The sequence below is a fragment of the Dermacentor variabilis genome, chromosome 7 (genome assembly GCF_050947875.1).
Source record: "Dermacentor variabilis isolate Ectoservices chromosome 7, ASM5094787v1, whole genome shotgun sequence".
NCBI classification, from domain to species: Eukaryota; Metazoa; Arthropoda; class Arachnida; order Ixodida; family Ixodidae; genus Dermacentor; species Dermacentor variabilis.
In genome coordinates, this window is record NC_134574.1 from 92,020,481 (window position 1) to 92,092,514 (window position 72,034).

The 72,034-nt window shown below is 43.2% G+C and overlaps 1 long non-coding RNA gene across 1 annotated transcript; it reads right to left on the bottom strand.

Annotated features, from left to right (window-relative positions):
* Positions 1-18,812: 18,812 nt before the first annotated feature.
* LOC142586939 (uncharacterized) lies at positions 18,813-55,732 on the bottom strand. The gene is made up of 4 exons (XR_012829305.1): positions 55,630-55,732; positions 39,606-39,788; positions 31,264-31,452; positions 18,813-18,990 (listed from the first exon to the last, which is right to left on the bottom strand). It is a non-coding gene; the product is annotated as an uncharacterized LOC142586939 (long non-coding RNA).
* Between the last annotated feature and the right edge of the window lie 16,302 nt (positions 55,733-72,034).

Here is a 72,034-nt window from a genome sequence, read left to right on the forward strand (position 1 = left end):
AATTGTCATCTTAGTAAGAAATCCATGATTCGCCAAAAAGGAAACTAAGTGACTGTTCTTTCCTAGGCAGGTGTCCGTGTCGAGGTCATGCTTCTAAATATTGCTGAAATAAAAGCAAGTAGAAGGGTTTCCGAGTACCGACTGTTCGGCATGTTGGTAATCCGTGCTCAAGGACGGATGGCACAAACGAACAGGGGCGAGATAGAAAACGCGTACGAGCTAAGACTAGCAACAATGGTTTATTTTGAAAAGAAAAACAAGCAAAATACATATCCTGGCACGTGTAGTAGCCTAAAGACGTCTGCTTACATAATCAATTTCTATCTCGTGACAACTCACCGATCAGGCAGGAGACCCGCCGTGGTTGCTCAGTGGCTATGGTTTTGGGCTGCTGAGCACGAGGTCGCGGGATCGAATCCCGGCCACGGCGGCCGCATTTCAATGGGGGCGAAATTCGAAAACACCCGTGTGCTTAGATTCAGGTGCACGTTAAAGAACCCCAGGTGGTCAAAATTTCCGGAGTCCTCCACTACGGCGTGCCTCATAATCAGAAAGTGGTTTTGGCACGTAAAACCCCAAATATTATTAACTCACCGATAGTCTCGCCACGACGTATCAATGTATGACGCAACAGCTACGTATGAAAAAGACTAAGAGATAATCAAACACCTAATCTTCGTAACCTTTGCATTCAGCATTGTAGCGTTGTTCCTATGCATGTTCATCATGCAATCGCTTTGTCCTGGTAGTGGAAAGTACCTGTGCGATTATCTCAATGCATCGGAATTAAGTTGGAGAGGTGATTTTCTCTCGCTCCATACAATTGCAAGAACCTTTATGTCCAGGACGTTGCCGTACTTACCACCGCCCAAATATTGGAGCCACATTGAGATGTTACTGACGTCTGAGATAGGCTGTTTAGTCGGTTTTTGAAGTTAACTTTGGAGATGTAGGCTGCCGTTCATTCCTGTGGGGCGCACGACAGCAAGGCAGATCGATCTTTCAAGGAGGCCTTCACGCGTACCACCTGGCCACGTGCAGGTAACGACACGGGTCACCGAAACGGCGTGATCACAAAGTACTCTGGCTTTGTTGCAGACCAGCACTGATGCACGATGTGCTTGCTCTCTGTATTAACGAGGGTCACCGCTATTGGACAGGTCTTAACGCACAGAGATCAATTTTGCTTATCAGCTCATCAAATTTGCGCACGGCTGGCAAGAGTCAGTCGGAGAGCGGTGCACTAATTCGAGTTTATTTGATAGCGCCACTCTTAGGCGCCCATTCCTGCGACGAGCGTCGGCGTAACCGAGTGAATGAGCGCAACGAAGGATGTAAGAGCGAACGCGGAGTGCAGCGGGGGGTGAAGAACGCGAGGAGGGTAGCGGAAGAGGAGGGTATGGCGAAAGCGTAGGATGAAAGGCGCAGTGAGGAGACGATTGCTACTAGATGACATCAGGGTAGCGCGCGTGGTCGGCGAGGTCGGTCGGGGACGGCTACTGCGAATCGTGCCCACGCGTCACCCAGGCACTGCATCTCACCTTCTCGCAATAAGCGAGGCAGTCGCGGCAAAGTTCATTCAGTTTGTAACTTGCTACACGGGGCAGATTGCATGCACCTGCAAATATATCAGGAAGTGAAAACACATATGCAACTGCAATCAAATTTTGCGCGAAAGAGTATTGTAATTGCCGGTGACCCTTTTCTTCATATAGCACGAAGAAACAGAACAGAAGGAAATTACTCTCTGCCACACTACTACTGTCTAGCTGAACCTTCTGGCACTTGACTGTTAGTTCAGGACTCAGAAGGTGAAGTGTAAAGATGTAGAAAATAATGAATAAGATAAGTAAACAAAATAAAAGTTTCTGCGCTAATCTAGAAAAATGACCTATAGTTTGCTGATGTCGATTCAGTGATATTTGAAGCCTAGTCCCGCAAGGGTCCCCACTGTTCCATCGAACAGGTGTCAGGCGACCTACAGCAATTGTGTCTCCAGATGGATGAATAGAAATTAGGCTTATTTTGACAAATCTGTGCATTATTAATAGGTATTTTCATCTACGTCATTCCTGATTCATCCTTTTGGACGATGAAACGAAATACGGCAGTTTCCTTAATGCTCAACTACAAATGTAAATGCTTAGCGTTTGATGAAAGCAGATGCCTTAGTGCAGCATAAAAATTTTCACGCACAGATTTTGGCACCGCCTAAATCAGGGAATCTGAAAGTGTCTAAACAAGCGTAAAGAAAGAATCAATGTGACGTCGCCCAAAAGCACCTATAGGCTTTATTCGAACACAGCGAGAAATCGCCCTTCCTAAGGTTTTGCACTGTTCATTAAAGGGTTATTTAGGGAGAAAGTATTGTCGACAGCATCACTCTGAAAATAATTGCATATAAGGATAATGCGTAAGCGATGATGAGGGACACACGTAATTCAGCCAGCATCTACGCATGTGACCTGAATAATTTCTCACATGTCTAAGCAACAATCATTGGCTTGGGTTCTTCATTATTCACAAAGAACACCTATGTGAGCCAAATCGCTTCCAGATTGTTTATCGTTTCGGCAAGTCCTTGTGCTGTTTAACCATATTAGGAGCTTATCTGACAAATGACCCTCAAACTCCTTCTGTATTGTTCGAAATTCTATATAAGCCGTGCTAGGCCTTGTCGACAATCGATGTCTCTCCGTTTCTTTGGGGGAGGGGACTACGGGGATGACTTCTGCAATTGGCCTATTTCTGTGCGCGATATAAAAAACAGACTCTGCAGGTGCTATTTCTTTATGCTTTATGTATTTCCATCCCGTGAGTATTAGCCAGTTATGGTAATATTTCTTTTGACCCATGAATGTACACGCTGACGTGGTTTCTCATCGAAGGCTACATATTACCTTGTTGCGTGATGTGTAGCGCAATGACGGCCTACAAGAGGACAGCGAAGACAAAATTATGGTGCTGCTAGCAACCAACTGTTTATTTCACTTTGTGCAATAAACCATAAGTTGGTGTTGTGCAGCGTTGGCGTCTTAACTGTCGTTCTCCGTGTGCTTTCAGTGCTACCCATCACTGAATGGGCGATCCTTTATCGTTTGATACAACCCTAAATTATATATTTTACCAGTATTGCCAACTGGAATAGTCTTTAAATGAAAACGGTACGACATATTTACATGAAAAAGAAAATCATAAACAGCACAAGTGTATATTGTGGTGTCTTCTGGATTTCAAGTATGTTTATTATCAATTATATACTCTCCTCTGAGTGCTCCTTCGCCGCTGTGACTTGCTCACTCTGTCATGCCTGCGTCCATTGTTGGCTCTAGATAAGGCGGCTGCTTGGACCAGTTGGTGTGCCATTAGAACGTGTGACGATTAGCGTAGAATACGCAGAGAAATGCAAGGTACAGATATGGGGGGGGGGAATATTCACCGCAAACTGTCACCAATTTTATTTTGAGACCTACGTGACTTCTTCTGCGTTGCCGTACATGAAAGCGCATGCTTCAAGAAAAACCTTTCCACGTATGTGCAGCCATTCAAATATGTTATTCCTTCTGTTGAGAATGCAAGCGATGCCATATTGATGTACCTCTGTCTTACATATTTGAAATACTGTCTGCTTCTGTTATCAAACGTGTCAAATCTGACGCTTTTTTCTTTTTTTGCAATTACAGTGCATGAATGGTCCCCATCCGCACTGTTTGCAATGAATGGCTAACCCTCCATATGTATTGCCTTTACAACATTGGAACGCTCGGTCAGCCTTTGGCATATGCAACGACCTGGCTGTCTCATGTAGAAACGGCCACAACACTTCGATTACACTCTAACAACATGGCGCGGTGTTTCAACTAACACAGATTATTTTCTTTGCCTTTCGGGATCGATATTTTTTACATCTTCACGTGTTTATATATTGAAGAGAAGAAAACTTCAACACGTAGGGCAATCTCTTTCAAGTTGGGCCATATCTGATTTGTGGGCTGGGTTTGTAGTAGCGTCGGCAGCCCTGACTGTCTTATCAAGCGCTTCCGCTACATAAATCAGTAAGTGCTTCTCCAATCCCGCCACAAAACGACGAGAATACTGCTGGCTGAGATCAGTATTCTATTAGTGGGGACAACATTTCATCAAATCATTGTCAAAACGGAGATTTATAATCGCCATCTTAATTAGTTGTGACTGTGCGGAGATATACGGACGAATGGGTGGGTTAGCTCGTGGTTCGGACTACCAGCACAAATGGTTGTCACTAAATATGAACGTAATAATGAGTAAGCCGTCGCATGCGTTGCTAGGTGGTTAATATTATATTAGCATTGCTTTGAACAGTTTTTACTGACGGACCGAACATCAGGGGCTTCACGACTAACGTATTGTGTTTCATTCTCAAATAAAGAGAAAATCCTCACTCGCACCTAAAACCTTAGAACACATTTATAGTTTGTATTTCAGTGTCTAGCCTCTTGTCCACGTGCGAGAAAAATAAAGTGATCAGTGCTGGAGCCATAGATGATTCTATGCATGTGCCTTTATTTTGTAGTTACTACTTTTGTAGATACTACTTTTGTAGATACTTCTGTAGATACTACTGCTAAGGTCTCAAAGGCGATTTGCTTTCGTTATTGATGTAACGGAGAGTTTAAAATCAAGTACAAAACTTAGACTGCAAAATCATCCGTTCCTAGTTTCGTGCTCCAAGTTCCCGACACTCAGAGTATTCGCTTTACTGTAAAAAAAAAAACGTTTTTTACTGTACAGCTTTGGCGCATACACAGGAGGCATTGTTCGAATTCAGGTGGTCATGCATGTCTGTGCTTCTTTGCAGATATACAAGGCCAGACTTAGTACTGTGTTTTGTATATATTATTTTGAATATTTTGAGGGCTACGGCATGCTACTATTCGGATCACGCTATGTGCCGGCTGCTTAATTTCTCAAGTGGCGAATGTTGAGAACAGTACTGGCCGTTTACTCCGCCTGGAAACTAAACGATCCTCTAAGTGAATGTTGGGATATTATGTTTCCTATGGCAGATATAAATACGGATGAGAGAAATGCCAGCACCAGTTTGTGACCATTACAACTAATTTGCAATTTTCGAACGTTAACTCTCACGCCCTGTTATGTAAATCATGGGAAGAATCCTATCTTCAAAGTACACTCCCCATATTACTAGATTTTCACAAGTGATTGTTTATTGCATTTTGTTTCTTTCTCTCTCTCCGTCTTTTTTTTGCATTCTATCTCTCGAGCAAAATTGTTCTCTTTGTTTTTTTTTTCAGTCATTTGTTCGTATTGTTTACATGGTACAGTGTTCTTTTTTATCGCTCGTTTACCTTTTATGATAACGAATTTTTCATAGATTCCGCATGATCTGAGTGATGTACTTGTTCTACTGCATTTCAGTGACATATTTATGTTTATATTACTCTCTCTTAGTACTAATGTTTTACATTTTTCAGGTGATGCTACTTCTCATAAAGACTGTCAAGAATAGTCGGCTTTGAAGCCGACAATATATTCTATGTTTCACTGCGCTCCAAGCATCGCATTAAAAGTGCGAAATAACATTTCACTTTAAATTCTGATGCTCACATGACCGTTTTCTTGCAACTCAGGCTGCTGGTTGGACATAGTGCCCCGCTTGGGCAATATGTCGAACGTTTTGGGCTTCTCTATAAAACTAGCACTCCTAAAGAAGCATTGCATGGGCTCTGTCGATCATACATAAAAAATACAAGTCACTGGCTCCTAACAAATTAAATAGTAATTTCTAAATCACTCCTCAATTCTTTTAAACAACATGTCAATTGTTCCTCAATTCCTCAATTATTGCATGCAATTCCTGTGTGTAACATTCCTCAATTCCTTCAAACAACGAATCATTGGTAAACTTATTGCTACGCTGTTTGTTGTCCCATAATGTCTTGCGTGTAATTAGTTTGCAACAAGAGGAATATGAGTATTACTAGGGGACAAATTTCACATAAAACCATTCAGCTGACTTTAATCATGCTGTACTTGAACTCAGTGCCCAAAGTACAACTATAGCGTGACAAATATTGACACAAATGTTATATATAAAATTAGGTAGAGACGTAAAGCCCGTATGGAACTTATGACTTTATTATGTTTCGTTTTGGTTGTAATTTTGCACTCGGTACGACTTACAAAGGACTCACCATCTCCTCTCTCCTGAATTCTTTTTTTTTGACAATCCTTCTTGGAGATGCAGCCGCAAATATGCGCGGTTGCTTCATGAGAACATAAAATACACGTATATGTGTGGTGCCGCATGCGTGGCATTACAAATGACACTGGATGTTGTGCTGAAACTGTTAATCAAGTGAATATTTGTCGGTGAACCTCCACGTACAATGACGGCTGTGTTGCCGATTAGGCGCGTCCATAGCATCGCGTAGCCCGTAAGCATCAGGCTCAAGAGAGTACGAGAGCAAGTGGGCAGGTTGGCCCACACCAATTCCCATGAGGACATGAGAACTTGAATAAGGTTTTTTTTTTCATTATGGGGTTTTACGTGCCAAAACCACTTCCTGATTATGGGGCACGCCGTAGTGCAGGACTGCGGAAATTACGACCACCTGGCGTTCTTTAACGAGCACCTAAATCTAAGTACATGGGTGTTTTCGCACTTAGCCCCCAACGAAATGCAACCGCCGTGGCCGGGATTTCATCCCGCGACCTCGTGCTCAGCAGCCCAACACCAAAGCCACTGAACAACCACGGCGGGTAAGTTCGGATTGAAATAAAAAAAGACACTCGACCTCACATATGTTGCTCGCGTCGTACTTCTCTTACTATGCATCGCTCATCATCATTCTTCCCTCGATAAGCATCACCTTCGTTATCATGACATCTGAGCGCGAACGTGTCTTAGTGTGCACGTTCTTGAATTGCTGTATGCATTTCGGCCGTGATCCTGAAGCTTGTAGTGCATACATTCAAAGTTGGCTTCCGGCTACAGTGGTGACCGCGACGGTGCGTAAACCTTACTAATACCCTTTGTGACACGCTGTAAAGATGAAAATAAACAAAATCGTACGCGTCGCATTTAGTTTTATTGTGTTTAGTTTCCTACTTCTGAAAAAGCTTTGGTCACAGGGGTTCCAACATCGATATTACGCCGGCTCATTATGTTCCTTTGTTCTTAAATAAACAGTGTCAGCAGCATCACCTAACACTGATAAACAGTGTCAGTGATAACAGTAACAGGGATAACAGTAATAAACAGTGTCAGGACCATCCCCTATCAAGTTTTCTTTGTCATTATGTCATTGTACATTGACAAGGACAAGGACAAAACATTAACGAAAAAAACGTCTAGGGTAGTTGTCTAAGTAGGCGTAAGCACTGTGCCACTTGTTCATCTTCGTGCAGCCCGGTGACAAAATCTATCTTGTGGAAATTGATCCGACCGGTGTAAACTCTCACCGACCCTCATCGGTCGCTCGCTTATCATGCTTGATAGCGAACATGATAAGGAAGGTTTAATTATTAACGAGTCCATAACGGCACTAGAGCTAACAACCATCGGTTGTAAGGCGAGACTTCGCACCGGTAATAGCAATAGCATAACCAAAAAAAGCAATATCGACAGATAATAGAAAGCGTACTCAAACAGGGCATGCACACTAAAGAACGGAAATGTAAAGCTTTTGGGAAGGCTAGGCTCGCTTGTCTTAGTTACCAATTTGTGGGAAGCAGCGTGAAGAGGTAGCCGCAGTGGCCACTCTTTATTTAGGCCTGTTAGCCATGGTGCAGCGGGAACTCGGGAGCCGCCGACACCGCCGCCGCTCCGGCCGAGAGCATTTGCTTGTTCTACTCTCGGGGTACCTGCACGCGAGCCCATCTTCTTCATCGCCTGTTTTCGAGGCGATGGTAATGCTGCTTACGCGCCCCCCTCCAGGCCGCTTCGACGACAGAGTATTATGGATAATCTCGTTGTGTTTTCGAGATCGCTTCTCGTTTCTAAAGAGTCAAAGCCTAACAAAAGAAACATTGAAGATGTCAGCGCCACCTATTGCTACAGGCGGGAAATAGCCGCAACGACGGAATATGGTCTGTGAGATCCGAAGATATCGCCGGCCAACTAAAATTGTAGAAAACGTGTGCTGCTTAGCGTGCGCTACACTTAGCGTATAGAGTAAGCTATAGGTTGCGTACTCTAAACAAACTGTCTAGCGTCGGTTCACGCAATCCGAGAGAGATGTAGTAGACAGAACCAGCAACGCAAATCGTGAGCGAGGCCGAGCCACAGTGATACCGTAGTGCGAAATCGCGACCCAGGGCTGGTTCTTAGAGATGCCTGGGCATAGAAGTCGGAGCTACAAAACAGACCATCTGGCTGCTCGGGATGTGCATGGATATAGCGCAAGTGTTGGTCACTCGTTGTTGAAGCGGAAGTGATTCTCGAGCTGAAGAAACCAGATTTCAGAGCTGCTGGTATAAAACTTCGGTAGTTCACGCATCCGCGGAAGGTGCGAGCACAGAACGTCGGGAAGCTCGCCTGCTGCTGGTTGCGGTGAAATCTCGAATGCCGATAGAATAAGGGTTGAGGTGGTCGCAGAATCCATCGCGAAGGTTGTGCGTGTGGTGTCGCCGTGCTTAGGAGAGCGAAATTTGCTCCGAGTGAAGTTGGCGGGGGACCCTCTGTATCGGTTATGAGTGAGGTGCCGCCTAACGGAAAGGGGACCGCTTGCGGGTAGGTCCAAGGAAGCAGAACGGCGGGCCGTAGTATACCCAAAATCACTTACGTTTCGCCCAGTGAAATCCTTTGTAAGAGTGGTCGCGCAGCTGCCTTTGAGCTGGGAGGAGGCACCCGAATCGTGTCTGATGCTCACGAACCGAGTCACGAACCGAGAAGTCTGACGCTGGGGCCGGCGCATGCCGAGGATGGGCACGGGTGGAGGCAGACGATGTGAGACCACAAGACATGAAATGACTCGGCGGTTGAAATGGCGAGAGAGATTGTGACTGATCGCTCGAGTTAACGCAGTGAGCAAGGGCGGCTGTGCTTAACTCGTCCTAGAAATCGCAGCAAGGGGTGGTAACAAGAGCCTGAAATGCAGCCGGAGGTTGAAAAGTTGTTGAGAAGTGGCTGTGCAGCTGTATGAACCAGACGTCCAAGCATGTGGGTGTAGAATTCCCGGACACTTTACAAATGCGGGACATCCGCCGGAGGGCGTCAGGTCATGTCACTCGCCTCGGTAGAGCCTGTGCGCTGACGATGGCATGTCTTGCCTCAGCCGTCCGGATCACCAATTTGCGTGGAGGGGGCGAAGAGAACGTAGCCGCGGTCGCGGCTTATTTTGGCTGACCACCCATGGTTCTGCATGATCTAGGCTGGGGGGTGTGACCGCGGCCGCTTATGGCATGCATGCTAGCGTGTTCTATTCGCTCGCTACCAGCACTTTAAAAATATAGTTATCAGAACTCTTTGAGGGAGTATTTGTTTGTGCCATATTTCACTCCCCTTTCCAGAGTAGATCGACCCCCTTTGAAAGAGAAAGAACAACTCTCCTCCGATAGATTTTTATTACTCCACTACAAGAGAGTGCTAGTACTCTTCCGCAGAGTGCTGATACTCTCGCCACAAGGGTAATAGTACTTCCCTCGACCGAGTGCTTCTAGTCCTCCAAACTGAGTACGTCTATTCCTCGAAACCGAGTGCTTCTACTCCCTTAAACAGAGTGCTTGTACTACTCCTAAAAAAAGAGATTGTGCTCATTCAGCACCACGTGCTAGTACGCTTTCCAATAGTGTGAAAGCACTGACAATGTAAAACCATGGTCACGTTAGAAGCGGTGCGCGATATTTACATGGGGGGAATATTTGATTCCTTCATAAGCAGCTCCTGCACTTATGCTTGGTGACATCGATGGGATTTACAGTCGCCGAGTGATTTAAACGAAACAATTTTCTCTTAAAAGGTCAAAATCTTAACTGATCAGTCATAAGGCAAACATTATAATTCAAAAAACATACCTACACACACAAAAAATCAGGTTCAAATGACGGTCATGTACTTTAGAAAAGATCTTGTAATGACACTTAAGTGTGTTCTAGAAAGTTTTATCACTATATACTTTAATTTGATTGGCTCCATCTTTTTTAAAAATGAAGTATACAATGCAAAGTTCAACATAGAACAAACGTGCGCAAACTGTCAAAGTATTGACACTACGATAGAAGAGAAATATGCGCCACATTACTGGCCCGCAAGCGCATTTCTAGCACAAAACGCATGCGCTTTCATGACACAGGCTACCAGATGAGCTGCTAAATATGGGGCTGGTAACGTTTATTAATTGTTCAAAAACTTTTTTGTGCCATATTCTTAGACAGCAGTTCATTTGATAAAGTCCTGTACAACGTATGAATGTTCTTGACAAAAAGTAGTGCCCTTAGTAATGTGATACTCTCATGTGACGCCGCAGGTCTAGCTTTGGTTATAAATAGTTCCCATAAAGTTATAGCTATACGCACTGCACCCCATTGTTTCCATACGTGTGTTTGTTGTGATTATGCAGGAATATTACACCCGGTCTGAAAGCGGTGCAAAGGTGTATCATATTTCCTATTCGTTTGGCGTCCTCAGGAAAGTAGTTTCCTGGTGCTGTCGGGATTGATCTGTTCCATTTTCTAACAAATAAATAAAATAAAATATACAATATTATGTTGTGTGTAGCAAATGAGTGTGCAAATGCAAGGTGCACTGACATTAAAATCTGGCATATCAAATTTCTTTTCGTATATTGTAGCTTTGCATTCTTCATTACGGCATGAACGTTATACTTCCAAGTAGCAGCTTGCATAATTACATGATAAATTATTGTGACTTCTTGAATATGCAATCCGACTAAAGTTAGTATGGCTTCAGATGTGAGCGAAAAATCAATTGGGATGAATCTGACGAATCAAAGGTAACATAAGCATCAGCATAGGCAGGGCAGTGTACGAAAAAGACAAGCAAAGAAGCGAATCACAAATCGGGAAAGCGACCATCCTTTCTTACGTATCGCTGCATGCCCGAGGAATTTGCATGCGGCTATGCTCATACTTGGGCAATGAACCAACTACCTGATACCAAAGTTTTTTCCTACTGTAATTATTAAGATGCGCTAAAGAAAAATTATCGTGCTTCACAGAATCTTATCTTCGTCTGGGAAGATAAATACAATGCCTCACATTGCACTCTATCTTAAATCCAGAAATTTACTATGTGTACAAATACTCAATTTTTTTTCCTTATAAAATTATGCTTGCAGAAACCATAAATCTAAGGGGCTTTTGCTTGATTAACACTATATGTTCACACCCGCCAATTGATGAATAAGTGTTCCCAACAGATGCACTCAGTTCTGTGCATTGAAGACATCCCTGCTTCCACTAGCACATTTGACTAGCATGTAGATTGTGAGTAACCCTAATAAAAATCTCAAATATCTGCCAGAAGCACACGTATGAACACTTAAGAGGAGAAGCCACAATTTTTCGTGTGTCAATTTTTTTTTCAATTGCAAGCGACTATATCGTTTCTAACTAAGACGTAAGGTGTTCGCGACAGTGTACACGGTCAAAGGCCTTGCTCCCGCTTCGGGAGCCGCGAGTAGTTCTAATGAACTAGTTTCGTGAGCTTGCACGCAAACAATAATGACTGCCTACACCCGGGGTACTTTGCCCTCAATGCTTGCTCTTTCTGGAACCTAGGAGGAAACCGTACGTCTAAAATTGGGTGTAAAAACAGACAAATGATAAGGCATGAAAATCTGTCTGCTTCTTGTCAGGGTTCGAAACAGGTTGGCAGGGGTTTATATTTGGACCATTGCATTTACTTGCTCTTAAATTATGTCAGCAGCTAACCAAGGATGAGCTGTTGCTTTTTATAGTCAAAACAGTCATTGTGCTCATTGTAGGTATATATTCTGTCCATAAGCAAATCTGCAGTGTTATTGTACCACTGTTTTTTGTCACATAGATATATCTGATGAGAGGCAAGACAAAGTGTAGTCACCTCATACAAAACTAAAAAGCTTTTCTTTAAAACGCTTTCCTAACTTTTAAACGAAACTTTCCCTTGTGTTTATGTCCAGAGAGCATGCTTAACTTTGACTTTCCCATCAGAGACACTAAAAAAATTCTATGTCAAGATGACTGCCTAGACCACGTGAGAATTTTCATCTTGGTGTGGCATACTGTAGTTTGAATGTTTTGGGACATTTAGTCAGATGGCACACCCAATATACCCACACTGCAGTTTTCTGGTCCAAACTGCATGACAATGTATTTTGATTCTTTGGAGTGCGCTCCTCTGCACCACTTGGAGTCGTGCTGTGCTGGTTCTTTGGCATCCTTGTGTCCTTGGAGTAGCCTTCTTGCGTTATATAAAGCGGGTGCCTGAAAAGTATGGTGTGCAGAAGTCAACACGAGAAAATGGTGCAAAAAAACATCAAGACAGTGAAGAAACTAGGTCACAGCAATAAAAGAAAGTCTTACCTCTTAGTCTCTTCCTATAGAAATGCCTCCGGAACATCTAAATGACTCCAACAGAAAAATGCTAACCTAACTTCAATTTTGAGATTTAAAGAATCAAGAAATAACCGACAGATCATCCTTGTTCAGCATCACTGTTTCAATATCCCTCTAATAAATAGTATATTGGTAATTGTCAGACGACATAAGTCAGTCATCAGTCTGGTGTGTCACAAACAAAACTTGTGACACATCCTACGCACGTCCCCCGGGTGCCGCCCGCACAATCTCTTGTTGTCCCACTACGCAAGCCATGATTTGAGAGTCATATCTGCAAACATAATGCTCAGTAGGGATGAATATATGGTCCTCCAGTTCATTCAATATTACTGAGTGTACCTATAAGAATGAGCAACAAGGCTTGTTATGTCGACCTTACCCACGTTTCAAGGCGAACAAGAAACAGTTTACAGCGGGCTGCACCTATGCCTACTAAAAAGCACAAACTTATTTTCATTGATGACGTACGAAACGGAGTTCATATTTAACAGTGTCGACTATTGCTGCAGTTTTAAATATATCATTTTACGTTCTTGAAAGCATGCTAAAGGAGAAGTGAGACCACAGTTATTTGTTCATTAGACGCACTCTTCTTTTGTGCACGACTGCCGACCGGTAACGCAAAATTGGGGCAATGTTTCATTTCGATACGTCATTTCTGCAGTAAAATATTAAAGCGAGAAACACATTTTGATGTGCCATGGAATACCAAAATGCACCGATTACGTTTGTAACTTCCAGAGGAAGCGTGATTTAACTGTTCATGTGATATAACTCCGAAGCGCCAACTCATATTAACAAACGCACAAGCATGCCCAAAACAGTAAGCGTACGCAAAGCGCACCTGCAACTGCGTTTCCTCACAGTAGCTGTAATATTCGATTGCGATGCACAACTTATCGCTTGACGATTCCCCGAGTTCGTACACATAAGCAACTTGTCACATTCGCAACGTTGTCGAATACTGCCACACGAGACCTAAAATTTAGCAAAATCACACCATTTCAATCAATGCGCTAAAACAGCTCAGTCTTATTCAGCCCAAAATATGATTTACTTATGCGTGTTCAGCTACTTGAAGATAACGCGCCCAACTGGCCACTCGCAGTATGCAGCTGATTGCCAGCGGCAAAGCCTTATAAGTAGCACAGCTGCAGCATATAACTTCAGTGGTCGCAGATTACCTATTGGCGAAAGACGTCGTCAAGCTCCCGGCTTATTATAACGAAAGCAAGCCGCCAGCAAAACGACTCATTCTATTAGACGACTCTTTATTCAAACACGGTTCCGTACGCAGTAGACTGTCAAACTGAATACATACAAAGACACAAAACACACGCTGAATACGCTGAGCATAGATTCCGAATCATGGGCTGGTAAAAAAACCATTTTATGCGTCCTCTCGCCTCATGTCTTATTCAACCTACCATGGCTCTGGGCGTGTTTGCGATTTTCGAAGCTGTTACGGCTAGCGGCAAGGGACCAAATTAAATGCACTTATGACGACAACTGGCTTTTCGGTTGACTTAGACGCAGCGCGCGTGCCTAGTCCGTTTTCAATCGCGCTGGCTAAACGTCGCGACGACTTTCCACCTATAGCATGTCATACAAGCAGAATGGGTACGTAAGTTAGAATTAACTTACCACGGATGATTTGTTCTTATATCCAACGAATGACGAACGACTATCCTATTTTCGCGCCGGCGACAAATGGCTGATACACGATCTCCGTTGGATGACCTTCGTTCCTGCCCGCTCGACGGATCACCTTTGTGCGATGCTGGGCTGTTCCGCCATTGTTGTGTGCTGGTTGTGGGGGTAACTCCGAGTGAAAACTAGAGCGTTGGCCCCGCTTCCCTTTGCACTGTGGCCGCCTGTTCTCTTAAAGGAAAAAAGTGTGTTCTTTGGTCAGCGCCCGTGAGTGATACATCGCATTGTTCTTGGTAAGCCTCCTACTGTTGAATCAAGAGCTTAGGCTATGTTTTCTTCTCTATTGCCGCACAAGTTGAACGGGAGTTCTACTCTCTCTCTGAAGGTGAATATAACGTTTCATTTTTTCCTTGCCGATGGAGTGAAGAATGCATTTCAATCCACTCAACATTTTGCAAGAGTAAGACAATGCGTTGAAGAGTAAATCGGCCCCTTTACTCCTGCGATAGTGTCCCTGGTTTCTAGAATGTGCAACGTGCGCCGACATTCTTCGCCTTGATTTGGAGACGAAAGTGGCGCCATTACAAGGTGATACTTAATTACAAAAAATTTTGTGAAATAATATAATCTGCCTAATATAAGAAAGGAAATACCAAACATCTTAAGGAAAGATAGAATCTGAATTTTATCTATTAAGAAATATCTACAACAGATTAGGTGTATACAAGATAAAAACTTCATGGAATAAACTTGTTACGAACAGCAAAATAGAAGCAAACAAAACAATTAAGCACAATATATCGACTCCCAGTGAGAGAAACTACGTAATAAATATGACGGCTAATAGTCGAAATCTCAAAGATATGCATCAGTGTGTATGACTTGCGGATGTCCTGATATGACCAATTCAAAAAGTGAAAATTGTTAGTGCAAACTTACTTTACGGAGATCTCATTCGCACAAGTGGTGGTGGTAGTCATCGCTTCCCGCATGCTGTGGTACATTGTGCACTACGGTACCTGAACTTCAACACCTCTCTGTATCGCGCCAGCACACTTGCGACATCTGACGACCGCTTTCTGAGGAGAACCCAAGTTGTATTGTTGGAATTAACGTAGCGTCGGTAAGGGTTCACTGAAGTGATCGTTATAGTTGACTAAACATATGAGGGGCGTGAAGTTTTATACATGCAGCCTTTTGGATGTACTGTTCATGAGACGTCTGCCATAGGCCGAAATCCTATCGTTAATTTGAGCCAACGCGGAATACTGGATTTTAGCCTGCGTGAAATGGAATCAGAAATTGATCATTCTGAAATATTTGCCATAAGAGTACAGGTTATGCTGGATATCCCATGTAAGCGTTAATTTTATATTTTCGTTTTGCGCAAATATATTTTAAATGGCATGAAGTCTTATAGCGCAATTTGACTTCTTCAGGTGGTTTCCTGAAGAGACGAACACTGGCTTAATGTCTGGGTGGCTTAATAAAATATAAATATTTATATTCCCTTTTTTATTTATACTCTCTAGGCACATGTTACAATTACGAACTTGAAATCTAGATCAAGTGAAGTGGTATTTCCTGAACAGAAATCATGACTAGCATCATTTTCTAGACATTCATCTTCAATATTTGAACAAAAGTTGTAGACCTTACAGCTAGAATAACTGCAAACTTTTTGACGCACGCTTCTGGGACACTCTCACCTGCAAAGGTAATGTCAGTCGCATTCGCCAGCAGTGCGCATGAAAACCCATTGGCCTTACAAGAAACCCACACACAAAAGAGACAGCCGCGAGCACAATATAGGTTCATTGATCCTGGTCTCATTGGTCAAATACGTCTGCTTGTTATGCGCGTCTCGTCGCAAATTCGAAGCTTGGCAATACTGCTCCTGTGTATTCGAGTATCTGCAACACCATTCTTGAACCGATCACAATACCTGCTGACAGGTTACATTTTCTGTAAATTCTCGGCAGCGATAAAGGCCCACTGAGGAACAACTTCATAGCAAGAGGGAAAGTTGTGTACAGATCGAAAATTTTATAGCAATGCTAATGGTCTGAAATTCTAGCAGGAAAAAAAAATTGACAAAAGAAAACAGTGCTAATGGGGGAATGTCTTGTAGGGATTTATGACTAGAAAACTAATATTCGGGTGAAACCGATCGCCGGTGCAAAGGATGCCAACGACGTTTGGCATTAATAACACTCAAGGAAATCAACAGGAGCACTTCTATAGCAATTTCACCGTCAGTTTCAGCCAGGGGCGAACGAACGTTGATAAAGATAAAAACCAATCCAACCATGGGCGCCAACCTGCTGCCTGTATTTTTGGTGAGAAATCTTAATAAACGCGCCTAATGCTTCTCAAGGGATGTCTCTGATATTTAACAAAACAGAACCAATATTTTACTGGCATGACCGGCATTGTGCGCATTTGTTAGCTTCATCTGCATTACAAGTTTTACTTAGCATAATCATCTTCCCAGTAATCTGGGTCCAAATCCCTAAATCCTTCAGTTCTTAAGTGTTCTTTGCAAATGGCCAGTTGCCTCGCTAATATTATATGCACAACAAATGTTAGCACGATTTTCGCTTACAAAGCATTATAGCCTCTTGCTATGCGATTCTGATTGGCGCATTTACATACAACCAGTAAGTGAGCGGTTACAATTTATAATGTGTCTTTCATAGCCGGAAAATTCCGGTAATGCTAAATAGTTTTAAAGAAAACAGAAATAACTCCAATATGCCTGATGTCCGCAAAACGTATCCTAAAAACATAGTGTCTCTGAAACATTGCAACAAACTTGGTGCCCTAACATAAAGCTAGTCTAATGTATTTATATCCCTTTGTATTATTTACTCTCCACGATTTTTCAAATAATTTAGGGGCCACGCTCACTTCGCCCATCTGTCAAGAGACATCGCAAGAACCGCGAAAACTCACCATCTCAAGATGACATGCGGACAGTTATTTTTCTTGATTGGACCGACCAAAAGAAAATCGCTTATTTGCGATTCTATACCTTTGTCACCATTAACGCTTCATCGAATAATGCGAATGTTCTGGGTCCGTGCCTAATTCACCTGTCGTGCGCGCGATTTCGTAAAACCACCGAAACCCACCATTTGAAAATTCCGTGTACGCAATAAAGATAGACTATATGCCTAGTAAAGCTGAACTTCTTTTTGAATAGCTGGAGACTGCCCTGTTCCGAAAGAGATAGAAGACAGCTATTCACTGATCTCTATGGCGTTATGTACTCGAATTTTCTGGCTATAGTCCACTTCTTTGTGTACCTTAAAATTTTGCGTGACCGTGTCACCTTTATAAAACCTTTCAGCAGGTATGTTACATCGCTCTGTCAAATCTCCTTCACTGAGCGTCCTCTATGGCCTCCGCAAGCCAGGCATGGGGATATAGACCAATCGGTCACACCAGTGCCACTGTTCTTGCACGGTTATCTACTTTCAATTTGCTAGCTTGGCTCCACTGAAACCATCTTCTCTACTACATGCTCCACCTCTTTCGTTCGTTAATTAGATAAGGAAAACTGTGGCTGTAGGGAATAACCTCGCTCATCACCACTCGTGCATGTGTCGCAAGGTATCTAAATCTTACGTGAAGATATTGGAATGAATTCACAATGAGATAATTGTACGAAACAGCACCACATTCTTGAGCGACTTTTCTAGCCGTTTCCATGACCACGGGGCAATCGGTGAAAGTTGCTGAAAAACAGTTGCGCTTTGTGACAGAAAACAAACGTGACAGCAAAAAGCGGGAGTACGCTTCGAAGACTACAACTCCAGGCCCTACTTTCACTAAAAGTTCTGACCTTAGAAGTATTAGTGAGGGGAAAGTACAGATATTCCTATTGCAGGTCTGATTATTAACAATCGTCAACCAATGGCAAAGTTCCTTTGCGTACGATAAGCTTTGTGAATTCTGCCCAGATTTGCACTTTTTCTTTTGATGATGTTGCTCCCTTTCTCACAAACCTGGGCTTACAAAAGCAGAAAAATACTTGGCTTCGATTTCCTGGTGGCGTCGTCGGCTGCAAAGATAGCCTTCCCAATCCGTCGCTTTCCCTCTCTCTATTAGGTGGCACTAGCCCCAGCACCTACTCGTACACTTATTTTCAGCTGTTATAATATTGCTGAAAGTGCTGTTTCATTAATTTTTTTGCGATGCGTATTTATTACTCTTCAAACAGTATTTATTTGTTTTCTTTCATCATTGTTTTCAAGCTATCCTTCATGATCGTTGCTAGATTTACTTCATTAAAGCTTCATGGACATATCGCAAGGCATTTGCGGCAGAATGATGGTAAATAATTATGACGACAACAAGGCTTACAAATCTAGCTGCCTGTCCAACCACTATATATTGCTGGACATAAATTCTCCTGTTTAACAGTTATTTATTTATGTGTTGGTTTATTCTCAATAAATCCACTCTACTCTGTGTTATTTATTGCTGTTGCTGGATTCAAGTCTAAGAGCAGGAAAGTTGTAGGAAATGAACAATTAGTATTCTATAGTATAAAGCATCTATAGAAGAATCCTTTCAAACAAGAACTTCGCTGAAGGTAAATTTTATTGAACATTTTTCCTTAATATTACACCAGTCTAGGTAACGCGAGTAATAACAGAATGCAAGCCAACTCTATATTTGCTTTTTATTTCGGTCCTTGTCCATAAACCGCTGTAGTGAAACCAAAAGTACTGAACTATTCTCGGCAAACTTGAAGCTCGGTCATGTGGTCTGAAAAGAACGAAATATAGTTGTACAACAGGTTTCAAGAGGCTGAATCATAGTAGAGACCCCTATTGACAAGGGGCCAATAAGAATTAGTGTCTCACCACAGCTCATGCACCGAACCTAACCGATGTCTTTGATTTGAGCTTTTGCGCGCTCTCACCACTAAATTACAAAAATAGCGTGAGTGCCCCAAACACCCCACAGCTGCTTTGCGTCATATCAACGCCGCTGCGAACATCATGAAAAAAGCGCTAACAACTTCTGATTGAACCTAATAAACCTTCAGTTACACTTTCCATTTTGTAAAATATTGCGGATTACATTCTTTCACATATTTCCTCTGGCATGGGGTGCCCATTTTCCTTTTGCGGGCAGGAAAAGCTATGAAATCATTTGACATTAACGCATACCGGCATTCCTATCTAAAGAACCTTTTGGCTGAATAGACTGCCAACGCAAATCAGTTGCTTGTTTGGGCACCGTAAGCTCTCGATCCCTGTTGTACACCTTTTTAATGTGCCTGCAACTCACAGCGATGCTGTGCATAATATATTTTAGGTACCAACTGCATATTTCCCCAATCCCGCTAGAAGTGCGCATAATTTTCGATTGATTATTATTATTATTATTATTATTATTATTATTATTATTAATATTATTATTTGTGAACACATAGTTATACAGATGGAAATAAAGCAATAACAATTCATGGCAGAATTCATCGCACTATGACTGCCGCCAGTTATGTGAATAGCATTCAAGATAGGTAGTTACACATAGCATTTGTGAAGTCACGTTTCTTTAACATGTGCGCGGGTGATTCTGAGGCCACCGCACCGTCGGCTATATGTTACATGCTCTGCTATCGTTCCACTCGGCTATGGCAATAGCTTTCCAAGGTCCCCCACGAATGGGCCGGGATTGTAACTGTATGATACCGACAAAGTGATGACGGTGGAAGGGTGAAGAAAGAATGACGTAGATGGAACGACAAAAGCAGGATGACGATGACGATAAGAAGAGAATTCGATTAGAATTCTAAACTAGTGATCATGGTATAACTACGAGAGTATGGAGACGACATCTTAGGGACAATAAGATGACAGGTGATGACGTGACAATGGTGGCATGAAGACAATGGAATGACGTTACTGAAGTGTTGACCATGATAAAACGACAGCATGACGGCAATGGTTTGTCGACAACTGGGTGCCAATGAGGACAACGCTGTGATAGCGACAGCATGCGAGAGTCAGAAGTCGAAGCAAGAATGACAACACTGGAAGGGTTGCGATGATATCGCGATGAAAGTGGCATGGGAAACCAAGATGCTGAAGTTAGAATAACGATGATGGAACGGATGCGACCGCGTCAAGACGTATGACCGCGAACACATCATGGAAAGTCGACAAGGCAATAACGACGATGAAATGGCCACAAGGGTATCAAGATAAATGTGTGACCACACAGGTGTGATGTCGACGAAATGATGAGCTTCATATGTCAAAGTTGACGACAATGGGATGACCGCTACGTCGTCACGTGACAGTATGTCAATGAATGTATGACGGTTATTTTGTGACGATCATTAAATTGGGATAGTGGTATGACAACGACAGCATAATCACAATTGAATGACGAGAGTTTGATAACTATAGATTGACGGAAGATTGATGTTGACTGAACGATGGATGCGGTATGACCAAGGAGGCATGAAGACATGACAAGAATTACATGACGAACTTAGAATGATGAAAGCAGAAGGATCGCAACGGAATCACAAGGCTCTGGCAGTGAATGCCTAACAACAATTGTTTGATGACGACAGATTGTTGACGACGACATTACTATTCCATGACGACGAGTGTAAGACAGCAATGACAAAGCCTGTATTGCAAAGCCTGTATGACAACGAATAGTTGACGGCAACAACGTGACGAATAGAAAGCAGTACGGACACTCGCGCGACAAAGCTAAAGCCACGACGATTAAGGACACTGTCATGGAATTCCAATAACTGCCTCACGATTCTGGTGTCGCAACGAATGCATGGCTTCTGCATCACAAAAGAAGACGTAGAGAAAGACATTCAACAAAAGCGAACAATCACATACAGTCCAGCGGCCGAATTGACTGTAGCGCACCAAGAGGATGAGATTAATACCTTCAGGTTTTGATTCTGGGCGCGCGCGTTTTGAACGCCAGCTGGTACACGTCATGTCGGCTCCGCTGATCAACGCAGCATATCTTTTTCGCTTGTACTGCTGAACCACACGCGGTCTTGGCGCGGAATTTTTTCATTTACTAAAAATTATTGCGAACGACGTTTCCAAGCCTCGAACGAATCTGTGCCACGTGCAAATAAATGAAGTAAACGAAAGACGTCTTCTGAAATTATGAAATGTTTATTTTGCTCTATGTATATGCTCCTTCCGGGCTTTCTGTGCATTCATGCAATGTTGTTGGACCAGATAAGCAGCAGTAGTAACCGTAAGGAGCTCCACCAGATGCTATCAGCTGAAGAAAAGTAAATTACAAACATGTATCATATTGTTATATAGGCCTAACAGAAATAGCGCGTGTAGAGGCGAAACACACGTAAGAAGTGAATGGGCTGCATTACAAAGAAATTGACTTTTACATACGTTTCGTAGGAAAGAGGCTCCACCCAAACAATACCCTACAGTATGAAGAAGATAGCTGACTTTCAAGCATTCCTCATTCCCGGGCCTTATTTCCTGCCCTTTAAGAGCACAAATGCACGGGCGACTGGGTGTATCCAAAAGAACTTGGCTTCAACCGACGCAATACTACGCTGCGTATACAAAAAGTACTCGCACGCTCTCAACCAGACCATGCTAGACGTTCACCCAATGCGTTCTAGTTGCTCTCAAGACAAATTCGTGGCTGGAAAGCCTCTTTTCAATCGCTCAGAAGACAGATTTGTTAAGTGCGTGGTTTTGGAGCTCCTTGGCGTTATCTTTTGCGCGTCCTGCCGGCGCAAGCAACACACTCCCGTGTTATCACTCTTGGCAATCGCTCGTCGCGTTTTCGACAAGCGTGATTACCGAAAGAAGGTATATGTTGTTGCTGGGCCACAAAAAGCGTCGCAAACTTGTCCCACTAAAATTCAGTGCACGCCAAACTGTCACGACGGCCGGCTTGCTTTTTTGCTAACTACCTCACCACCCCAGTCGTCACCAGCAGGCCTCAAAAGTTTTCGAAGAGGTTGTGAAATAATTACAATAATTTAGGGGGTCAGAGAATGCGGGACGAAGTTCTCCCAGTAAGATGCGGTACATGCGAAATTTCAGCACAAACCCGAGCTGCTTTCGCTAGCTGCGCACAACGCCAGGCGCGGCGGGCGTACCTAACAGTTATCCCTAAAAGTAGCGATATACAATGATGCTGGGGGGCAGGGAAAGCGTCACGCACTTGTCCCAGTAGGTTTCAGTACACGCGAAGTCGTCACCACGGTCGAGCTGCTTTTCGCTAACTGCGTCAGAAAGGCCGGTGGGGCAAGCGTGCCCAAAAACTACCAAGAGAAGTTACAATAATGTTGGGGCTTATAGAGAGCGTCGCAAACATCTCCCAGTACGGGGCATTACCTCAAATTAACGGTGCCAGAAGGACCGTGCTGATTTTCGCTAACTGCGTCATTATAGTCTCTGTTTAGTGCGGTAAACCTAAATTTGCTTGAAATGCGTCCCAGACTGTGAAACAAAATTTCTCACCTTTCCTCAGTCCAATAGTTCAGTGGCGCCATGTCGAATTGCAGAATCAACGCAAGGAAAGGCGGGGAGCCCAACAAACGGGCTACATCCAAAAGAGACGGGTCACCGAACAGGCGATGTTCACATGCGAAGCCTGCCTTGCTCACTTCGGCGGCACGTCTGGCGCATGGCGCATCATATGGCGCGTCTAGCGGTCGACTAGCGTGTTGATAGTAACGTAAGGGGCCCTATAACGCAAAGATTTTCCAAGATGTTTTATTCCAATCACCTGACGTCAAATTTGCGTAACCGTCGACGTAAGCGTCGGACGATCACCCGTAGGGTTGTCTGAACAGACCAATCATACGCTCTCCTCGTTCATAGGAGGTAACTTCTGTTCGTTTAAAAAACGAATAACTATTCCTACACCGAGCGGCTTGTCTTATCTAATTGGCCGACAAGAGGTGAGGAGCACGCTCAAGTGGAGAGGGATTCGATGGGCCTAGCCGCTGTACTGAAAATCGATAACCGGCTGAAGCGGGTGGTGCCGGCGCCTGCGATTGGTCCGCTTTCATATACATAGCTTGCGGTTGCTCGTCGAAAATCACGGCAGCGTGCAACGTAAGCTTAAGAATGACGCTAAAACTGACTCTCAGCGAAGAAGAGTTGGCAGAAGGAGGTAGAAAACGTGCCGAAAGTGCTCGAAAACGTTACACGGCCACGCAAAAAGTTTTATTATACGCAAAGAAACTCCTGCTATCCGGCATGTGCGAGTAGCCAATACCTGAGCGAGCAGCGGCAGCCATCTTTTATTCCTTTCGGAACGGGGCAGCCTGCGGCTATTCAGAAGAAATTTCAATTTTCTTCGGCCTATTAGTGCATCTTGAACGCGTACACGCCGCTTTGACGCGGTGAGTTATTGCGGTTTTATGACGTCGCGTGACAGGCAGGTGAAGTGGGTGCAGCCCGAAAACTTTTGACCAATAGCCAAGGACTAATGGCGAAATGTGTCGAATCAGAAATGACTGTTTTTCTTTTGTTCAGTCAAACTACGCATAATCAGCGTGCACACGTCATATCAGATGGGGAGCTATCACGGTTTTTGTGACGTCACATGACAGACAGGTGAAGTGGGAGTGGTTAAAAAAATTGGCCGATCGCGGAGGGCTCATTGCAGAATTGGAATAGAAAAGTTTGGAATAGTTTTATGTTATAGCGCTCAAGAATACGTCGGGAAGCATAAGTTCATTTATGTGCAAAACTATTAAGTTTTAGCGGGGAAGAATAAAAAAGCTAAAACGTTGTCTGCAAGTTCATTACACATTCTTTTTTGCCGATGCTCGCGTCGACTAACGGACGGCATTAAATTTAGGCGCGGCGTGTTTCCTGTTGCCAGTTTTCGCCGAGTGTCTCCTCTTGTTGAATTTCTTTCTCTGAAGGAGGCGTGACGACAGTATCACGTGAGTTGGATGACAAAGCCGGAATGACGACGATACAAAGACTACGACAGCGCCACAGGTACGAGCCCATTCATGGTGTCCCAAGGTATTAGAGCAACTGGGCCAATCAGTGGACATAAAATGCAGAATGACGATTAGCATAATGCGAGTCAGCTCCCATAGCAGCAGTGATGACGGTTTAAGATCTACGAGGGAGCTATGACTAAGGGAACACATAGAGCCGAAGGCTGTTACATAACGTTAGGTATTGTGTCGGTGCGGTAGATATATAGACATATTATAGGCTGAAATGCATCACGTAGGCAAAAAATGGTAGTCGCACTCATATATCCCGAAAGACGACGGGTACTAACACTTCATGAGGTTTGATCAAACTTTCTTAGCTTGTCTGGTAATTTAGGGTTCTATAAATATAAAAGCGAGCTGATGTTTATAAACCTAACATACGATATATTTAAGTCCTATTTGATTATTTAAAATTAGGAAGGTTAGTAACTTCAGAAAATCAATAAAAGTTTGTTACAATGTTTGCAGCAACGGAAAATTTCACAGTAGGGACAGATACATTCTTCATCAAATTGACAGCCCATGAACATTACACTAATAAGTTAGCAAATGCAAAGCACACTTGAACGCCGCAATACAAATTATATAAAAAATTTAATAAATAGAAACATCGAAGCAGAAAAAGGCTGGATAGAGGCACTAGCTACAGTCATGTACGATTCTTCAACAAAATGCACCTTGTGGGCACTCCAAAGGTAATTCTCTAGAGAGCAGTCACTTCCAGAACATTTTGATGCACACACATACCTAATTTTCAACAAGGTTTCAGAAAAATTCAAACTGTTAGGGGCAAAAAATATTGCTTAAATTTAACAAATGAACCAAAGAGATAAACTAAAAAAATGATAGCTTCAACAACAGGTTGTGCTTTCTATGCTACCTTAGCTCTCTTTCTCAACTACGCTACAGAATTTATCTAACTTCGCAAATCGTACAGGTTTGCGAATGCAACACAAAGAAGAGTTTGTGGTTCGCAACATGAACAGTAACTGAAGAAACTTCTGCTTCCAAGCAGATAACGCAATTCTGCATTTCTTGCAATCGCTAGAAGGTATCGGTACCGCGGAGCTTCGTGTTGCAGTTGGACAAAGATGTTTGTTGTTACAAATACGTTTTTTGTATTCGCAAATTAGAACAACGACAAGTCGGACACATGAAAACGAGCGAAAAATTCATTCCACAAGATTACCTTGTTGTGGAATTGCGGTTTTTAAATAATAGTACTCAAATTTTGAAAATGTGAATATGCGCTAGAAAGAATGTTTCAAAAAAGGTTCGCCGTGCTAACAAATCCTGAACTGGAGCTTGCGTGAAACGTCAGTGTAATATCTTTCATCAGAAAATTGCGACAGAATGCATTAAAATGGCTGTCCGCGGTATTGTGTCAGCGTTTACTTGGCATAGCGGCGCAACGTATTTCTGACGTCGAAACGAGTTATGTAAGAGACGCGTACAAAAATATGACTCGTCTTTCGCACTTCCCTAAGAACACTCGGCGCCTTCTAGTGCTGCCGCATGGGTTGGTGCGAATGCAGAGAAAGGCGTCATGCGGCAGCCGGGCTTCTCTATCGTGTTTCTCTCTGGACGCACTGTGTCATCTAATGGCATTGTCGGAATGTTCACAGGCGGCTAACGATACGAAAAGCGTGGCGCACTGTTGCCTGTGAACGCTCAGAATTGTCGCCTCACTTGGCACATACTGAGTGGCACATACTCAGTGACCCCAGTTGGCGAGAGGTTCGTTGATGAGCAGCAAATACCTACTGCGTTCGTGCAGTTCGCTAAAGAGCTCACGTGAAAGGCATTCATTGAAAGCGGCCCATACCTAGCACATTCGTTGAACAGCCTGGTACTGGGATGCCTTAATGTCATTGAGGGCCCATTCTGACATAGGTTCGATTGCCCTCAGCATCGGAGAACTTCAAGGAATCTTTTTCGTCATTGTAGTGCGACACATGCCTTGGTTGCCAAGCTGGCGTCAAAAAGATCATATGGAGATTTGCACACATCTTCGGGCGCAAACGCAGTGACAATAGTTGGCGTCAGAGATGTTCAGTGTCGAACAGCACAGGCCGAGTGGGACACACCCGTTGCTCCAAGTCATTGGCGAAAACGTTCTTCGAACAGCTGTCCCTATCCACTCTCGCATTTAAACGACACATGTCGGAGTGAAAGAGCTTCGTTGGAGAGGCAGGTATGCACCGGTATGTACGTACTCTTGTCCAAGTTTCACCCCGCGGTTGGTTTCGGACCCTGCTACGTCAGCACAGGAGCTCCATACGCTAACCATTCGACCAGACTCCCCATTGAGCCAGGCAGGCGCGAAAACGGTATGATATAAACTTTCGTAGAGACAGAGACAGATGCATAGTCCCGGGAAAATGCGTAGATTACCCAAGAACACTCGCGTTTTAGTACTGCCTGTGTTTCCGCGAAACAAAGATGGTCGACAGCATTGTCATAGGAGAGAAAACGAACCGAACGGTAGTTCTAGAGCGATTTCGCAAGTCTTCCGGGTGTCATGCTAGCTGGGCAAGCAAGACAGACGAAAATTATTGATGTGTGGCAACATACGAATCAAGAAAGCGTGTACATTTTTTTAGGAGTGTTCCACTGGGCTGCGATTGAAGCGTTGCCCAGCTCTTCGCTCTGTGAAACTGGCAGCCAGCCTTAATAGTAGTCTGGTGTCCTGCTCCTTTCCTTGAGGACCTGGTGCTTAGCTTTCATATCTGCTTAGTGTCCTGTAGCTTGCCTGTGAACCTGGTAGTCCGATGTGCCACTAGTCTGCTACTTTCACGGCCCGTGTTATGGGCAAGCAGCATGCCACTTGACAGCCGCAGCCTGAAGTTAGGACAGCATCGGCAGGATAGCTGTTTGATTCGAAAGTAATCTTATTGTCAACGAAGCGTTCATTCTCCAATATAAAAAATCTACTGCGGCTGTTTCATGACCAACGAGCCGACCTTCATGTGTACCAGCGGAGGTACGAGCGCCTGGCCACTCGCGAAAAGTAGTCGCACAACAAAAAGTCCTCGCTGTATGCATGCACTTTACTGGGAAATACTCATGAATATTGGTCGTACGATTGCTGCAAACTCATGAGATTAATAGAAGGTTACAAAATTGTTACTGCCTAGTGCTTGTGTTTATTGGGTCCGGGACAAGAGGAAAAATTTGAAAACGCGGGGCTGGAGGATGGCGAATGTATAAATCAACTTACCAGCCATAGCTAACCCTAGTTCAATCATGGAATTTACACAGTCAACGTATCTCAACCAATTTAAGTTATTCATGAGCACTTCATATGCTAGCAGCTTTCGCCCTGTTGCCATCCCAGACTTGACTACCTCAAAAAGATGACGTCAATAGCTCGAGCACCTCGTACAGGGTCGACCGACTACTGCAATCAAGCCCAATACATAAAACAAATATGATTGGGCGCGCTGAAGACGCCGCCGGCAAGCCAATCTAAGGTGTAAGGACATACTGCAAAAGCACAGCCATGTGTGATTCTTCTTCAATCAGCCTTGAAACAATGCTTCTGACTGTGCCAATGCAACAAACGATAGATGAAAGTGTATGTTTTGCGGGCAAAACAAAATAGAAGCCCCTTATCATCAGCCTTTTTTATGTCTACTGCAAGACGAAGGCCTCTCCATGCGATCTCCAATTAAACAAGTCCTGCGCCAACTGATTGCAAACAGCACCTGCGAATTCCTCAATTTCATCACCCCACTTAGTCGTCTGCTGTCATTGACTGCACTTTCCTCCTCATGGTACCCATTCTCTAACCCTAATGCTGCACTGCTTATCAGCATATGCATGATATGTCCTGTCCACCACCATTTTTTCTCTTAAGGTCAGTTACAATATAGGCTATCACCGCTTCCTCTCTGATCTACGTTGCTCTCTTCCTGTCCATTAAAGGTACGCCTAACATTCTTCGTTCCATCGCTCCCTGCGTGGGCCTTAACTTGTTCGCGAGCTTCTGTCAGTCTCCAGGTTGCTGTCTCAGGTTTGCACCAACAGAATGCACTGATTGCTGACCTTTATTTTAATTATAATGATCAGCTTTCAGTCAAGATCTGACAATGACTTCTGCATGCGCTCCAAGCCATTTTGCTTCTTCTGCAGATCTACTTCTCATGATCACGGTCCCGTGTGAGTAATTTACCTAGGTACACATACTCGTTCACAGACTATAGGCTGACTGGCGATCTTGTACTCTTGTTCTCTTTCCAGGCTGCTGAGCATTATCCTTGTCTTTTGAACTTTAGTCTTCAACCACACTCTTAGACTTTCTCTGTTGTGGTCCTGAATAAATTGTCGTAATTAATTCCCAGTGTTGCAGAACAGGACAATGTTGTCTGCAAACCGAAGGTTGTTGAGATATTCGCCGATGATCCTTACTCTAAGTCTTCCCATTTTAATGGCTTGTCCTCTTGTCTGACCCCTTTTAATTGCTATCTTCCTACTTTTCTTGTGTAGAATTAGGGCAGCTGTGGAATCTCTCTATATATTTTCCAAGATATTTACGTAAGCGTCCTGTACTCCTTGATTGCGTAATGCTGCAATGACTGCTGGTATGTGCTTAATCAAATGCCTTTTCGTAATTTAGGAAAGCCATACAAACAGGCTGATTGTACACTGCGGATTTCTTGATATATTTAGTCGTGAAATGGACGTGATCGATTGTATAATATTCCTTCCTGAATCCAGCCTGTTCCCTTGGTTGACTGATGTCCATTGTTACCCTTATTCTACTGGACATTATCTTGGTGAACATTCTATAAAATACTGGAAGTAAACTATTGGAATTTATATATTTTTTAATTCTTTAACATCTCTCTTATTGTGAATTGGTATAATGCTGGCATTCTTCCAGTCCTCTTAGTCTCTTCTATTCGATGGACAGTTAGTATAGAGGGCCGTCTGAATAATAATATTTGGGGTTTTACGTGCCAAAACCACTTTCTGATTATGAGGCACGCCGTAGTGGAGGACTCCGGAAATTTTGACCACCTGGGGTTTTTTAACGTGCACCTAAATCTAAGCACATGGATGTTTTCGCAGTTCGCCCCCATCGAAATGCGGCCGCCGTGGCCGGGATTCAATCCCGCGACATCGTGCTCAGCAGCCCAACACCATAGCCACTGAGCAACCACGGCGCGTAATTCTATCAAAGTAAATTGACACTGAACAACTTCTAAACACATGATAAACACATGAACATGCCTTGAAAACGGTAATTATGCTTGAAGACGCGTTCGCTCCTGCTTTCACATTGTTATAGTTTTGGTCATCTCTCTATAAACGTATTTACATGCCTCTAAATTTTTTCTCAGTATTGCTATATATCGTTAACGAAAGCAAACGACGCGTATGTGTGCTTGGTATTTCGTCGGAGTCGACGCCGCTTATCTTGTCGATGTGCGTCGTTTTGCATTGCAATCTCACCACAATTTACCTCAGACTCGGAGACTGTGCGGTTCACCGAGCGAATGGTCTGATGACCCCAGTATAATAGCAAGTGGAGGAGAATAACCCACGCTCAAAACCGTTTTCCTACCAAAATACACACCTAGTTGCCTCAATACGCTGCTGTCATGAGGTCATCGTCGTCAATCCCTCCTAATTCAGTTGTCATCATGGCATCTTTGTATGGCTGCCCTTACCGACGCGTCATCATCTTGCCCATCGCCATAACATCATCGCGGCGACGCTGCTGCCGTCGTCACCTTCAGGTTTCTATGCCGCCTACCTAATCATGCCGAGGACAATTTGCGCCACCACCATCAAACTGTGTTACCGTCGCCAGCAGTATAGTTCCGAATATGTCAAAGTATGTCCATGTTATATGTGCAATCCAGAGAGATAGTTGTTTATCTTCGGAAAAATCCTGAGGAGCCTCCGCCTCAGTTCTTCTGCTTCCAGCTAAAACTGTCTGATGGATTGGTGGTCACTGCAATTTCGGTGCTCCAATTTATTTATTTAGCTCCGTGATTTCTCGAATATTGTCTGCGGTCTATATCGGTTGGAAGGACGATATTTCATCTGATGCAGGTTATCTATACGCAGAGCTTATAGAAGAACACATTTGTTAAAACATCAAGAGCACTGTTCATAAGGAGGCCAGATTGCCCCTGCAAAATTTTCCCGTGCTAGATCACACAGCAGTATCAGCGCCTCAGTGATCCCTTCAGCAAACAATTGATATTTACAGATCATTCCGCAAGCCGGCATATCGCTGGGATGTTCGAAATACACGTCATAAAATATTAAAGGCCGTGAGAATATGAGAGGGAATGCTTCACGTTCACTGCATTTTTGAAGCTGACTTTAGCCAACCATGCGGAAGGAAAAACGCTTCGTCGCTCCTCGAATCAGCTATGCTGGACTTGCTTGGTCCTGGAAGCCCCGACGAGGGTTATTTCGTCTGCTTTTAGTACTGATTTTTACATATACTCTTATAAAAGCAAAGGCGTTCATGAATTTGAAATATTTCATTATATATACAGTTTAGGCGTTTGGCACAAGTTAAAACGGCAAATTGTTGTCGAACTTCGTCCCTACGAACTTACAGCGGGTAAACCACCTAAGGAAAAAAATGAGCCCGTATTTCTACCTTCGGAGTATGCATTTGTTGCGGGCAAAAGACTGCAAAATAACATGGCTTGGCTTACCTTCACATGACAGCTTCTAATGATGATGGGCAAACAGCTACTCATTGAAGAGTTTCAATGGCGATTTTAACGCACAATTGAAATGTCCTAAAGAAGAAACACTTTAGAACCCAAAGAGGCTAATCCTCAGCTACGTGTACTATCCGCAACCTATTGAAGTTTAAACTGATGTTCGTGCTCAATCATGTTTATGTTCGTCATCTCAGACTTCGAACTTCGGACACACCGCTGTGCGCGAAATTTTACGGATCGTGAGTAATGTTACTCAGATACACAATGTGTCGCCAAATTATATTGCCTAATCATACATTTTAATTCATGTCATTATGCGCTTCAAACGCAGAAGGCACTTACGCTGGCACCTCTCTTTGCATTTTTCACATGTAGAAAATACATTCATCCGTAAGGCGCAAGGTCCGTGTTTAAATTTCTGACAAGTCGATGTACGGGTATCGAAGAACCACATCCAGTCATATACATTCCCAAATGAACAATAAGTGCCCCATGGTGGCCGTGTACACAAGTCCTTCTCAGGACTGTAATCTAGAACGAAATGTTGAGAACAGAACATAATAAAAAATAGGAAATTTTCAAATGAGACACACTTTTTGAATAAAACATTCTGGGACATGTGCCTTCCTACATTGTCGCATGATCGGGCTACGCGTTAAAACGACCGCATTCTTTACCATTTCTTCAGCCCTATATTACTGCATTGTACGACGCACCACCAAATTTGCGGAGCTGACAGCTGTTATGTCTTCTTTAGGGTTAGGGTACCTAGAAGCATCTGGCAACATCTCTCTACCAAATAACCTACAGAGCGACGTCGTGGCTTCTGGCCTGGCAAGCTAGGCTGGTATTGAAGATGGTCTTGGAGACAGTGTTTGAGTGCAATTGTAGAGAACAGAAGATGCAATATTTTGTGCCACTCCAATACAAGCTTCAAGGAACCTCATAAATCCCTTTAGAGGCTTCTTTTAGGCACTGCCGTGCTCAGTGGTCGGACTTTCTCTGCCGATAGCAATGCGCTGACGCGAAGGAAGCGTGCTGGCAGGATGAAGTTTTTAGATGTCGCAACGTTTAGTTGTGGCGCCTAGTAACAGTCTGTGACATTCCTTCTTCGCTTTACTGACGGCTGCAAAACAAATGAACCCTGCAGTACCATTAGCTACCGCAGGGTCCTATTTTGGAACCTTTGTTATTCTTAATTTTCATTAACAATTTGCCTGAGTGCCTAACATCCTCACACTGGGTAGTACGCCTATGACACAACCATTATTAAGTACGATAAAAGTATTTCGTCCTTTGTTACAAAACTCAATACTGATTTACCTAAGGTTACAAACTTGTGCATCAATAATATTATACTTATTAATCCCTCCAAAACCAAGCTTATTGTATTTAATTTCCCACCAGAATCCATCTTCAGTTCCATTGCTGAATCTCGACTCATGGCTCATTCTTGGGAGTAGAACTAGACTCCAACCCCAAGTTTCATTAGCATGTCTCCAATATTCAAACAAAATTGCTTACGGCATTCGGTTACTGATCCGAGCCCACCAATTGTTTAACCCTGCTTCACTTGTCTCTCTATATTGCGATTATATACACTCACACACTGACTACTCGTTAATATATTGGGGAACTATATATAATACTCCATCTCAGTCCACTTCAAACTTTAGAAAACCAAGCAATTAAATAGTCACCTCTAGCCCTATAATACTAGCACTCTCCCATTGCAACAATCTAATAAAATTCTCTCTGTCAAGGAAACCGTGTTCTGTAATTTGGGTATATTTGTCTTCAAGCTATTGTGTAATCAAGTTCCTGCATGTATAATTCCTAAAACATGCTGATAAATGCTAATGTCACTACATTTGCTTTAAACAGTAATCTGATTTTACCTCATGTGAGCACCAACAATGGCAAACAATCAGTTCATTTGTCAGCTTTTTTCATCTTGGAATTCCATACCACTTTGCTTCAAAACATCGCGTTCAACATCCATATTTAAAAAAAAGACATCTGAAGAAATTTCTTTTAAAAAAACTATTTAACATTACCTTTCTTATTTTTTTCACCCCTATTACTTTCAATTATTCAGCTGTTCCGATACCTTTCTTTTTTAATTATGGTCATGCATACAATGAACTTTTGTTGTTTTTTGTATTGTTGCATGTGTCGGTGAAATTTTTTGTATTATATTTTTACTGTCCGTTAATGTCGATTTGTTTTGTTCATTTAGTTTTACTACATTTGCTTATTGCGTTTGTATAATTTCCTTCGTTACATTTATTGTAACTCCCAATCGCACAAGTACATTTTGTTTAGTATTCTCCATTTCTTACTTTCTTCCATGTTTCCTTGTACATGATTTTAATGTTGTGATCCTCGTTGCTTTTGAAATAGCGTATTTACAAATAACACGAGGTCCGGATACAGTCAGCGACTATGGGACCTCCTTCTGTATACTATTCTTCTTTATAACCTATAATCTATTATGAATCAATCTATTCAATTCAAAATTCCTAGTCAATGTCCTCGCCAAGCGCCACGCAGTGGGCTTCGGTGCGGGCACGTTTTCTCACAGTGAAGCTGTTAAAGGCTAGTTAACTGTTTCACTAGCTGCGCATTCCGCACATAGGGCAATGCCCCTACAACCTGCGGTGGAAAGGAAGCAGGCGTTAAGCACTTCCCATACGTGCGCCGATTCCAAAGATGGTGCAATGCCGGGCCGACCCGCGGCGGAGGTGCAGTTCGCCATTAAGGAGCCCAAATACATGGCTTCGTTGGACATCCTACTTAACAGATTGGAAGGCCACTGAGCTCTTTTTGCACTCACTTTTGTCTGTGGCAACTTTTTTGCTCACGAGGGTTTTAACGAGAGTTTAGAACGCAGGCTCCTTTCCCAAGCGTATGGAGGCCAGACTGGAGTGCACTTGGGTCCACTTGAAACACTGGGTGCCTGGTGGCGGTGGTAATCGAGCCCACAGCCTTCCGAACCCGAGGCGCTTGCTGTACAACTAGGCTGCCACAACTACCACAGTGCACTGGTTCTCCGCAAAAATGCAGCAAACGATTACCAAAAGAAAGCTATCTTTTGTGCTGAGTAAAGGTGCGTTTATCACGAAACATTTTTTTGCCTCATGCAAGACACTTTACAGGAGGTAGGCAGGTAGATAGGTCGGTGGGATATTTGGTTGGTCCTTCCCGTCTCGCCATACTCATGGCTGATGTAAGAACAGAGGATGCCTCAACGAAAAGAGAATCAGGCACATGCCTTCGATTAAGGCCACCGCATGAGCTGAACTAATCCATGATCGCTTTGATTGGCTATAAAATAAAGTGATAATTCACAAAGCAATCGCTTACACTACCTGCACGAAAAGGTAGTAATTATTTTCCTTCTCAAAGACACGAAAATATTTTATGCGTCGTGCTACAGATTAGATGCTGAAGATTTTGCTGAAAACGAACCCGCGGACACAACCTATACGAGCACCAATAGACGACCAGTGGGAGACTCAACAGACCAGCCAACAGACCAACAGATCCGAAGACCACTTATGGCTTGTGAACAGGCCTAGGCTACCAGCACAGGGCCATGTGTAAGTGCAATAGGGTGGCCGCCTGCCTTCAAACATAGGCAGCTTGGTCTCCGTGATAAAGTTTATTGAGTCACTCACGTGCTTTCCGGTTCTTAAAACTCAAGTGCCAGGATGAGGCACCAGTGCTTCTTGCATACGCTCACACTTTTATCTTATGATCACTCCACAACATGTATTTTATGGGCATGCCACACCGCACTTGCATCTGTCATATTTCGGTGCATATGTTTTTCGCAATTATAGTGATTGACTCTAGGCCCCTTTACTGCCACGTTACGGCATTGACGTGTGCGCTCTATGCACACGACAACGGCACGGGGGGAATTCCCGGAGTGCGTCTAGGGGGTCACTGAGATTGGGCGAGGGCGAAGAAGACGTGTCTCTGTTTTGTTTGTTTTTGAACAGGTTGTCCTGTTGTTCTTGAAGAACACCTCCCCTCCGCATCGTACCGCGACAATAGTGGAGGTTTGGGGTACTCAACGCGTCTGATGGTGCGGAGACCTTCTGGGAGTCGTTCATCTAGCCCGGATGCGCTTTCACCTGTTACGACACCCATACATTACTTTAGTCGTCGACTGCGAGGCCGTGCTCTGGAGTTCTCCGCTCTTCAACCACCTCTCCGCAGGAGCTGCACACATCTCGCAATGGCCGAAAGCAGCCCACCACCAGCACTCTACAGCAGCCGGTTTCCCAATTCTCAACAGTTAACCGTTTTGCATCCGCTGGTTCCCGATCGCTATCGATGTGCACTCTTCGAAGACATTGCAGACTGGCTTGACAAGTATGAGCGTGTCACACAGATTAACCAGTTACCTTAACACCCACGTCTTTTTCTCCCTTGAAGACAGTGGCCGTACTTGGTTCGAGAACCGCGAAGCTGGCCTAACGATATGGAGTCACTTTCGGCAGAAGATCACGGATACTTTTTTGAGTGCCGACCGATGCGACCACACCAAGAAGATGATGGATCTTCGGTGCAACAACAGAATGAGTCGGCCACAATGTTCGACGAGGACAAGACCCGCCTCCCTCGTGGAGCCGACCCGAACGTGTCCGAAGATAGGAAGCTGCAATACCTCATGTAAGTTATAAAAGAAAAGTTGTTCGCGAGGTTTGTGCGGAATACACCAGTCGCCGGCGCTAAATTTATCAAAGAGGCTACGGCTATTGAACGGGCCCTTCATTAAAGATGCGGGTAGTACGATTGACTGTCCACCAACACTACAATGAACGCCGCCGCAGTGACTGTCCAATATCAGAACCCTTTGCGTGAATGCATAAGAGATCTCATCAGAGAGGAAATTCAAAAGAATGAAACACCGACATTGGATAGGCCTGTAGCATCGATTGCGGAAGTGGTGCGGGACGAAATCCAGCAAGAGTTCCCGGCAGCCTACCTTCAAGACCACCAGCGTCCCGTGAGTTACGCCGCTGCTGTCCGATGTGTACCACCGGTTACAATAACACCACCGTACCACTAGCTTCTGACAGCCACTTCTTTGTCGCCGCCGCAACAAGAGGCTTTGAGGTGCGCAGCCGCTATACCGCTGCAGCAATACCGCCAGCCATCGTTCGTCACGCCTTGGTCAATACCGCAATAACACGCTACGGGGCTTGCCACTGTTTCGGAGAACCGACTTAAGGCGCACTATCGATAGTGCGCCCACTTTGTTTTCACTGCGGAGGTGCCGGCCATAATTTGCGTCATTGATGGCATCGCGAAACATCATTTCGGCATCTTCGTCCGTGGTCGTATGGTCTACGTGCAAATGACGATTTGATGCTGCGCGACGTCGACGATATTGTCGAGGGACCTCCTATAGGGCACCCTAATGAAGAATCCTTGCCTAATGATCGGTCTGATTTCGGCCATCGGTCGCGCTCTCTAACCCCTCCGCGTCAGATGGCTTCACCTCCTGGACGTACTTTTGCTGACCACTGAGAACCAAGGTTGCCCATTGCAGGTCGGGGAACGGTTGGAGGGCATTGCAGGTTGGGTACGGTTGCGAGGCCGCCATAAGACAATAAAAAGGCCCCAATACTCTCGCTGCAGAACGCCATGAAGACAATACACAGACATGTACACCGAAGAAATTGTTATATTCGTGGACGGGCAGTCAGTGTCAGCGTTAGTCTACACTGGGGCCGACTCCTTTATAATGAGTCGGGAGGAGACTTTGCAAATGAAAACAACTTTCTGAGCAAAGAAAATCAGCTCGACTTGATCGACTGACTGGTTTGACATACCAAAGCAGCGACGCACGAAAGACTGAGGTGCAAGAATCGTAAAACTAACGCACTCAAAGAGTCGTCAATTGATTGACGCGGAAATGGGAATGCCACGTTACGGTATCTGGGAGTGGCGGTGCATTGAACCTCAATTGCCTAAATGCCTTAAGATTTTCAAGGTGGAAAATGAAGTCAAATTAACTATTTAGTATAGACACGTAATTCCATGTGCGAAGCTGGCGACGACATCTTTTCTATATAGCATGTAGTAAAACAGGGAAGTTCATGTGGAGCCGCAGCCGTCAAAAGAAGTATTACGGTCAATTGAACATTGTCAAGCTAACGTTGCGAAAATTGCCTTTTCTGACCAATATTTCTGCGACCACTCACTTATATTGCTACTGAGACATACACCGGCATCCATTCTAGTATGATATTCACATGCTCTCGCCGTATGCACTCTTCTAGTGTTACGAAAGGCTTCGTCGTGCTTGTCCTCTCCCCACAACTACTCATAATCTTTACATACAGCTGTAATTTTTCCACGAAGAACATACACCTCACCACTCACATAATATTCCCATCGCAACTGTAACATCAAAACTTTCAAAACGAGTGTCATAGATTGTTGGAGTATGTGTTATAAAGAGGTTTCAGGGTGCTGTGAACATCAAGCTGAATTGCTACTCTTTTGCGATTGCGGATAGGCTTATTTTGTAAAACAGCCGTCAGACAGATAATGAGAGGAACACTAACCACTGTATTGCACCCGTCTTTGTCATTACCCTGATTTGGCAAGCGACTATATACTCCCAAATATTCTAGGCCGCTTGTTTAGCTAAAGATACAACACACCGGATGACAGAGCAGTGGTAATGAGCGACCCTTTATGCAGCATAAGAAAGAATATATCATATTATCTCTCGACATGTTTCTCTACAGCTCGCAGGTGTATAATGAATTATCGGTGGAAATTCCGCGTTCATTTTTTTTCAAACTAACTGTTATCTAGTATACCTAGCTCTCGCGTCACTGGGCTTGCTCAATTGAATATATGCGCATTCTTGACCACGTTTAAGGAATGTACGCCTATGAATCTTGGGCAAGGAGTACACATACCCTATGTTTATTTGCACAAGTGTACCCTCTACATGCACCTCTCTTCACCATTATGGCTCTAACACCATCACACATCAAACTTCCTGTTTGTGGCATCAATGCGTCAACGTAATGCAGGGGGCATCCACTTGAACTCAAATTTTCAATTCAGCATAAACTACAATCGATGCACAGTATAATCTTTTGTGTATCGCATAAGATAAGACAAATAAACTGGACGCATCAAACTGACTTACGTAGAGCTTTTAAAAGTGTTAAATAGACTTGCTAAAGTTCATGCAGGACGTGCTCTTTTTAAGGTTACTTCCCGCTGTCTGGCTTGAGTCATATTGTAGAAGTAGAGCCGATGACAGTGAGCTTGCGGTATGTAAGATCAGGCGGCAGGCGTGCCAATACGCGCTAATATATATATATATATATATATATATATATATATATATATATATATATCCTACTTGAGCGGTGCTACAAGGTAAACTGAACAAGTATTTAAATGTCAACAGTTTCGATGGGTGGACCGATCTCATCAGGGTTTACAACATCTTGTAAATCCTGATAAAGATTGGTCCAGCGTTCGAAACTGCTGACATTAAATATTTGTTCTGGGTACGTTGTAGCACCGCTCAAGTTCGTTATGTTTGAAAGGTAGGTTGAAGATTTCCTCTTACCTACTATATATATATATATATATATATATATATATATATATATATATATATATATCTATATATCTATATATATATATATATATATATATATATATATATATATATATATATATATATATATATATATATATATATATCAAGTGGCGCAATTTCTACTCAGTGAAACATTATCAAAGCGTAGTCGTAAATGCGATCTCATGTCCGGTTCATTGCAGAATTGCGGATGCTGCTACATAGGTCAGAATGATTCGGGCTTAGAGAGTAGTGATAAAATAATTCCACATAGTAGATAACGCGGCCCACAAGTAGGATTAGCTGATCAAATTTGGTAGTTGAGCGAACTATCTTTGTTAAAACAAATGGAGTCAACGGTGTCTTGGCAGAATATTTCTGCAGCTTAAAAACGCAGGTGTGTGTTCCTTGCAAAAAATGTACCAACATTGGCTGACGCTTTCGCTTAGAGAGCAATACTCCGTAATTCCAAATTTGAGCCCAGCTCTCTAAGTGTTTTCATTTCGCGATATATATTGAGGCAAGTAATTTGACAACGACTAGTAGCGGGGCCGGCAAAATATCGAAAATCACTGTGGGTTAAGCGCGTCGGCTGTTATACATGACTCGTCGAAGGTTGCATTGTAATCGTTGGTGTCGTGTGGCTTCCAGAAACTACTACACAATGTGCATCGCGCTTACAATCAGATTGCAAATTAATCATAAGCCCTGACAATTGAGAAAAACGCGAACGAGACCAAGCCAAGAAAACTAGACATACGCGAGCGGGAGCTGACGGGAGCAGATGGCAGAACGAAATGAGCAGTCTGGCTGAGGCCAAATACGAAGACGGATCGAGCGGTCGGGCGTATCATCATGACCCCGGCTCGGCTCACGCAATTCGCTGAAGGGGCGGCTCTTACTGGTCTCCGTTGTTCGCGGCTTGCGCCTTTCGTCTTGCTCTCAGCGTTCGCTCTTTCATATTTTGCTGTGCCCGTTCGCTAGGTTTCGCCGCCGACGCCGCTCGTCGCGGGAACCAGCGCCTAGGAGCGTGCGCTCTGAAAAAAACACTTACTTTCACATCGAAGCCTGCATAGGGTGCGCGTCATAAAATTGTTTCCATTTCCTCCACACCCGCTATAGAGGAAACGTCTGCAACCATCGACTCTTGAGTTGTAGAAAAATCGCGTAATATTTGAGTCGCAGGTGCCATATTGTGTTGTCAAGTAGCATGCCGCTGGTTTTTTGAATATTTGACCTGAAACAGAGAAAAATTTGCATTCATTAGCATCTGGAACCAAGTTGTAGATAGAGGCAGCCCCCCCACCCTATACTCGACAAAGAACATAATTTTTCTGAGATCCAAGGTTATGCTTAAGCAAGGTGTTTTTCGTGATTGTAGAAGCAACAAAAGGGGCAGTGAAAAACAGGACCGTTGCTAGCGATCTTACATTATGCTTCTCGATCCTTCAGCTAAGCAAATGTGCACGATATTGTGTAAAATCAGACACAGATTCTGGCTCCTTCTTGGAAATCCCAAATAGAAGCGACAAAGGCAGATTGTCTAATCAAACAGAAGATCAGACAAGTTGCCAGTGTGTTGAATAAAGCATTGAACAAGCCATACCAGTCGTGCAAGGAGAGGAGCAGAAAATAGGACTTCTCACAGCAGTCACAGAGCCACCGTCGTGGACTTCAACTGCTGTTTGAATATTCAGCAACTGAACCGGTGCTTCCATGGCGATCTGAAAGCTTTCATTGAACATAAGCTGCTCTATCTTTTAGAGACGCTGTAATTAGATATTAGCAGATTAAGGGAAACATGCAGACTTCCGCCGAGTCAAGAATGAAATGTTAAAGCCAGCATATTACAACAAGGCAAGAAGAAAGAGTAAACACACAGACGTAGTGTAAACTGTGGTAAGTACATCTGATTTTGTATAAACTATATTTCTGTAGCATCACTGATGACTTCAAGGCTGAGAGGTTTTTTTGCCCTAGAACGTACGTGCTGGTATTAGCACGCGTGCAGAAAAAAATAAACGGGGAGCGCGCCGCGAGAAATTTGTCAGTTTGGTTTTATTTGCGCGCCTGCAACGTTGTTTTCTTCATGTTTATGACCTGGATTAGAGGACAACGTTGTCGGCGGTGCGAATTCTGGACGCGACCTTCATCAACTGGCATTTGTCAACGTTCACATTGCACCCATGCCTACTTTGTCACCGCAACATCTACACCTCTGGTGCCTGCAGGCTGAAACGAGAATCAAGATTGGAAGTATCACGTCATAGCAAGCCATCGTCAGACGTCTTCGGTCTTGCCTAGGCCCCTGCTACCAACCAGTGCGATATCATGCAGACTGCTATTCCAGGGCGCAACACACCATCGAAGCACAAGGGACTCCAGGAGCCTATTGTCGTCATTGAGCAAGGCAACGGTCGTCAATTACTGCTACTTCGTCAGCGGAAGAATATGCATGGCCATGAGAGCGCGACCTTCGATGGGCATCTCTTGAAGCAGCTTTCTCTGCAATTGCTTCTCTCAGTGGTAGAGAAGCTTCTCGGCGCCAGCTCCAGCATACCGTTATCGGCGTTTGGCGAGCTTGTCCACAAGAAATTGAAAGTCCTCACTTAACACTCAATTGCTTCTGCCATATACTCTACCCGATAGTCAGGTTCCGACTCAGCTGAAATGACGAAATTGCCGAAACCTACGTAAATTTTGCGTGAAGTTGCCCACCATCATCGTGGCCTTGTTGTTAGTGTGATAACGAATACATGGGCACACCCCGAAAATTGCTGTGATTGCAGTGAGGTTCCGTATAGAGTCTAAGTACGACAACGTGGTGGCCTAGCCGCGTATGCTATAGGTACGAGTAAAATTGTCCGTGGGTCACCCCAGAAGGATGGTAGCTTGAGCTCGCGTGCTCAAGGCAGCTGGGCGGGCATGAAGTGCGCTGCGTGGCAGCAGGCGCTGTAACTTAGAGGTAATCAGCGGTCGGTGCAAAGATAGGGACATACGAGATAGCTGACTAGTACATGTGCCTTGTCTCGCCCGTGCCAGGTTCGCGTTCAAGCGAGAAGCAACACACATAGCTATTTGCTCACTGCTCCTGTCGCTCTTCGTCAGGTAAGTGTTCTGACAGTAGGTGCCTGCGATTATCGAGTTATATGGGTTGGTGTCTTCCTGCGTACTCTTAGCACCAAGCTTGTTAATTTAGTTATTAAGCAAATGTTTACCCTAGTTTATACAACCGGTAAACTAAATGAGGTAACGAAAAAGCTGTGAAATGGGCTGCTATCACAATGAATGATGCGTTTCTCTGGCAAAACTTTTCGAATACTTTTCATCACCGCGTTACATACCAGTGCGCAAGAGTGCGCAGTTCGCAGCGGAACTGTTATACTAAGTCTCAACTTCCGCTATCTGTCCATGAGCCCGGTCATCACCGCAGTTCGCTTCCTACTGCTCATCCCATCATCGTTTTGGGCCCTTTGCGGAACACTGCAGGAAGCCTTTAGCTGGCAGATAATCAAGGCAAGAGATCACTAGTGGTGATAAGTGACTTCCCAGGCATTCACTCCCGCTTTTCGTTCTATTTTACCGGAGCTGCCTCTTGCTTTGAATAGTTTATCGACAAAGGAGCCAAAGTGAAAATACTAGCTGACAATTCTACGCACCGCATCTATGCGCCTAAGTGCTGCCTGCATAATATTAATGGCTTCAACACTTGAGTCTTCATACGAACTACCTAATAGTCTATGTGAGATTCGGTGCTTGTAACACTGCAATTAGTTCGTAGCTGGCGTCATTCAAGCCACGCAAGAGCCCAGTTCCTTTGCAAGTTGCCTCCTGACGGACACAACCCGCAATGATGCACTGTATTCCCCCGCACGTCTTTGTCACCAGCATGTTTTGCCCCGAGTTTAAGTTCGGTCTCATAATGTCTCACTTGGTTCCTTGAACTTATGTGGATTAGCCTAGAACGCTTTCGTATATGTCTCACATCTAGAGAAGGTTGTGCCTCTTGAAGACGTCGTCATTCATCGCAAAATCACTTGCGGAGGATCGACCCATGCACCACGTTCTCGACTCGCTCCAGAAAACCTCGGCATGACCAGGCAGGTGCTCGCGCACAAGGCGGAGATCGCCATCTCAAGATTGTTTTCACCTTTGAAAGAAGTCCCCCTCCCCCTTCTCCTCTAAAGAAAACTGATGACTGCAGTCTCTTTGGAGAGCCAAGCACTATATATATAGCAACTATTCCTGATCGCTACCCTCGACTCACAAAAAACTTCATCATTAACCCACTAGGGCGCACCATCTTTTCACACCTAGATGTACAGAAGCCCTACTAAAGCTACGCCACAGTCACACGTTTTGCGCTATGTACCTTGTATTGCGTGCCTTTTTGACATCGTAGAGCTTGGCAAACATGTGAACGCTTCTTTAGACAGTTTTAGGATAGGGTTTGTCGCCTTACGTACGTTAAACGTAAGCACCGTTGTGAGGAGTTACGGTGCGAGTCGTCGGAATTCCTTTAGTTTACATAACGGAAACGCGAACGTAAAGAAGACGTTATAAAACAGGGTGCCGCCTGGTGCCTCGTGCCAAACATATCCAAGCCAAGACGATCCATTAGCAACAAGCCTGTTGTTGCTGTGTGGACGCGTCTCGTTAGGCCTACGGGCGCCAGCATCGCTGAACAATTTCAGAAAATAGACGCGCTATGGGCTAATAACTAATCTTTCAGCTGAGTTTAAAGAAAGCGAAAGCAAATTACAATAGTTACTGGCGATCAACGCGAGTGAGAGCGTAGCCATCACGAGAATTCACGCTAAAGCGGGATCCATGGGCGCCGCCATATTCGACAACGCTATTTCATAGCGTGCGCAAACATTACGACCGTTAAACTCGCCAATATAACGTACGTTATAATAGCGCACGTAAACCGCAGAAACCTAATAATGTTCCGAGCATTCGCAGTGAGGACGACGCTATTTCTTTACGTACGTAAAGCTTTTACGTTCGGTGGCAAATGCTAAACTAAAACTGTCTATTGTGATCATCCATGGCCCAACTTGTGTTTTTCTACATCGAGGATATTTTTTTTCGATACCTGTTATAAAATTGAGCACCTTCATCAATCACACCTCGTCTTCGAACGCTTCGCTAAAAAAGGGTCATTTTAAACCGCGAGAAGTGTCACAATGCCTTTGGTTGTGTGCAGTTCTTGGGCCACCATGTAGACAACAGTGGCATATCGCCCTCTTGACAGGAAAGTTAATACGATAGAGATTTTCCTTTGATAATGGTTGGTCTACCTGGAACATTTTTTTTTGTTTGATCAACTATTACCGTAAGTTTTTACTAAGTGTCGCCGCTGCCGTGCATTCTTTCGAAAACCCCATCTACCGCACACGTGTCAAAGGTCGTTGTTTTAGTGACGAAGTCAATGTTGCATTCATGACATTTAAGAAACATCTTTCTGCTCCTGCCGCCATGGTCCGCGCGAATAATGATTATTGTTCGAGTGTCATATTTCATGACTGATGTTCTGTAGTCGATTGAGTGCACGAGCGACTGATCCATCGCTACTGAAGTGCTTTCGGCTTCTTTCCTAAAGAAAAAAAAACGTCCTCTAAACAGCAGTGTAGCTCTATTGAAGAAGAGCTTCTTGCGGCTTAACGTATGCACCGTAATTGTGGTTGCTTCCTTGAAGAATTCCACTCCTGAGTTTTACAAACCACAAGCTGCTCATGAACGCTTTCTTCTCATATTAATCTATTCTCCTTCGACAGAGAGGAGTAATACTGTATGAGATTACAGCTTACTGTATGAGATTACAGCTTATAACTGGATTGGACCGACGGAAGAATCTTATGTGCCGCCTGTGAGTAGCAGTTTTTTTCACAAACGCCTACTCATTACTACTTGAACTGGCAGACCGTCTCAATTGGAGCAACTGTGGTGTTGTAGAAACAACAGGCATCTCATGTATGACTGCCCCACAAACGAAGATGAAGAGAGTGCCCTTCGAACAGGCAAGGCATTTCAACAGGGAGATCTTGGGCCCGCGCTCTCGTGCGTCTGCTATATGCAAAGCCACAAAGGCGCTGGTGCGTTTCTTGAAATGCACCAGCCTGTATGACCCCTTGTGACTGACTCAGCGGTGAACGCTTGTGTGTGTAACAGTGCAAACTGTGAAGTTCTTCCTTTGTTCTCCTCTTTCAGTCGTCTTTCCGTCTTTTCCCAGCAGGGTAGCTTACCCGGCTCAGGCTGGTTAAACTCCATCCCTGTCCCTTATGACTTCTGTCTGTCTTACTAACCTGTCTAAAAAACTATGGCATGAAAAAGGTTCCGTCAACATGCCTGCCAAGGTGCAAAGGAGTGTTTATTGTTTTGAAACATGCTTCACCATGCTGCAACTTCTCGCAGAGGTTCAAGTGTACGATCAGGAACTTTAGTCTTTTGTTCATCGACCACTTCATCTCTGCGCCTCAAAGACGCCCTATTTTGCGACCGCAGCACTTGCGCCATCTGCAGAGGTGACAACGCTCGTGGACTGCAACTTCGTCATGTTACGTTGCACGTAAGCATTCTGTACTCTGTAATATTCTTTACTGTTCTGTATACATCTGTAATATCATCTGATTCGCACACAATAGAGTTTGTGCCAAAAATTTAGCTCTGGCCTGGAATGAAAGCAGTTGTACGAGCCTTGGGAGCCTGTGTGACTTGTCGCTTGTCAACACTGCAAAGTGTTCAGACACTGCGCTATGTGCCTGATCAGCTTTGTTCATGCGAACTTCTGTGTCGCCTTTATTCCCGCTGAGCCCAGTTAGATCCCTCTCTGCTTTAAAAGAATAGCGATATACAGGGTATCTCAGCTAACTTTAGCCAAAGTAAAAATATGCCGATGCACACTTATACGAAGCCACCAAAAGCGTGTTCCTCACATTTGTATGTGTGAGGCTATTTATTGTATTTTGCCTAATTAGGCAATTAGTCAAAGAATAATGAACGAACTTCTGAAGCAGCGATGCTAGGAAGAAATTCCAATTAGAAAGTTGCAGAGCGCTTTGCAAGACGCTTTTTTTTTCAGAACCTTATTTCTGCGCAAACTCCGAAACCTTGGTAAAGTTAGCGCAACTGCAAGAAAACAATTCTTCATCAAACACCTTCCTGTGGCATTATAGTATTCCTTGAAGCAGCACTCTTACTATATTGCCAACGCAACCTTCAGCGAAGGCATCTGTAGTTTTATTGATATCAGCGCCGCGAGCACTGATTTGCTATTTGTATTTCAATTTTAATCAGTTTAAATGATGGTAAAGATGGAATAACAGTCGTTTGATTCAAAAAAGGAGGAGACATAATGCTGGAAAAACTGGCGGCTCTCTATACAAAATGTCTCTAGCCTACACGGGTCCCAGAAAACTGGAAGAATACAAACATTATACTAATCCACAAAAAGGGAGACATTAAAGAACTGAAAAAATAATAGGCCTATTAGGTCACCCCCAGTATTATATTAAATATTTACCAAAATTATTTCCAATAGAATAAAGGCACACTGGAATTTTATCAACCAAGGGGACAGGCGGGCTTCAGGAAAGGATTCTCTACAATGGATCACATCAATGTCATTAATCAGGTTATCGAGAAATCGGCAGAGTACAATAGGCCTATTTACATGACTTTCATAGATTACGAAAAAGCATTCGATTCAGTTGAGATACCAGCAGTTACAGATGTTTTGCAGAAGCAAGTAGAACAGACCACTGAGGTAAATATCTTGGAAAATATCTACAGAGATTCCACAGCCACCCTAATTCTGCAGAAGAAGGGTAGGAAGATACCTATAACGAAAGGAGTCAGACCAGGAGACACAATCTCTCCAATGCCTAACGCTGTTCACTGAGTGTTTGGAAGAAATATTGAAGCTATTAAACTGGGATGGTTTGGGAGTAAGGATCGACGGCGAATACCTCAGCAACCTTCAGTTCGCCGATGACATTATTCTATTCAACAACACTGCAATCGAGTTAAAGAAATGGTTGAGGAACCTAACAGACAGAGTGTAAGAGTGGGGTTGGTAATTAATACCCATGGCTTTGTTGTTTGCTTGATGTTTTTGCCTGCGGTAGTTACTGCTTTTAGGAGTGGACATCGATACTAAACCCGGGCTCGAAGTTGCTCAAATCTTGAAGCAACTTAAGGAAATCGCAGCTGATATTAAGGATATCAAAGAAAACCACCTTGTAGAAATTGACAGAAAAGGTAGACACTTTATCGAAACTTGAAGACACGGTAACTTTACGCCAAAACTGGCTTTCATATATTAACGATGTTGTTCTGACCCTTGAAAAGAAAATAGACCAATTGGAGAACCGCAGTAGAAGACCTAATTTGATTATTTTTGGCCTAGCAGAACGAGAGAGTGAAAACGGCGAATCACTGGAAACAGCCGCCAATAAAGGTACCTTCTAAGAACTTCTCAAACTGAACCCGAATAGCTATTTAACGAATACATTGATTAGGTCTTCCGTCCACGAATAAGAAACGACCTGTCATGCTGAGATTGTTCGATACAAGAGACAAAGCGTTAATTTTTGAACAACGTCACAAGCTGAAGAACACTACTAAATCAATAAATGAAGACTATTCGCGAAAAGTTCGAGAAGTTAGAAGGAAGCTGTGGGCAAGTGCGAAAGGAAACCGCGAGAAGGGTGATAAAGCTTACTTAGCTTTTGACAAGTTATACATCAATGGGACAGCTTATATTTAGAGCGAGGAAAAAAAATTAAATAATTCCTGTTAAAAAACGACGCAGAAAACCATACCGCCCAACGACCCGCCGTCACGCGCAAGCGCCGAAATAGGCACGGGAGTCGCCGATGATCCAGACAATGTTTCAGAACTTCCATGTTTAGAAATCTTCGAACCTTCCATCCACAGAAATTCAGTTTCAGGCAAGGATAAATGTCTGCGTATGTGAATTTTAATGCTCGTAGCGTGGTGAACAAGACAGATTCCCTAGATTTTCACTTTCTACAACACGATCCGCACATCCCAGTCATAACGGAAACATGGTTGCGCAGCGATATAACAAATGAACTTGTTCTTCCACCCCATTACAAAGTATTTCGTAAGGATAGACTGCGCAGAGGGGGAGGAATAGCGGTTCTAGTTAAAGATCAAATCGGAACCACGTTTATCGGTCATACTCCCGAACTAGAGTGCCTATGCCTCAGGTTGTCGTGCTGGGGTCAATGCTTTGTGCTGTTCGCATTTTATAGACCTCTTGATGCTACACCAGATTACATGAAGAAACTTAAAGAGCACCATGTCTCTCTACGAAAATAAAAAAAAAATTTTCTGTTCGGCGATCTTAACTTCTCTGGTGTCAGTTGGGAGCTCCTAAAAGCAAACAATCAGGCAAATGGTAACATTATTTATGACATTATGCTAAAACATGATCTTATTCAAATGGTTAATGAACCTACGCGTGTGCAAGTGTCATCTTGTTCTATATTAGATGTTATTTTTTTTAAACCGAACGTTTTTTGAGCAGACCTTGTCAATAGAAGTTGGCTTATCTGACCATTACCTTTGCACTTTCCTTGCCCATTGTCAAAACTACTTTTCCTAAAACTGCCAATAACAAATCCTTTAAAGATTACACCAGCGCGTATGACGCCAGCTTAGTTGATTACGTGGAAACTTGTCTTACGCGATTTGCAGATAGTGGTAGTGGTGTGACTGCACTTTGGACCGCGTTTACTACAATATGCAGACAATGCATAGATACATTCATACTCACTTAAACTAAGAAAGTCAATAAAAGAACGCCTTGAATGATGCCTGGAATAATACAAATAAAGCGCAAAATCAAACGAATAAAGAAAAGCATCCACGCGCGGTCGTTAATACGGAACTCCAAAAAAAGCTTTCATGTGCCGTGCGAGATTAAGAACTTTTTATTTTTCTATAACACTGCCCAACTTTATAAAAAACGCACGGGATAAGTTTTGGGGATAGCTTGGCAATAGCAAGAAGACTATTACAGAAATTGCAAGTAATGGAACCACTCTTAACGACTTGAATGCCGTCGCACAACATTTTAACACTTATTTCCATAGCGTATTCTTCCGTGCACGATCAGGCCCATCTTTGAGTTCTGCAGTGTTTGAAGAGCACGAGGCGAACTTTACATCTTACCACGGCATTGCGTCCATGTTACTCAATTTAAAAACCAAAGCAACCCCTGGCCCTGACAACCTTCCGAATGTGTTTCTTAGGCGATACGCCCAAACTGTTGCCAAGTTCTTAGTTGTATTATTCAGAGCATCTTTGTTATGCGCGAAAGTGCCTGAAGATTGGAAGATGGCTTGAGTTGTTCCTGTCTTTATGAAAGGTGATCAATTATTGCTCTAGAATTACCGCCCCATATCATTAACGTCATCTTGCTGCAAACTCGCTATAATGAATTTCTAGATGAACACTGCGTACAAACAAATGCTCAACATGGCTTCAGAAAAGGTTATTCCACTACTACACAATTATTAACAATAATTGATCCAATTGCCAAAGCTTTGGATGCCAGCGGTCTAATTCATGCAGTGCTTTTGGACTTCAGTAAAGCATTCGATAGGGTAATTCACAAAAATCTAATTTTAAAATTAAGGAACTTTAACCTTTCGGACATCACAATTACCTGGATTATAGACTATCTGGATAATCGCCAGCAGTATGTTTCAGTTGACGATCACAATTAGGGATATCTACCAGTCACTTCTGCTGTTCCCCAGGGCAATGTCCTGGGTCCATTGCTCATTCTTTTATATATTAATGATATTGTTACCGTCGTCAAACCAGGAACACAAATGATGCTCTTTGCAGATGACTGCGTTGTATTTCGTACTATTATGTCCGTGGATGATCAGAAGGAACTTAAGTCTAGCTTCAATTATATAGCTTTGTGGTGCGAAGAATGGGGCATGGCTGCAAACATAGATAAAGCTGTCTTTCTTCGCATAACGCATAAAATGAATCCCCTGGAGCACACGTATCAAATGGGATCAGTTTCATTAAAGCAAGTAGAGAGTTACAAGTACCTTGGCGTAACGTTCACTAATAAATTATTTTGCAACCTTCACATTGACAACACATGTTCTTCCGCCTTTCGGAAGCTAACCTATCTGCGACAAAAACTAAGAAATGCCCCCTTAAACGTTAGGCTACTCAATTAGATAACCTATATCCGGCCAGAACTTGAATATGCTTGCGTTGCATGGGATCCCTATACTAAAGTGAATGTTGACAAATTTGAGACAATACAGAGAAAATCTGTTCGTTTTATTTATTCCAAGTTCAAAAGTTCGCATTCGCCGTTAGAGTTGATGTTGGCTAACGACTTTCCTTCGCTTGAACGAAGAAGACAGATACACAGGCTGGATTTTTCACATAACCTAATTAATCACAAATTGGCTTGGACCCTTCGCTATGTGTAAGTCGTCTCTCCACTTGGTATACACGACACGATCGTCTGGATACACTGACACATATCTATGCTAGGACAGACAGCTATAAGTTCTCCTTCTTTCCCCAGACTATTTCTGAATGGAATTCGTTGCCAGCCTCTTACAACATGTGACCGTGTTTTATCTAGGTTTTCATTGTCTATTTTGTTTTTGCATAGAATGTGTTCTTCCCGTTGAATGGGCAAGGCAAGCCCTCGACTCTCATACTCCCTTGCCTTTAATGTGCAAATCCCTTGCCTTTGATGTGCAATTCCCTTGCCTTTTTTACATCGTTCTGTTTGCACCATAAACTGATTTAGGTGTTGTGTTTTGATCTTTTTCACTAAGTGTTTCTGGGAGCAATATATCATTGCAAAGTCTATATATTTTGTGAATTTATACGAACGTATCTTGTATATGTCTTGTACTCAATGTCGGCCCGTCCTGCAAGGACCACAATGTGGTCTGCAGTATGTACTAAATAAGATAAATAAATAAATAAATAAATAATATGCAGAAGAACAGAGATAATGATGAACAACCGGGCAAGGGAACAAGAATTCAGGTCACCAGTCAGCCTCTAGAGTCTGTGGAGGAGTACGTTTACCTAGGTCAAATAATCACAGGGAACCCTGACCATGAGAAGGAAATTCACAGAAGGATAAAAATGGGTTCGATCGCATATGGCAGACATCGTGAGCTCCTGACTGGAAGCTTACCGTTCTCATTTTAAAGGAAGGCATACAATCAGTGCGTTTTACCGTTGCTGACATATGGGGCAGAGACTTGGAGACTGACGAAACATCTAGAGATCAAATTGAGGACTGCGCAAAGAGCGATGGAACGAAGAATGCTAGGCATAACTTTAAGAGACAGAAAGAGAGCTGTTTGGATCAGAAAGTAAACAGGTATAGAGGATATTCTAATAGATATTAGGAGAAAAAATGGCGCTGGGCAGGCCATAACCATTGGCCAATAGGGTGACATAATGGGTACCAAGAGAAGGGAAACGCAGTAGAGGACGACAGAAGACTAAATGGTGTGACGAAATCAGGAAATTTGCGGATGCTAATTGGAATCGGCTCGAATAACACAGGGGTAATTGGAGATCGCGGGGAGAGGCCTTCGTCCGGCAGTGGACATAAAATAGGCTGATGATGATGATGAAAGAAATCTGCATAGTGCATTTCTTTTTATAGATAGAAACAATCCTACACAAGTACATTGTGTTGACCAGCCTTAATAAATCACTAATACAAAGCGTTTATTAGAATATCAGCAGAGTCGCTTCTGAGAACCTTCGCTGTAAACCTTCCGAGAGACTGCTTCTGAGGAAATTGTGAGGTGGGCATAGGTGTGAATAAGTACCAAGTTCCATTAAAAATGGTTAAATGAAGTCTAACTCATCACTTCAATATACGTAGATTTATATTACTTTGTTTCAATAACATAGAATCGAAAAAAATTTACATTTTTAATACATTTTTTGCAATGGAACCTAAGCGTGCACCTATTCAGTGGAAAAAGGTATTTTGCAATGAAATGCCATTTTTTGCAGAATTTAAGCCAACTCGGTACCTATACCGTAAAGTAAAAATTATAAATATTTGATGCGGTATGACTGTACTTCACTAATTTCTTTGCCAATGTCAATTACTAAGGTTGTGCTCTTCGCTTAACCATGACGGCACGGACAGAGAGATTAGATATGGACAAGATAATTAGGCGTAATTTTTGACAAAGATACAGTTTCAACGGTGCGAATCATGTCAATCAGTTCAGGACAACATATAGTGGCCGACATGACGCCTAGATATACGCATTTCGCATTGGGCTGGCCGTTACGTAGCTTCTCATATGTTGAAACAATAACGACAAAGAAAACACATGGCAGGTTTTATTGATTTTTGTTATGCAGTGAACTTTTCCCACTTTAACTGCACTTTGAATTTGTTATGAATGATCTTTTATATTTCAAACGTTAAAGTTCCCTGGGCCTATATAGCAAATAAAAAAACGCGATGCCGCTTTTCAAACATATCTTAGGGTTAAGCAAACTCAATATATAACTTTTGCGGATGGATTTAACCTCCCGGTTTCATATTTAGCGTACCAGCGCTCGTTATTTGTTTGTTTGGGAGGGGTTATTATGGGGTCAGTGTGTGATAGTTAATTTCTTAAGGCAACATGGTGGTTTTGGTGTTGCTTTTATAAGGGCACTTAGGGCTGACGCAATTATTGATACAAATCAACAAGTGTTCTTTTTCAACTGCAGCCCACATACAATAGTAGAGAATTCAACAGTTGCTTCATTGGTGCTCTGAGACATTCAGCAAACGGTGGCCTCTCTTCCAACCACAAATTATATGCTGCACTCTACGATTGTTGCATGAAAATTGCTTTACCTATCATGCGATAGAGCCTGCCTCGTGTTTCCTGATTCAGGTTGGACTATATTTATGCCAAATTTTTTCAAACTTGATAGGTAATATACTATTTATATCGCCTTTGTTACTTTCTGTTTTCTTCCAACTTGCAGTTTATTATAAAGAAGCTTGATAGACTATCCAAATTGTCTTTAGGTGTTCGAATTTATTTGTTATTCTTTCCTAATTACACAACATGAAGATAATAGCAGCGTCATTATTGTGACCGACAAGATGTGAACAGGGTGGAATACTTATCAGTGTTTATGGGTGGTCGTTCTTTTCTGGCGCATACTCATTTACGCAAGGTGGTATCAAACAGGCTCATCAATGACCAGCACAGACCTAATAGTACATATCCAGTGGTCTGAGTCGGCAGCAAAGAGTTTCTTCAAACAGTGGTGCCTACCCTGTCCCGCAGTTCCGCAATTGATGTTCCGCAGTTGAAGCCATTGTGCAGAACCATCTCCTATTCAGCTGCGAGGATTTCTTTTTGAATGTCTCCTTACTTGGTAGTCACATTATAAGAAGCCAACCAACGCTGACACCAAGGACAACATAGGGGAAATTACTTCTGCCTAATAAGTGAAATCACAAAAGATAATTTATAGGAAATGAAAGTGAATAAAAAAGAACTTGCCGAAGGTGGGGAACGATCCCACAACGCGAAATTGGAAGGTTGCGGGATCTTTCCACTCCTGTGGCAATTCTTTCTTTCTCCACTTTCATTTCCATTATTTATTGTTTCTTTATTTCATTCATTAAGCACAATTTCCCCGATGTTGTCCTTGGTGTTAGTGTTTGTTGGTTTCTTATAATATGACTAATAAAAGCGGGTCCCTCGGTTAACCTCCCTTTGTTCTCTTTCCTTACTTGGGGGTTATACGTGCTACAATTTGTTGGATGACAATCCCTCCCTTTCAGAAGCCTTCCTGCGACTTGCCAGCTTCTGCTGAATGGATTTTCTGGATATATGGCTTACTTTACCAAGGAAAACAGTCCACCCAAGCTCTTCTAAAATAAGCTGTGTTGACTTCATGTTGTCTTTTTGATAGTTTAAGATACTTGTGACATTTCTAATACTCTGTTTCAAAGTAAGACGCGCAGTTCTTTTTTTATTTTCTTTGATGTACTCAAATAATTGTCATTGTTTTGCTGAATCATTTGTCACTTGTTGTACTTCTTTTCATTTATTTTGGCATGTCTGCATATTTGTTGTTTTTACGCACATCAGCAATTGAGTGGATGATGGGACAAGGCATGTGCAGTAGACTTTCTCCCAATTTTTTTTTCTTTCCTGTGTTGCGGACGGATATCCCATAATGATATGAGCCATTGGTATAAATGAGTCTCTAAATGTTTGGCTGCATGTTTGCTCTTATATAGAATAAAACATTAAATGCGCAGGCTATGACTATATGTCAAAGCTAACGGTTAAGAATGATACACAAGTACTATCTACCGATTCAAATATTCTCAAAATTTTGTCATTCAAAACGCTCAGTTCACCATGAAGAATTTGCGCCACCTTAGATATGAAGGGCATCATGATAAATATTGTTCAAATTTGTTTGTCTTAGTTTACGTTAGTTTAAATATTTTAAAGACGTGTATTATGTTGAAAGTGGAAGTGGCACGACTGCTTAGTTACCCGGAGGCCTTCATTTTGTAGAAGATACGGCAGTAACGGCAGATACGGCGGAAATAAGTGCGCGCACGCTCTGAAGGCCACAGCACTGCGCGTTCGCGGTCGCGGAGAGTGGAGGGCAAGCGAAAGTTCTCGCCCTCTGACGAGATGCTTCGGAGCCGGCGAGAATTCCTGTACATTTCAGTCGTCGTTCGTCCGCCGCTGCTGGGACACGGCGCGCGCGCCGGTCGGACTCGGCGACCAGAGCATTGACCTCACCGCCCACGTGACGACTTCGGCACCTGTGATCGGCTCGCTCGGGTTTGCGAAAGTGCGGCGCCGAGAAAAAATGGGTTCGGGATCCATCCTCCCGTGGCAGAAATTTGTGCCGGGAAAGCGTCTTCGGCGGCGCACGTTCTTAAACGTGCCGCACTTGCACGCATATTTTCAGAAGTGAGCACGTGCCTTTACACGCCGTACTATGGACGCCACATTTGCAGGGTACTATATCAGCCGATAGAATGGTGTCAGCTGATAACACTAGTGAAAACATTTTGCGCGTATAAAGCAACTATTCGGGGCCATGCGAGCATACAGTGGTCAACAAAGCCTAGTTCCAAACAATAATATTGACAGGACCATTTGGCACCCAGAACTTCTTTTCCAATACATCACGACACATACCTTAAATCATCCAGCGCAATCCTACGCCTTAAGCACACAATGTGCCTTCGAAAGCAAGTTACAAGGCTAGTTAGAGGAAACGCTCCTTCACTTACACTATTACTATTCTATTTCACTTATAGTCATACAATTCACTTATACTTCACTAAGACTTATTACACAAAAATATTTATGACACGTCCTATAATATAAACAATGCTAGCAATATACATTTAAGATTGTCTCCGCATAGCGTTTCACAAACTGTAGCGAATAGCTTGCTTGCTTGCATTGAGCGCTTACAATTTTTTTGGAATTAAACAAGTCTGTGTTGGCTCTCCCGATCTGTAATGCCATCACTAGACACTCTATGTAGATTACTATTTGGTTTGGGCTAGTTATCGACATAAGACCAAATATTTACTCTGCAATCGCATTTGATTTTGAAAGTATGCATTTAGTTCGCTGAATACACTAGAAAAGGATGTCACTGCATGTAGTTGTTGGCGACACTGCGCCATGAACACATGTGTAGGAATGTTCTGATCGAGCGATCGACTTACGTAAAACCTCTAAATTGGGTGTTGAAGATGTTAATTGAATTCAAGATATAAATATCGAGCATACCTTGTATCCTCTCGAGTTGGAACAAAACAGAGATCAGAGTAGCAACGTGGCCGATCCTCATCCTCATCTTTAATTTTGGAAAGTGTTTCACTTGCAACTGGAAAGCATATTGTTAGAAAATGCACAAGTTTCTATAAAATTTTGCATTCTGTTGAATAGACAACTTTGAAGTTAACATCTTGGACTTTTTCGTAAGCGTATTTAAAGATGGTATTGTCTCAGAATACTTACTGCCGGCTGCTTCATGTTTCTCAATAAAAATATCTGCTAGGTCCTGCCTGTATTGTATAAAATACCCCTATTTCCTCGTAAGGTGAAAATATACGGTGGCTTGCCTACTGCTACACGAAATCAAATGGTGTATAGCGTCTTAGATGGCTTTGTAGTACAGATATACTATTGTGAATAACTAAAGGTTCTCCAGTGCAAACAATCGTTTCAGGCAAATGCCCTACAAGCCTATTTTCGCTTGCAAAAAATAGCAGGAGCCTGTCCAAACGAAATTCAATGCTAGTACGTATGACGGAGCGTTCATTATTCTCCCAACTAAAGAACATACAAGAGCCAAACTTGTCGTGGTTTTCTACCGTTGTGCGAACAATGTCACACAATTTTCGCTAGGCAGATTGTCGTACAAATCCAAACCACATTTGATTTCTTATGAGGTAATTTCTCTAAATCAGGGAAATGAAAGGATATTGCTTGAAACTGTGTTTCTAATCCCATCCTAATAACTCAACTAGCAGCATTACTATTTGCGCCTTTTGCAGTCACGATCAATCAATTTCACGGCATACGGCAAACATTAACGGCACTAATGAAAAACTCTGTAGACGTCACTTAGGTTACGACACGTTGGCAGCAGCACCGGTCTGTGTGAATTCTGTTTCGTTGAACGCATAGTCCACTTCTTTTTTTTGGACTTGTCCTATCACTTTTATAAATCTTCCACCCCTCAGTAGCCGAATTCGGCTGAATGTTGTTGACTACTAGGATAATGCTTATGCCAACAATGACGATGATTCTTATTTATTGGCAGTCCTTAAAGACTGGCGGCGACAAACAGTTTCTTAGCCTGTTTGAGGTCATTAGATAAGCTGTGCATGGTTATCGTTCTAGCTTGTCGCCCACATCACCGTAATTTTCTCTCTTCCTTAAAATTAGGCCACGTGGAGTTCCTCAACGTGCACCTAAATCTAATTACACGGGTGTTTTCGCATTTCGCCCCCATCGAAATGCGGCCGCCGCGGCCGTGATTCTTCTTTAAAACGCAAGAGTGTTGATAGCAGCATTGTCCTTTGAAAAAGTGGTCACTGCACTTAGTGGACACTCTATGGCAGTTCTTCAGGAGCGGGTCATCTTCAGCTGGGAAGGAGTGGCGCTATACAAAACTCGGTGGAATGGAGGAAGAGCTCTCAATTGATTCCTTTAGGTTATGAAGGTTAATATTTTGACATGTGAGTCGCCCTCCCCAAGCCTAGAAGGAGCACCATGCTCCGTTCATCTGTCTGAGCTTCTTCAAGAGGGTGCCAATTCTAGCCGTTTTCGCTGTAGAGCTCACGCCTTGTAAGATTCTATTAACAATTTTGGATGCTTATTTTTCGTTTGGAACTGAAGCCCCATCAGTTACACGAGAAATTGTTACATCTTTCCCGACGTCAGTTACAGCTTGGCTATTAATGTCATCGCAGAACACAGTCTTGTTTGAAGTACACTAAAAGAATCATACGTTACCAGGATTCGTATCCATGAGAGAGCTTCTCATAAACGTCTTGAGCCATATTTGTCATAACACGTGAAAACATCAATTGTACAATTACAATACCATATATATGAATTTACACGGGATCACGTTAAGTGGTCCCTCTATGTTTTCAAGTTCTCAAACTGTGGCGAGTCGTGCAGGACCGCAACTGGTGTGCCTGCACAACGCTGCTGCCACTTTGAGCTTGCAATCGCACACCCTAAAAGTTGCATTGCTTTTGTGCTCCTCAACAGCATTTCAAATTGGGCACTCTTGAGCACGGCATAGGGTCTGAAGGATATTTGGTGTCAAAATACTTGTTGCGAGGTTCGCGCTTTAGAAAACGCCCATCTGCGTTGTTTAGACCATATCTGCAAAGTATCACTGCAATGGATGCTGCTGAAGCATCTGAAAACCCAAGCTTAGCCCCCCCCCCCCCCTGCGCCCCTTAATCGGCCAGCAAGGTGATCTTAAGCAAAGAGTGCGTCCCCATCACACGCAAAGCACCTATAGAGCACAATCAGACAGCCTCATTGTAACAACCTATGCACTCCTGTGAAAGGGAAAGTATGAAGAATATCCTCTGGAAGGCCAGAGTGCAGCAAGAAAAAGAGACAAAATAACAGAGAAGGCAAGTGTTGGTACAGGAGCAGCTGGCTTTCAGCTATGATATGGGAAAAGACTGGACAGTAACATAACTTCTGGCCGCTGGTTGAGGTAACGGTGAATAGACTTTGCACTGGGAAATGTTGCGAAATCAGGAGACTGATAGGCTGCCATTGCTCTAGGGCTGGTGCCTTGTCAGATGTAATATAAGAAGAAAAGGACAGTGGGAAGAGAGAATGAGGTTCGTGTACAGTAAATTACATGACGGGGATGAAGAGAGGAAAGCCAGCGAAAGCGTTGTGCTCCTCGCCTAAATACTGAGTTCCCCAGATCTCCTAGGCTTTCCTAATTGTGTTTCTTTTTACGGCAATCCTTGCCAGCAGCAGGATAGAAGGAGCCTTGTTGACCCATTCTACAGTGTCGTGGGGGTGCCCTTGCCTTTGGGATGTGCGTCGTCGGAAATGTGGGCTAGGCGCCACTGTGCGTTGAGCTTACCATTAGCGACTGTTATTTCCGTAGACAAGTGTAGAAACATGTGTGTTTCCGTTCATGCGTAGAAACTGCACAATATGTGGAGAGAACATGACAGAAACACAAACGCTATCAATCACATTCAGCCCGGTGTTTGCTTCTTTGCGAGTTCTCAGGAGCACTTTTATTCACATAACAGTGGAATGATAACACAAGGTAGCTCGTCTCCTCGACCAAATACTTCATGCTGTGCATTTACATTTGGCTTACCTACCACGAATTCTTGCAGTAAAACAGGCCATGACGCTTGTTTTCGAGAACGCTTAGCGAGGGGCCCGACGTTGTGTTGTTCACATTGCTACGAAGCCTCCTGCTAATGAAGCCAGGGAAATTGTAGCGAAAAGTTTTCCATTCACATTTGAAGTATACAAAAGGTAAAGGAAAATGAAAGTGAACGAAAACAAATCGTCGCATGAAGAGAGCCGTACGCACAACGTTTGTACTTCACACGGAAACACGTATGAGCGCTTCTTCTCACTTCTGCAGCACAAGCAGTGTATCGTCCTTCCGGCTTAAGTCAGAAACATAATGACGGGTACCATTTTCGAAAGTCTGTAAACATCTGTAAAAATGACGGCACTTCTGTTATGCACTCTGCAAACATAAAATGTTTTGGCTGCAAAAGCATGTGCAGGATTTGTTAACAAACTCATTGGGTGTCATAACATGAAACCACTCCGAACTTTTCAGGTCTATTTCGGCAATGTTCCCTGAACGAGTGCTTGAAATTTTCTAGGGCCGCCCCATTTTGCTTGTCTGTCACTCTGGAGGCTGACTGGCAATCCTTAGCTCTTGTTCGCTTAACCAGGCTATTAATGACGCTGTTTGTCTACTGCAAATTAATCGTCATCCCAGCTGTTACAATTTCTCTATAGTAATCATCTGTAGTAATTAGTCACCATTATTACTGACCTGCATGCCGCCAGTTACTGAGATGTTCACCGTTGATCCTCACTCCTAAGCGTTCTCAGTTCAATGGCTTGAATACTTCTTCCAGGCGTGCAGTGAATAACGACCTTCTTTAATTCACTTTCACCACCTTCATGCACCTTCATGCACCTTCATGCAGTAATAACCACCTTCTTTGATCCATTGATATCATTTCTTGCTCTCTTATGAATCGTAATCCTGCTGTCACTACCCAAGCGTGATTATGCCACCGTTAAAAATGCCACCGTCGCCATTACATCATTTCCAAATAACGCTACCATACATCCATTGTCATACCATAGTCGTCAGGCCGTTTCGCTCGTGACAATGGTGGTCTTTCCCGCTTCGTTATCTGTGGCCGAATTCACGAAGCTTTTCATTCGTAAGTGTTGTTTTTCATTCGCTGGTCGCCTCCGCCAACATTGTGTCCTAATCACTACTGGCTGGCACTAACGCTTTTAGCGTAAGGACGTTTACTGCATTCTGGCCCTGGTCATCATCATATCGTTGTCATCATGCCATTGTCTTTACACATTCAACAACCATTGTCCTCATGTCGTCGTTATCCCGTCGTGAGAATCTAGGATTCGAATTCTTATTGACGTTATGGTGTTACCATTAAACTCTATGTCGTTCAGTCAATATAATTTTTCCTTCGCGATTCTATCGTCACTGCATTGTCATCACACAGCTGGCTTAATACGGTTGTACTCACCTCTCCATGCTCATGGGCGACAACAGCAAGTGAGTGTAATAACACAGTGCAACGATATCGAAGTACGTGACATTACAGCCACAGGAACTAAACTTACATAAATACCACAGTGCATCTTCAATAAACATAATTTCAAAATTATGGTCGGTTGTTACATTAGTCGATTGCCATTCACACTGACATGGACAGTCCCATTGTGAGATGAATTCCGCCGTAATAATTTACCCTAGGTTGCCAGCGTGCCGATGATATTGTAAGTTAGAATAGTTGATCAGTCAGTGCAAATAAGGGCGAGGATACGGGGTCATGTATAGTCCAAATTTTAAGTGTGTTGGAATCAATTGCGCACTCCAGAACTCCAGAGCACATATGATTGACGTTTACGAGCTGCACAAGATACAGCCGGCTGCCATGCTATGAATACAAATTCCATCAAGACCATCCTTATCAATAATGTGCGTACCTTTAGGCGAATTTGCTTTCAAGCTAAACGCGTATGTATCAAACGCACATTTCATAAATATCTGATTGAAAACGTCACACCGCCGCTATCACTTGCGTTTTCCGATGTCACAAAAGAATTCTGCGTTGCACAATAATTGCATCTGAAGGTGGTACTATTAAATGGCGCGAATCGCTATTAAGAAAGCTGAAAGAGGACCTCGGCTCAGTACACGGCCGAAACATAAGATTTTGGACCGGTGACGATAGGTTGTGTCGCTATATTGATTTAATGCTACACGCATTACCGCTGACAGTCATCGTGAGATGGGTCCTGCTACATTTTTTTCCGAATACTAATTTGAATATCTCCAACTATGGAAAGCTATTTCTCACAGGTCGCGACTACAAGTGCTTTAAAGATTACACGAGTCAAAAAACTGGTGCGCTTGGGCAGCAGCTGTTGCACATGGCTACCATGGCAAATTGAGGAAAACTGGGCAATTACTTCCTACGCTGCCTAATACTGCGATAGCGAACACAATCGATGGAGTTCTTCATGAGGAACAACCCGGATAAAACTTGTTGAGTACGCATGAGCAAAAAGAGACTATTACTAAACGACGTCTTAATATACAATACTGATTGGGAGGCTGTTCCTAAAACACATTGACAAAAAAATTTATGAACACCGAATGCACAAGCCCCAATATAACTCTGAGTAATTCAAGAAAATGCGGCTAAATCTAAATATGTAGAGTTAGTATGTTTTACAACTAAATAATGTAAAATAATAAACCATGGTCAAGAATTTAGCGGACCATAGCTATGACAAAAAAAGACCACAGTGATCATGCCGGCCCCTACAATCATGAGCAGGTGGAAGAATGTGAGAAGGCAGGGAGCTGTCTTTGTAAAATATAATTGACCTCAAAGACATAATTAGGAGCAAAGCAATTATAACCACCGGATAAATACAGTAATGTCGTAAGAATAGACTCGGGAAGGTAGAAACCAGGTACGAAGCGATGCATAAAGGAACAACGAGTGCAAAGGGAATATTGGGCGATTGTCAAAGAAAGTCACCTCGAACCTGCGAATAGGAATTAAACAATATTTATTTAAAAATTTAGGAAAGTTAAGCGAACCTACAGAAAACACGGTATATATTGAGTGAATAATATATAAAGAGAGAAGGTAGCAGTTGCTGAAAGAATAAATATCAAGACCAGATACTTATAGCACCTAACAGTTGATTTCAGCAAGCACTGTACGTCTGGTGAAATATTTGCGGTACTATACCGTTTACATCAGCACAGGTGAATATAACACCAACGTTGCATCGTAGTTACATGTGGACTTTCGCCACCAATGACTACAAATGATCGTGCACGTCTATCGAGTTTAATGTCGATTACACAACGAAAGGGGCGTGGATGGTTTCCGGCCTTCTTACAATACTGGGAGCATTGTGGAAGTGAAACAGGCTTTACGGCATATCATAAACAATACTTTTACTAATGGCGTATTTACATCATTAAGAAACTTATGTTTTGTTAACCGGCTTATGGAAAAGGTAAAACAACTAGCATTACCTGTACAAAGTGATATGATTGCTTTTGATATAACCCACTGTAGAAAAACTTCCTCCCATAATAAGTGAGAGTTCTGGTACAAAAAAAGAGGCCTGCAAGCAAAAACCAGCATGAATTACTAAAAGGACCAATCACAACTGTACTGGGCGAAACGCATCTGACTTTGTTAATTCATGAATTCATCCCAATCACCTACCACTCACACTATTTGTAAATCTTACGAAGACATTGCATACTCTTGGTGGCGGCAACAGGATAACGAAAAATTTGAAATCTGGGATTTCACGGTCCATTTGGAAAACAAATATAGAATATGGGGTTTTACTTGACAAAACCACGATCTGATAATGGGGCATGGCGTTGTGGGGGATTCCGGAAATTTGTACCACCTGGGGTTCCTTAACGTGATTTTAAATCTAAGCACATGGGCGTTTTCGCCCCATCCTAATACGGCCGCCATGGCCGGGATTCGATCCGGCGACCTCGTGCTGAGCAGCCGAACACCATAGCCACTAAGCAACCACGGCGAGTGAAGGGTGGATTTGTTTGTTTATTACTATCTTGCAAACCGAGATTATAGGGCAAGAGTTGGTGGGGAACGGCAGAAGAAAAATCTTATAGCACAAGGAAATAATTCAGTTTGACGATGATACAGGATTACTGTCGGCACACTCCAGCTCGCAGCAAGCCGGAGACGTTTGCAGTATGTTAGGACAAAAAATGTTTCAATTGTATTAAAGGAGTGAACTTTTAGTAAAACAATCTTCTGGGATTCAATAATTACCATTGGGCTTCGGAATACCTTCACAACTGCATGCGAAAAATTATTCTGACTCGATATTGATCTTGTACATGAGTTGAATACAAGAAAAATTCAATGGAATTACGCATATAGATTGAGAGCACTAAGTTGTTTAATGTCATCGTTGAATATCTGTTAAAAATTGAGAACAATAGCTTCACAGCTTCACCAAAATGAAACATGCATTTAGTTGCACATTCAGGCTATAAGTACCAAGCGATTTACTCTGTTCAATATTTACAAAGTCTGCTTGAAATACATATAAACGCGACATCCATAAGAAACTGGATGCACCTCTTCTTGACACTGCACAAGATCGGACTCTCAGAAAAATTTATATTCAATGAAGACCATACGGGAGAAGAACCATAATAAATACAATATAAACATAGCCGATCTGACATAAAATGGTGGTTCCTTAAGAGATGGGCAGTGGTGGCTACCACAAGGCGACGGGTGATACTTTGTAATAAGTCGCCAGTTAAAAAATTATCATAAACTGCTAAACATTGTTCAAACGGGCTCATCGCAATCGACAAATTGAAGCGAGCTCGCCATGGCAAGCCACATTAACTTTGGGATTTCGATGAGCTTTTGGATGCCGCTGAAACGCGGCACGAAAAAATACGGCTGTCAGAACGCGCGGTAAGGAAATTGGGAGGCGACAGCGAGCGCAAAGCGCCGCCGCTCCAAGTCAGGTTCTGCCTACGTCACTCACAATTGCGCAGCCAGTGTGCCGCCATAGCGAGGAGTACAAAGCAGAAGCGCGATGGCTGCTCGCTGGTTGCTGACGTAGGCAGAGCTTCGCCTCCCATTTGCGATCCGCTTTGCGATCGCGGCAGCCTCACAGTTGCAGTTTCCCTTGATCTGATAGCGGAAATTAGTTATGACACCCTTTCACAATTCTTGATTACGATCAGACGACTTTATTTGGAAGTTTCAAGAACACTATTCGATTTGCTTTAATTAAAGATGAAGTGACACTTTTCACCCGTCTCCACGTGGTCGCCAACAGGGATGGCGTGTCTCCGAAAGAACGTTCCTTTTATTTCAAAGCAGCTGCTTTGAAATACTCATTTGAATTTTGATGGACACAGACGGTATAACAGGCCGCTAAAACAAGTAACCAGAATTACAGCGCACAAGTGATTCACCCCTAAAGTTGCACAGTTGCACTGAAGGAGCTGAAGTAGAGCGGAACCCTAGATGGTGATGCCTTTTTACGCCTAAATAATGTGCGCTAAACTCATGTCCTGTTTCAGATACTGTATTGCTAGTTCAATGTAGCATATTGTAATGACTGTCAATGTGATGTTCATTTTTTATATTACCAGTATGGTCAGACACAGTCTCCTACCTAAGTTTCTAACGCAGCGATTGCAATTCTAACTACGATCCGTGCACTTTAAAGCCCACTACATGTGTTTTACATTGCTAATCTAAATATTCTTAAGCTGTGCAAAGGGTTCTTTTTGAGGACCGAGGGCTACGCCAAAGTGTGAAAGCTTACAATTGTCAGTCTGGTGAGTGTGTTCCTTGAAAGCTAGTGCACTAACAAACATCAATTTGTATAATTCACTGGTGCAGTTCGAAGCGTGGGAGCCAGCAGTCGACCAGGATGTGTGTACCCCAATTATTTTAGTCGCTGCCGTTCTATTCACATTACATTCTAGTTAACCGTTTTCGATGAATGGCCAAGACTAGCTCTGGTGCAATTGATATGAAACGCATTTCATCAAGCATCTACAGTTACAGATATATAGAGCATAGGCAAAAAAAAATCAAGGATCCGGTCCGGCAGGGCTTGCACACATAACGAGCTAGAAATTCCAGGAGGCGACCCACTCAGCAACGTGCTCGTGTTTTCTAATAGAATCATGAAAAACCTACAAAAGAATTTCTTCACAGCGGTACTGGTTTTCGCAAAAGTCAAAACAGGCGAAAATGCACTCTCCAATGACGTTCACGCGGCTATGTTATTCGCGATTCCATTCTTCGCTACCGAACTGACGTGAGCTATGACGTATAATTCTACACCCTTGCTTTGTGCACACGTGCCCAGTTTTGGACCTTACATTCAAAAGCAGTCATTTACAGTAGACGTTATACTTAACCCTATTCAGTGCCATGCGCTATTGTGTTAAAACTCACCATCTTACTCCTAGGGACTTTTGTAAGGAGATCAGAAATGCTGGCTTCCGAAAACGAGTCCCGGCATTGTTTTATTCATTGAACCACAGAAATAACTATGCCACGATTCTCCCTTCTCACCGTTCCTTGGTCTGCCCCCTCAAGTACTTAGTAATCATGTTCGCTCCAAGAAAACATATAAAACGCACCAGAAAATTTAGACAAAATATCTTCACTGACTCGCAGTTTGTCAAAAATAATTCTTAGTGAAATATCTTTTCTTTTAATCTGTGCGGTGTACTTTTTCCACAACCATGAAATAAAGCATATACCAGAGATTCTTCGTAAATTTTCTTACACGGCCTAGTTATTTGACAATTTTTTTAACCAGTACGAAAAAGGTCAACTGCCTTGGTGGCTTAGTGGCTATGGTACCGGCCTGCTAAGCAGAAGGTCGCGGGATATATTCCATGGCACGACAAACGCATTTCCAAGCGAACGACACGCAAAAACACCGGTGCGCTAAGATTTTGGTGCACGTTCAAGAACCGCAGGTGTTGAAAATCAATCGAGATTCACTAATTACGGCATGACACAGAAATAAATGGTGGTTTTCATCGCGTAAAACCTGATATTTGGCAAGTGTCGCTCTGGCTATCGGAGAACTTCAGGTACCCTATGACTAGATAAAGTCGACATTACGTGGGGAGTGCGAAATTTCATTTCATAAAGATGTGAACGATAGTTGATGAAAAACACCTTGCAGTGCGATTGAGAGTCGTGCAGACTTAGAAACTGGAGGTACGGAAATTACAAGCGCTGTTGAGCTGTAAAAAAGAAAGAAAATGTAAGTTACGTAAGTGTTTAGTACCTCGAAACTGCTTTGCATTCGTGGCATGATATAAGGATTATGAACTTGAAAAAAGGGGCACTAGCAAAACACAAAGGACGCGCACACAAGGAAAAGGCGTTAGATATGGATAGACGTGTCTAACGCCTTTTCCTTGTGTGCTCGTTCTTTGTGTTTCGCTGGTGCCCCTTTTTTAAAGTTCATCATGCACCAACTAATCAGCCCTAATGCACCTCATTTAAGGATGGTTTATTATAAAGGCAAAATTTGAATGAAATGAGAAGAAAACCGTCATGCATTTAGGGCCTCGCTGTAAATCCGATGAGTTAACTTTACTGATTCTTAGTTCACATTATTGTAAATTCTAATATTGCGTAAGAAAGAAAAAGCGGGCGTCGAAGGAACCATATTTTGTAGCAGCATTTAAAAGAAAAAGTTAGGTACGCAATATACTTCTACACGTAGTTTTTTCTAAGCATGCGTCTTTTTATGAGCAGATATTGTGTTTTTTTCTGTTTTATGCTACAAAACAAATAAAGAAAATGTGCCTGCAGACGCTGCTGTCTGATGGCCAAGCAGGATCTTCTGGGCAATGCCGTCCTTCTCACAGAGCCGACGTCTCTTCAACCCAGTTGATTTGTCACACAAATGCACACAAGTAAATACATACCAATATATGTTTCTTACCACACAACACGAATGCCTGTAGAATGTACATAGAATTTTCAAACTTATAAAGTAAGGTATTGTGACAGACAGCAGAGGAGATCAATTCTAGAGACTGCTATTTCTTCAATGATCCTTTACGACGATCTCTAAGACAGGGCTCATAATTTGTTTTACCAGCAAGCGAACATATCGATACACAAAATATTAGGCAGATGCTAGGAAATATTTGCGCCCATACATTCACAATGATTGTAAATATACGAAATAGTACGCAAATGTTCTAAAAAATGATCACGAAGATTGAAAATAGGCACATAAATTGATCCGTCACGCTCCCCTCACTTCCTCTGATCTTTATTAGTGAACGCTGTAGTTAATGAAGGTGCAGGAGGCCCTGTCTTATCAATATCCTACTCTCATTGCACTTGTTGTCGTGTCTTCAAACGAATTATAACTAAGAAGAAATTTTTCATCATGACCATCAGTTTTAGTTTCAAGAGATGGGCAATGAGACACCTTTCTTTTAACCAGGAACAGAATTTCGTAAGCTAAAATTTGTTCTAAAGGCCCGTCTTGTCCCAATTTTCTTTTTAATAACCAGCTCAAAAAACAAGAGCCACATGTCTATTCGATGATCTATTGCATTGTCTAATTCAACAGAGTAAAATCTGCAAATACCGTACCATGTGGTAGTCGGTTTGAGGAACCAAATGGCGAGCATGGTATGGCAGTGACAGCATGACGACGTTTAAATGATTACACATGAATGTGCACGGTGACATGGCGATGAATGAAACGGGACAGTACCTTGACAACTCTATCGGCAGTGAGGACCCTTCCGATGAAGACTTCGAACTTCTGTAGAGCTGCAAAACATAGGGAAGGAACACCAAGGCGTCTTCATTGTAAAGTATAAAAACATTAAGACGCAAGCAGATACTTGACGCGAACACCATCATATTTGTGCCCGAGCTCCCTACCATCGTCAACATTAAGCTTCTTAACCGGCAATTCATGCCGATGTCAGGGGAAGGCTTCACGCCAAACAAAATATCTGGCAATTGAGGGAACACCCGCAAAAGTTAAGAGTCACTTTAGCATACGCCAGACAGGATGAAGGTGAATGCCTGCGCGCTCACAAAACAATCGATAAATTACTTCAGCATTCTCATTTGAATGGGTTGTTTACTTTCTTGTTTTTTTTAGCACTTTAATTTACGAAGGAGCTCCATGGCCTTGTTCGTATGGCGCATCCGACATTACTGTAGGGTAGACAGAATGGCAGCCACACGTAACGCCAATTTAGACAAAGACACAGCGCTAACTTGCAGTATGAGATTTATTTCCATTTCTCGCATGAGTACTTATACTCATGAAAACGTAGTAGGCACGTATACATTGCTTTGCAAAAACAAAACCAGGAAAACAAAACGTTTACGCATTTGTGGCGAAAATTATTACTTTGAACGGTGTCCGTTGAACGCAAACAGAAATAGTCTAGCTCTTTTATTACTTCTCAAGAAATATTGGCGCACGCGGTTGAACTTTTGGCTCCATAACGCCGTACGTTCAATTTTTATTTACCCACGAGCCAACTAAGGCTTTCGCCGTAAAAGCAAGGATTATATTAGGGAGGCTGCACATGCACGCATAACGAGCTGCAAATTCAAACGTTGCTACCAACTAAACAATGTGTTCGTGTTTTCCTAAATATTTCTCATTTCAAATAATAAGAGAACTTTCTTGACAGCGGTACGGGTTTTTTGGAAATGTAGAAGCCTGCGTAAATGCACGCTTCGATGACGTTCACGCGGTTAAGTTCTTCGCAATTCCATTATTCGCTACCACACGTGCGCGAGTTATGAGGTATAATTCTACCATCTTTATTTGTACATGTGTGCGTGAATTTCGACCTCGAATTTTAAAGCATTCGTTAAAACTAAGGCTATTCAGAGTCATGCGCCCTTGCTTTAAAGCTCAATGTCACGTTCTCGTGCAAGTACTGCACATACATCAGAAAAGCTAGATTCTGAAAACAAGTTCCCTGAATGTTTTTCTCATCGCAATCACAGAAATGCTATGCGCTTTTTTTTTCCTCTTCTTTCCGTTCTTTGCTGTGTCCCCTGTGAAAATTAGTTATCATATCCTCTCAAAGAATAGACATAAACCCACAAAGGAGCTAAAAGAAATTGATGATGATGATTGAAGTTTATTGGCGCAAGGACATCTAAGGCGAAAGAGCGCCAGGACATGTGTTTTCGTTTAGTAAAATTGTGGGTTTAGTTCTATGACTTCAAATACAGGCTGTATAGAGGCGTACACGTAAGACAAATCTATAAATACTAGGGATATAATTCTAATATAATTATGAAGATAAATATAGTCTTAAATGATTTGGTTACTGGCACACATGGTAAATTATTGCGGATTGACTGAGTCCCTTGCTGTACAATGCTTGCGCAGTTTGGTTTAGCAGGAGAAAGTAATAGATGTTTTGACAGGTTGAGAAAGCAGAGTCAACTGGCTTTATTGAGAAGTAAAAGAAGGTTTGCCGAGTGACTGCGATAGCGCCCCCATCAGGCGAGCAGGGGGCAATGACCCTTACTGGGAGGCTCGGCAAACGAGGCAACTTGGCTTTCGGCACACCGTCTACATTTATAGACGGTCCTCAATACTCTAAGGGGGTTACAAGGGTCCCCCACCCCGCCCTAGCATGCTGGAGCTTTACGCGTCAATGGCGGAACTAATAAAGAGTTCATGTTCAATATAGGATAGTTTCACGCGACAGCACGACACTATCTCTTCTTTGCCTCAAACGTCAATTTCAAAGCAAGCGTCAAATTTCTTCTGAACACGAAACCGCACGAAACGGAACTTCATAGGAAAGAGTCAATGGTGACTTGTTAGCATGGCAGAAAGACGCGCTTCGTAGTGTCCATTGTCGAGAAACTAAACACAGGGTGCCCACGGACGTTACGTGCGGGTGTAGGTCGAAACTGATCGGGCCAAGAATGTAGCCTCTCTATGACGGCGCGGCCGCTGGCGGAGTGGCCTGCTGGGTGCCGAAAAACTTGCCTGGAAAGCGAATTCCTGCCCCATAGAGCATCTCGGCTGCGCGGACTCCGAGGTTGTCCTTGACTGTTGTTCGCCGCCCCACTAGTACTAGGGGTAGGGTTTCCACCCAATGCTGTCTGTCGAACGTGGCGGTCAATATGACCTTCAGTTTCTGTGGAGACGCTCAACCTTAGCGTGGCTCTGTGGGTGGTAAGTTACGGTGCTATGAAAGCGCGTGCCGAAAATTCTCGCCAGGGCTGAAAAAGCTAGCTATGGAATTGTCGGCCTCAGTCAGCAGTTATTCGCAAAGTGCAAGCGTACCGCATCACCCAGGTAGCAACAGATTCATCCGCCATTCTTTGGGCCGTAATGTCTTGTAGAGGCGTCACCTCAGGCTACATTGAGTACCGGTCCAAGCGCATGAGAAGGTACCTGAAACATTGGCATTGTGGAAGATACCCCACCAAGTCTAAATGCACGTGCTCGTAACGGCGCTCCGGTGGTCGAAACCGCTGCACGTCTGAGCGCGTCTGCCAGGACACTTTCACAGTGTGGCAGGCTTGGCAGCTTCTTACCTAGCTTCGAACATCTTTTTTTATATCTGACCAGACGAACCGGTCTGTGATAAGCTTCTGTGTCGCTCTGATGCCAAGATTACTTAGTCCATGCAGTGAATGTAATATTGGCCGCCGAAACTGATAGGGCACGAACGGGCGACAAGCTGGCTGTGATTTATCGCACGTGATCAATGTGGTTTCTAGGGATGCGGCACCTCCGCAAGCGGTTATTGCGAAGGCGAATTGTAGCGCCGAAGTTAGCCGCCAGTTTTGCCACCTGTCGTAAGCTTCTCTAGTGACCTGGTAAGGTGGTTGACTGTTTCCTCCAGGCACGAAAATTGGTCTCCTGACTCTGAGACACTCGAAGCTGCGATAGGCAGCTGTGCCGCTGACGAGCAGTTGCATGTGTGGTCAACGAGTGCAGCTAGACGATCCAGGCTCGTCTCGTCAGCAATCGACGGCACCATGCGTGATGGTAACTGACGCCTCCGGTGCAGGATTTGTGACAGTCGTTGGTAGCCGAGTTTCCCGGATTCAAGCCCTTAGAGCCTACCCTCTTGCGATGACTCGAGGAAGTGCAGCAGCTGCAGGAGCGTGCGTTTCAGATCATCGTATGCTGTAGGCGATGGCGTTCCCGCTAGCAAGCTATGACATCGACGATGTCGGAGGCTAGCGCGGCGATGGCGTGCAGGTAACGTGTTTTCTATAAAGTAAGTTGAAAACGGGCCTCTCATTGCATAAGCCAAACGCGGGGATTTTTGGGCGAAAAGCTGGGAAGCAGAAGCTCTGCGGTGATGACCAGAGACGAACCGTGGTGTCGTCTCTATGAGCAGAAGTAGGAGCAGCTTCGTACATGGCTAGCGTTCGCAAAAAGAAAAAAAAACGTAACTTCTTTGGGTCCCCCATTGCTTCGAAGCTCTGTTTAGCGAAGGCAATAATACGCATTTCTGCAGGTTGAGACAGGAGAGTCGACTGGTTTTATTCAGAAGTAACAGCAGGTTTCCCGAGTGGTTGTGGTGGCGTCTTCGTCCGGAATGGAGCGGGCAATGGTGTCGTCGTCGAGGCACGGCAAACCAGGCAACTTGGTTTTCCGCAGACCGGGGACAACGTAAAGACGGACGGTCGCTTTATCATTATTAGGGCGAGTACATTTGCTAATTTCCTCATTTTTGTTTTTTTTTGTTATGACCTTGACGCGGCGACGGCGACACAAGTAGTACTTATGTCTGTTTTTGGTTTTGTAACACTTCCAATCATCTTCTGTTGCGGTATTATAACGATTAAGTTTCATACCAAGACCAATTATGCATTTGGTTTGCAGATAGATGGTGTCACTGGATGGGTGTATTTTGCTGGGGCACTCATCAAAGAATGCTTACACATAAAAGGACGGGAAACGCAGCAAGTGTGTGGTTTAAGTTATGAGCTGACATTAGTATTTGTGGCGGCCTACGAAGGAAGCAAACAAAAGCGAGCGCTAGTTGCAGACAAATGGAAGAGGTGTCAATTGGACATTAGCACGCTGATTATATCTCATGCTTTGTAACATTCATTCGTATCATAACATAACATTCATAACATAACATAACATAACATTCGTATCGTAACATAACATTCGTATATGTAGCAGTAGAGATTCAAAATAGGGTTTCTAGCCTCAGCATCGGTGGGGTTCTGAATGAACTGCATGCCTATATTTATGTTACATTCCTTGAAGACTTCGAATAAATGTCTTCCTAAAGGGCTCTGTAATGTTTGGGTGATAATTTTCACCCAATAACTGTAGTTAAACGCGATAACGCCAACAGCAGAATGCCGGTTTGCTGACTACATTTAGCTGTTCGTTTACGTTCATGCAAAACATCTTTACACTGGTAAAATCAGTCAGAAACACCGTGGATGCTTTGAAAGTGTACGAAGATCGACACAAGATATAATTTCCTGATGTACCCATCTTCTTATTTCTCTTGTTTTGTCCTTTAAGGACAAAACAAAGGATATACTAGTGGAAA